This window comes from Hevea brasiliensis, chromosome 13 (genome assembly GCF_030052815.1).
Source record: "Hevea brasiliensis isolate MT/VB/25A 57/8 chromosome 13, ASM3005281v1, whole genome shotgun sequence".
Classification (NCBI taxonomy): Eukaryota; Viridiplantae; Streptophyta; class Magnoliopsida; order Malpighiales; family Euphorbiaceae; genus Hevea; species Hevea brasiliensis.
The window spans coordinates 36,713,376-36,785,464 of NC_079505.1; the positions used below are offsets into that span (position 1 = coordinate 36,713,376).

At 37.0% G+C, this 72,089-nt stretch overlaps 1 protein-coding gene across 1 annotated transcript; it reads left to right on the plus strand.

Annotated features, from left to right (window-relative positions):
• The first annotated feature begins 23,907 nt into the window (after positions 1 to 23,907).
• On the plus strand, positions 23,908 to 27,629 carry LOC110654190 (protein DETOXIFICATION 16). The gene is made up of 8 exons (XM_021810105.2): positions 23,908 to 24,324; positions 24,722 to 25,266; positions 25,365 to 25,451; positions 25,540 to 25,596; positions 25,685 to 25,923; positions 26,678 to 26,796; positions 26,917 to 27,003; positions 27,424 to 27,629. Exons 1-8 carry the CDS (start codon positions 24,052 to 24,054, stop codon positions 27,484 to 27,486), a joined length of 1,470 nt encoding a protein of 489 aa, XP_021665797.2. The 5' UTR covers positions 23,908 to 24,051; the 3' UTR covers positions 27,487 to 27,629.
• The last annotated feature ends 44,460 nt before the right edge of the window (positions 27,630 to 72,089 follow it).

Consider the following 72,089-nt stretch of genomic DNA (forward strand, 5'->3'; position numbering starts at 1 on the left):
CAATTTCAATGAGTTTTAATTTTCTAGACAGCTAAGTGCTCTGATCATTGAATCCAATTTTTACCTAGTTCCAAACATAATTTGATAAGGTGCTCTTCATAAAATTTATTTCTCTTGGTCTCAGCTTTATTTTTCTTTTTGAATCACATTATTTTGAGTTTTGTAGCTCTAGTTATGATCAAATTACTAATTATTGTTCACGTGGACAAATTCTGCAGATTCTAGGTTTTCCAGAATTTCCCCAATCTTGCATCTAACATTTGAGCCTTTTATGCCCAGAATTAGGATCAGGTCCTAAAACAATATTTTAGGTCTTTGTTTTAGGTTTCCAAATCATTCTGAATCACTTTAATTAGAGTTTTGTAGAAGAAGTTATGACCTAATAACCATGTTAGGTGTAACACCCTCACTGTAGCAATTCTGTACATTCTACTGTTCTGGTGACCGGTGTAGGTTCGGACAGCTAAAACATCTGGAAAAATATTTAGACTAGAGTGAGGAGTCATAAATAACTCAAATAATGGTAAGAAAAATTTAGGAAAAATTTTAAAAATAAAATACAACCAAGTTAAATGAGTCGGTGCCCTAGCGATGGGTAACCCAGTAGAAAGTTGCTATTTTCACAACTAGAAGCCCTAAACCCAGGGAAAAATTCATGAAATAATTTTTGGAACTCCAAAGAAGAGTCATTGAGGTTTCTATGGCATTAGAATGCCAAGAAAAGGCTCAGAAAATTTTTTCGATCGGTACAGACGATTTTGGCTCAATAAGCCAAACGAAGGGCCATTTTGGTTATTTTGTCTTCGAAGATGATTTTTAACCGACTTGTCCAATTAATTAAATAATTATTATGATATAAAATATGAATAAATATTGCTACAAATTAAATTGAAATTGAGTAGAAAAGAAAAGAAAATGAATTAAAATTGTAATTTTGACCTCATGCTTATGTCATTAAAGCACTCCAACCCAATCACATTTTGACACCTCATTATAAACCCAATTAAAGGAGTTAAATGGGCTGAAAAATTAAAAGAAATTATGCTCCCTTCTTTCTTCTTCCTTAAGCCGAATTCCACTCGCTCTCTCTGTAATACCCCTATATTCGGTAGTGCGTTCTACTGTTCCGGGGACCAGTGTCTGTCCGAACAGCTAGAATGCTTGGAACTACACTTAAATGTTAGTGAGGAGACATGAAATGATGAAATACAATAGAGGAAAATACAAGAAAAATAAAGAAAAAAATAAGAGCAATGAAATGTGATTAAGTTAAACGAGCTAAAAACCGCAGTGATGGGTGACCGCACTGGAAGTTGCGGCGAGGACCGTTGACTAGCCCTGGACTTATGGAAACCCTGGGAAATATTATTTTTGGGACCTAATTAAATGTCTATTGAGGTATAAATGACATTAGAAAATGTTAAAGAAAAATTAATTAATTAGTACAAAGAAAAATAAAAAATCGAGAAACCGACAAAAATCGGTGTTACAAAAAAATTGGAAATACAACCTGAAGTGGGGCATTTTGGTCATTTAACACCTAGAGTTGACTTTTGACCTAAATGTCCATTAAAAATAAGTAGTATTAAATTTTGTAAATGCCATGAAAATGAGAAACTTGACATATAATGTAAATAGTGAGAAATTAGGGTGTTAATTGCAATTAGGGAAACTTAGGATTATTTAAATGCTTAATTAAGATTAAGCGGAGCACTAAAGGGACTATTTAAACATTAGTGGACAAGAGGGGCAGCACTAACACTCATCTTCAACCTTTATCTTCAAATTGCCGAATTCCTTTCTCAAAGAAAACACCATTGCCGTCCAAGCTTGGAGCTCTCATCTACCTATGATTCAACAATGCAAACTTCAAGCCTCCTTCATTAAAAGTTATCCATACACCTTAGGGAAGAGATAGGGAGCAAGAAAGAAAGGTTTTGGTGAGGTTTTAGCAAGCTCCAATAAGAGGTAAGTGCTTATTTTCTTCCCCTGCTTAATTAAAGTTTGTGTTGAGGTTATGGGGAATATTTTGGTTCAAAAATTTGAAAGAAATTGTTGAGTTTGCAATCTGCCCATTTTAGGCAGCCATGGGAGGTAAGCTTGCTTGAGATTTTCTTACATTAAATTGATGGGAATTGATGGGAATTAGTGTTGGTTGAGTCAATTTGTAGTGCTAGCAATTTAATCTTTTTATATGTGTGATTGAACAATTGAATTTAGGGTTTTGGAAGTAATTGTGAAAGCCTTGGCAAACTGCCATTTTTGGCAGCCTTGAAGAGCATGGATTAGTGTTTAATCTCATGAAATTAATTGATGAATTCTGTTAGTGATGGTTTGAGGGTAGTGTATATGAAGTGGTAGTGGAAGTGTATGTAACAAATTAAGTGATTACATGTATATATGTTGTGTTCAATGTAACTTTGAGAATTAAAGTTGTAATGTGTGTATTGAGAATTGTTATATTCTGCCCAAAGTGACCAAAATGTGATGTGATGAATGGTCATGGTATGATACCAATTCAGAATTGGGTATGAGAAATGAACTTATAGTAAGGTGAATGTGCATTTGGTTGGTGTTTGAGCAATGTGTTTAAAGGCAATATGTAATTGAGCTTATAACCCTAATTGTGTGACCCCAATTAGTAGCAAAACTGGACGTAAAATAGGCTAACTTTTATGCAGAAGTGTTGTCCAAATTCTGCCTAGAAAATGACCTAAAAAGTGACCAAATTCGGATTTCCTAAAATGTGAACTCAGAAATTGATCATTTGAACAGTAGTCAGTATTTTGGCTATAACTCAATCAAAACAGGTCCAAATAACCTGAACTTTATATGGTTGGAAAGCTTAGACATAAGGCTACAACTTTGGAGAAGACCAATAAGCCTAGAAATGCCAATTACCAAGTTAAAATGATCGCCAAAGTTGGGTTACAAAAACAAGCCGAATTGAGTTTGACCTAAAAATGACCTAAACTTTGCAATATAAGTGCAACTTGACTAGCAATAGTAAAATGACCATAACTTGGTCCATAGAACTCCAAATGATATGAAATCAGTCCCAAAATTTCAATAAAACATAGATATACAATATTGGTAATTTGACCAAAACCCAAAAATTAAGGAAACAAGGTTAATTAACTTGATTAATTTGGCACACTAAATATGGAATTAGCACATTTAACCATAAAATCTAGAAAATTCAAATAAGCACATCTCTCACCAGAAGTGTCTAATTTAAATGAGCTATACCAATATGGAAAGCTAAGAAAGAGACCTAAAACATTGTTTCAGACAACTTCCTCAAATTATAAATGTATAAGGTCAGAATTTAAGGTCAATCTATTTACCTAATTGAGGATCATGCCAATATAGGACCTTTGAGTCCAAGTTAACAATTTGTCTATAAAGAATTCTATAAGACTTGAAAAATGGTAAGAAAAATTTCTGGTTGTCCCTAAGACATAGGGCAATAATACTTATGAAGAATGCTAGACCTCAATGTGATTACAAACAGTCCAAATAAATTAGTGAATTCAGAACTGAAAATGCCTAAAAAGGAAACTAAAACTTAGATTTGACCTAGTTATGGTTAATTAACCATAACTTGTCTATACAACTCCAAATAGAGTGATTCAAAAAGAAAATTAAAGAAGACACAATGAGAAACAAATTAATGAAGAGAAATCTGTTAAATTTACAAAGTAGCTTGGTCCAATAAACAGTAAACATTACCATGAAATCTGGAAAATAGCAATAAAATGCAATAAGCTTTAAAATAAAATTGATAACATATATCAACACTTAGAGACTATAAAATGTGACAAATTGGGAACATTAAAATTAATTCACCTAGTGTGTATTAATGGTCAACATTATAGGTTGACTAATGAAATGAATTGAAGGGAATAGTACCAAGAAAATTTAGATATTAGATTTTATTGTTAGAAATAATTTAACTGAGTACTGAAACACTTCAAATTTTGTGTTTCAGTTGAAAAGGATATTGAAAAGCATAAGGAACATTAAGTCAAGGCTTAGAGGTGACTCAAATCAGGTCTGTGCACAATACTTTTTATATTCACTGCTTTTACTAGAAAATTTATTTGAAGAAATGAGTTATGAATAATTTTTTATTGTTTTGGCTTTGGGAATTTTATTTAGAAATTATTGTGTTGCCTACTTTGCAAATGAAAATTTTGAGATAAAATGTGATTTGTGGTTTGCATGAAATATTTAAATACTATGATTTGGAATTATTTTGATTCACACTTTGTGACAGCCCTTACCCGACTACAGTGTAGCTGAGCAAGTTATGCCACTCAGTGTGCCGAGCACTCTATTTTATCTTAATTCATTTTTATTCTTCCTTTTGAATATAACTTGTGAAATATAATTTATTTAAGCCATTTATCAAAAGTATTATTTATTTAAGGTTCCGAAAATTTTAAAGAAAATCCGAGGGAGTACCGGCTAAAAATGGAGAAAATAGTTCTTCGGAACCTGTGAAAAACACTTCCAATATTCATATATTCGTATTCAATTACTCTCAAACTCCAATAATCATCATCTCAACATTTGTCAACCATTCATTTCTCAATTTCAATTCTCAATCATTCATCTCGTTTGATAGTCATGTAACAATCACAGATCAATATTCACTTTTCCATTTACAAACACAAATTTGCATTATTTACATGAAAATCAAAATACATTACATAAGTTTCATTACATATGAGAAAATCAAAATTTATTACAGAATGCCAAAATGACACCTAGTGTCCTACCAATGCACTGCAGAAGTTGAGGTGACACGGACACTATGCGTAATCGTGAACGGCCTTACCCAATCTGTGGTCTACTGGGCCCTCTGTCCAAATCTTCAGTACCTACGCGTTGCAAAAGCGACGCGCTAAGCATAAAGCTTAGTGGTGCCAATAATACAAGAAATATAATATGCAAATAAAAATCATAATTTCTTAGCCATTGTGTTCATAAGAACTGAATAATTACCAACTTAATGTTTAGTCGAGGGCTAATTACGTTTTATGATATTAACTTCTTCATGCATTTTGTTAATTATTTTCTTCATGATCTTGAGTTTCTTTGTATTCTATCGTAATCATTCCTGATATTTAATTTTCGTATTTTCTTTAACAATCAATTCAATTACAGTTATACTTTTCCATGCCCAAGTAACCTATACAAATTGACCGGACTGGATAACGGGTCGTTGGCACTGGACACCGCGGTGCCTCGGGCCGTCATACCATGGGACGCAGAACGTCAACCACGTATGCAGTCAGTATGGCTAAAAAGCCATGATATCACATGATCGGGCATAAAAGCCATGAATACGGGCATAAAGCCATGAATACGGGCATAAAGCCATGAATACAGGCATAAAGCCTTTCGCAGTACTGCTAAAACAATACCCTATTGGCATGCCAACCTATCCAAACCAATCACATTAGGCCTACTAGGGCATTTTGCACTTTTAAGTTTCACAATTTTTGAATTTCAAGTCTTGGTGTCACTATTCACTTCATTGATCAACAAAAAGTTGACTTTTGTATAGAAAATAGTTGCATTGGTTTTAACACTTCCGATGTACCACATTTTGCATTTAAAACTTGTTGGAATCAATTACCAAATCCATTTCCAAGCTTATTTCAAGTTTTCATGTCACTATTCACTTCATTAGTCAACTAAAATGTTGACTTTTGCATAGAAAATATGTACATTGACTTTGGCACTTCCAACATACTACATTTTTCATTTAAAACTTGTTGGTTTTGGTCACTTTCTCAAAGCTTAGGTCATTTTGGCAAAATTGCCAATTTTCGGTTTTGGTGCTCCGAAGTTGCACTGTTTCATTGGTCTATTTACTGTTGGAATTTGATAAAACTTCCTTCATAGAAAATGTTCCTTATTTTGTCTAGTTGAATTTATTTTTTTGAATCACTCCATTTGGAGTTTTGTAACTCAAGTTATGACCAAAATAAGTTTACTGTTCACGTGCACTGTTCATGCTGAGATTTTGGGTCTGGCAGATTTTTGGTCCAACTTTGGTCAGTAATTTGATCAAGTTAAGTTCATAATTTGGTCTAACTTTCTTCTTATAAAATGTTATACCATACCTTAGGTTTCCATCGGTTCAAGAATCGCCTAAATCCGAGTTTTCTAGAGAGAGTTATAGCCATCCAAACATTACTGCTCAAGTGAAAATTCTGGAAATCTCAGTACAGTAAACTTCACTTTGCTCAATGATTTGATTAGGTTCTGGTCATAATTTGGGGTATGTTTCTTCATGAAAGTTGTTTGTCTATGTCTTAACTTGTTTCTGTAAAAATTTCAGATCAATTGACCATTTCTACAGTGAATTATGGCCAAATGAACAGTTACTGTTTATTTGGTCATTTCTACAGGGGCTGTTTGCAGGGTATCCGGATTGGGGCCAACTTTTGGTCCTCTTGCTTTGGTCTTTTGGGCATGGTTTCTTCAGCAAAAATGTGCCATTATAAGCCTAGTTTCATGTCCAATTGGCCAAACACCAATTGGACCAACACAGCCCAAGCTATGGCAGTCCAAGTGGACTGAAATTTCAGTCACCCTGCTGCACTCACAAGGCAGCATGCTCCTTCACTTTGCCATGCTACATTTCAGTCCAATTTATGGCCAACTTACCTAAAATGGTCACTAATTGAACATTAAAATGTTCTCTAACAATTTCCTAAGCCAAGTCAAATTTTCACTTCTCAAAACCCTAGTTTTCCCTTATGATTCACACATACACCTACTTAAGCACTTCCATTCATTATATATGTGTATATACACCTTAAACATAATCTCTAATTCATTCTAAGTCCATTAAAACCATCAAAAACACTCCATCATTGTTCCTTCCTTAGGGCTGCCGAAAATCATAGTAGGCATACACATAATTTTGGTTCATTTAAGTTACAAATTCATACTTGTTTCAAGTCTCTAGCATGGAAATAAAGAGTTTTGAGTATATATGTGCACTAACCTTGAATAGGGCAGATTTTTCCCAACTCAAACTTCACTTCCTTTCCTTTTCTTGGCTGCCAAACATTTCCCCAAGAGGTATGGACAAGTTTTGATGAAGGTGACTTAGGGTTTAGTAGTGGAAATTCATGGGAAAAATGAAAGTGATGAAAGAAACTTCTATGGAGGCTATGGAGAAGAGAGTCACGTATTGGAGGAAGAAGAAGAAGAAGAGCAGATTTATTTTGGTCCATTTTGACTCTTTTAAGTGTTTTAAGAATGCTTATTAACTTGTGATTGGTTGGGATTGAGTGAGTGACATCATGTGATGTCATTATCTTTAATTTTCCTTATTTTCTTTTCTTTTCTTTTCTACTAGCTTCAAATTAATTTTTTCATCAACATTAATTCATATTTTATGTCATAATAATTATTTACTCAACTGGACAAGTCGGCCAAAAATCGTCTCTGAAGGCGAAATGACCAAAATGCCCTCCGTTTGGCTTAACGGGTCAAAATTGTCTGTACCGATTGAAAAACTTTTCTAAATATTTTCTTGGCATTCTAATGCCATAGGAACCTCAATGACCCTTCTCTGGAGTCCCAAAAATTATTTTATGAATTTTCACTTGGGTCTAGGGCTCCTCGTTGCGAGAACCGCAACTTCCCTCTGGGTTACCCATCGCTTGGGCACCGGCTCATTTGACTTAGTTGTATTTTATTTCTAAAATTTTTACTAAATTTTTCTCATTAATATTTGAGTTAATTTTGGTTTCTCACTTAAGTTTAAATATTTTTCCAGAAGTTCTAGCTGTCCGGACCGACACCGGTCACCGAAACAGTAGACTGTGCGGAATTGCTACCGGGAGGGTGTTACACACTTGGCATGGCAATATCACTATGTTCCTCCTTCATTTATGGGGTGAGTATGACTATATTCCTCTCTCTTTGACTTGCTAGTCTAAGGTGAGTATGGATGAGTATTCATTAGCTAGCTAGCCACCTCCCTCATTGATTTCTATTAGGGGGGTGAGTTTGCCTTATCGTGGTGTACAACATGGCATGTTTGGAAAATTTGTGTCATGACCTAAGTTGTGTTATTGATTGGCAACACTGTGTTATTAAATTGTTTGATCAAATTTGTGTTATATGAGCTTTGAAAATTGTGACATGAAATTGTGAATCATTTGAATTGTGAATTGTCAATAAATGTTTTATATACCGCATTTTAAATTTTTATTATGCACCAATGAGTAAATTTTACTCAGCGATAGCTTTTTCATTATTGTCGCAGGTAGACAGTCCGATAAAGCAGCAAAATAGGCTGCTTGTAACTTCGCTTTGGGATTTTGCCGGGTATATTGAGTATACTACTTTCTTGTAAATATTATTATAATGTATGTGAACTATATGTATATATTGTACTTGGTCTTGAGCAGTTGTAAAATAAAATTGTAAATTATTTTGGCCTATAAAAATGTTGTACCATAATTTTCTTATCTCAGCTTTAAAACACTTAGTCAATTTAAATTTTATTTTTGAAACTACTGAAGGTGATGTTGAATTGAGTTTGACTTGTGTTGAGAAATTTGATTTTTGTTGAGCCATATTGGAGTTTGGGACTGAAACAAATATATAGGAAGTGTTTTCTACAGGTTTTTGAAGAACTGTTTTGCTCAAAATACAGATGGCACTCTGCTGAAATTTTTATAAAATTTATGGCTATTTCATACCTAATGTGTGATTTAACTTTGATTAAAAAGTTTTAACACCTATCAAAAGTGCTCACCTCTTTAAAAAGAAGTAGGAAATTGTTTAAAATCCCTTGTAGTATATTTAATGGGTTACCGGTAGGCAAAGTACAGTAATTCATTAGGTGTACTATGGAATCATGTTACATCTTACGGAGGCGTAGGGTGTGACATGTTTACTGGTATCAGAGCAAGTTTTTAAATTCTATTTTGACATGTAATTTGAATATTTTTCCTTCATAGTACAACTGCTCAATGTCATGGTTTGATACATACAGTACATTACATCGTAAATATGATCTAATTGAGAGAAATCTCCTTGTGTTGGTTGTATAAGAAATAGAAAATCCTGTGAAAAGATATGGAGGAGAAGAATAAGACAATAGAACAGTCTGTGATGGCGAAAGTACAAGGTGAGGCCCCAGCCCCTCAGAGAGTCAGAAGTTCGACTTTACCAGCCCCACTTGTATAAATTACTGCACAAATGGCCACTTTCTTTCAACAAATGGCTAATAATCTGTCAGCCCAAGCCCAAGTACAAACCCAACCCCATAAGGGCAACGTGAAATAGAGAAGAGGGAGAAACCTATGAGTTAGAGCTCGAATAGTCATTTGGGAAATAAAGACAAGACATAAAAGAACAATTTCCTTTTAGTAAATGGGGCCAAACAGTGGTCACAAACTGTCCAAAGTGATATGCAAAGTTAAAATCCTGAAATTGAACCTAAAGAAAGGTTCTTGAAAAATATTATTGGCTTATCCCTACTAAGTCACTATATACTAAATTACTTGAAATAGGTATATGGGACCCTGTAACACCCCTCACCGGACTACAGTGTAGCCGAGCAAAGTGTGCTTCATTCGGTGTCGGAGCACCCTAACTTATCTTACTTTATTTCTTTAAAAATTTTGTTATCGTTATATTTTAATATCAATTATTTTTAGATGGAGAAACCAGTAGAGTTTCCCCTATTTTATTATCAGTTGGTGTACTTCACTATTTACTTGCTTGAAATTTTCAATAATATTTTACAATAAAAATCTCATCAATTATTCTCATAACTATCTCATAATTCACATCTCATTCATATATCTCAATTTCATATTCATTTCCATGCATTTCCATTCATGCACAATTTATATATATAAATTCTCAAGTTTCATTAATTTACACGATTTACAGACTGATTACATAAATTCATAATTTACATGATCTACAAATTAATTATATTTCCATAATCTATATTTCAACATACAATTCATAGTTTACATTACAAATAATAACTAATTATAATATACAAAATACATAATATGATCTATATGGGCCCTATCTACATGCATTGCTGAGGAGGTGACAACCTTGAACACTTCTAACACTTCCACAGATCTAGACTCTAAATTCTCCAGTCTAATGTCCACTAGGTTTTTATCTTCAGTACCTGCGCGAAGGAAACAATTCCATCACGCTAAGCATTGCTGCTTAGTGTTGCAATAATATAACAAGAAATAATGTATACAGATAAAAATAATTGGAGCATATTTTCTATACTCAAGAATTTTACTGGGTTCATATGAAATTTTCCATACAATATATATTTCGTCATTTATGTTGCTCTCTAGAATCACTTCTTTCATAAGTTTACAATAATCATTTATATAATGTACAAATAAATCTAAAATTTATACTTATACTTATATTCTTATGAAAATCATATTTGTAATGTTATTCAAGTTATAATTCTTCTACTAGTCTTTTTATCACTTCCTTGATGCTTTCTAAGTTGTTTACAATCATTTCATAATATTTAAAATTTTTAGAACTAGTTTAATTTACTTTAAATCATTCTAAGGAACAAATTTTTGGAGCTAATCTAATTTATTTCATAACTTCTTCTCATTTATTTACTTTCTAGCATTTTTAATTGCTAATATTCATAACTTATTTTAATAAATTAGACTGCCCAAGAAACCTACGACAGGCTGACTAAACTGGATAACGGCTCGTTGGCACTGGACACCGCGGTGCCTCGGGCTGTCATACCATGGGACGCAGAACGTCAACCACGTATGCAGTTAGTATGGCTAAAAAGCCATGATAACACATAATCGGGCATTAAGCCATGAGTGCGGGCATAAAGCCATGAATATGGGCATAAAGCCATGAATACGGGCATAAAACCTTTCACAGTACTGCTAAAACAATACCCTATTGGCATGCTAAACTATCCAATCTGACACACATGTCTAGGCAATACAAGGGCACATAATATTATTAAATATTAATATATTGTGTTTTATGACTTCATTATTTCATAATAATTTTCAATTATAATGTATACATTCATTTGATCATATATATAATCACAATTCACATCAATTATCCTTTTATATCATTGTACTCAAAGTACTTTTCCTTTCTGTAATAATGAGAACTTATGTCTCATTCATACATTAATATGGTTCATTTATTCATTCATTATGTTATTCATATTAATCACAATTCAAAACAATGGTTCACATGTACCATTATATTCAAAACATTTTTCCTTTCTCATTTATACATTTTATGAATTCTATTTATGATGGGCATATAAGCCGTAACTACCTATTCACATCAATTAGGTGACTTACTTTTCATGTTTCAAGCAATCCATGAATACTTCATGGATTTCAAATTTATGGCCTTAATTTCCCTTTAACAATATAGTTCTTACACTTTGTGTCTTTATATTACTATTCACATTACTATTCACTCAAATTGTTGACTTTTTAATACATAATGAATTTATTGAACCTAAGTTCACCAAGATACCTCATTTTTCATTCTAAAGTTGTTGGTATTGGTTGCCAATACCATTTAAAAGCTTAGTGTTAGTTATTCACAATTTTCAGATTTCAAGCACTAAGTTTACTGTTCCATTGGTCATTTGTACAGTAGGAATTTGATAAAATTGTCTTCATGAAAGTTGTTCCTTATTGTGTCTAGTTACATTTATTTTTTTGAATCACTCCATTTAGAGTTTTTTAGCTCAAGTTATGGTCTAAACACCATAACTGGCCGGATTGCAAATTTCCAGATTTTTCTGGGCAGAACCAATTCTGCAGGTTTTGTACACTGATTGCAGGTCAGTTTTTGGACATGTTATGGTCAAAATTTGGGTTTTTTTTCTTCATAAAAGTTGTAGGGCTATGTCTCAGCTTGCTGCTGGTAAAATTTCAGGTCAATTGGACCTTTCTACATTGAGTTATGACCAAATGAATAAACACTATTTATTTGGTCATTTTGCCCAGGCAGAATGTAAGTCACCCGGATTAGGGCAATTTTTAGGTCAACTCGGTTTAGTTTTCTGGGTAGGGTTTCATCACCAAAGTTGTGCTACTATGTGTCTAGTTTGATGTCCAACTGGCCTTGCACCAATTGAACCTATACAACTCCATTGATAACTACCCAAACCTGCAGGACTCACAACCAGTCCTGCAGGTCACCAAGGGCAGCATGCCTAAGTTCAACTCCAACATCCTTACTCACTTGAATTCCTTCTCACACACATTCAAATGGTCACTAATTGACCATTACAATGTTAACATACCATTACATAAGCAAAACTCTAATTTTTCACAAACCCTAATTTCCAAAGTGTCCATTTCATACTATCCATGCCATCTAACACATCCAATCACAAATTCCTACTAAGCAACTCCAATAAACACATTTTATTTCATTTTAATTCATCAATTCCCATAGGTACACATGCTGACCAAAATTCTTCTTCCATCAAACATGAATAATTTCTCAATTTTTTTCTTGTAATTCTTTCCATTTCATGCTCAAATTTAAGTTTACTAAAAGAATATGGAAGAAAGTAGCACTAACCTTGAATGGAGTCACTTATAAGCATCGTAAATCTCACTTTTTCTTCTTCTAATTGCTGCCCTAAGCTTGCTCTAGTGGTGATGACAAGTTTTTGTGAAGCAAGCTAGTGGTTTTATGGTGTGTTTGTATGAGAATTCTAGTGAGAAGGAGGAGCAACAATGGAGGTATGTGTAGAGGGAGAGGTGTCTCGACTGAATGAATAAGAAGAAAGCAGAATTTGTTTCTTTAATTTGACTTATTTTTCCCATTTTAAATGAATTTAAGTGTATTGTTAAATTGTAATTGGGTGGGGGCATTTTAATGACATCATGTGATGTCATAATTCCCAATTTCTTTCATTTTCTTTTTCTTTTCTTTGCTACTCATTTTCAATTAAATTTTTAGCAATATTTATTCATATTTTAGATCATAATAATTATTTACTTAACTGGACAAGTCGGCCAAAAATCATCTCTGAAGAAGAAATGACCAAAATGCCCTCCGTTTGGCTTAACAGACTAAAATTGTCTGTACCGATTGAAAAATTTTTTTAAACCTTTTCTTGGCATTCTAATGCCATATAAATCTCAATGACTCTTCTCTGGAGTCCCAATAATTATTTCATAAATTTGCTCCCGAGTCTGGGGTTGGTAACTGTCTTTACCGTTACTTCCCCGTACGGTCACCCATCGTTAGGGCACCGGCTCATTTAACTTGGTTGTATTTTATTTCTAAAATTTTTTCTTAATTTTTTTTTTACACTTATTTGAGTTATTTATGACTCCTCGCTCTAGTCTAAATATTTTTCTAGGCATTCTGGCTGTCCAGACCGACACCAGTCACCGAAACAATAGAATGTGCAGAATTGCTACAGTGAGGGTGTTACAATTTTTAAAGGTCCCTTAGGCAAATCCCACATCGATAAAGCACGGAGATGGTCTTGGGTTCAAAAAGTAATGATATATAAAATGGGGGAACTAATCACTAGAGGCGTCTTTTAGTGGAATGGCCTGGAGAGTTGGAAGAACTCCAAGGTTAAGCGTTCACACTTGAGAGAAATCCTAGGATGGGTGACCTCCTGGGAAGTTCTCCATTCCACCTATGGGACAAAACCGTGAGGCTTATGGCCAAAGCGGAAAATTCCTCTAATGATTGGAGCCCGATCGTTACAATTGGTATCAGAGCCGCTCAAGTGTCCTTTTGGGCGATGGTGGGGCAAACCTCAGCGAGGACACTAAGTCCTGAAAGGGGTGGAGAAAGGTCCCTTAGGAAAATCCCACATCAGCAAAGCACGGAGATAGTTTTGGGTTCAAAAAGTAATGATATATAAAATAGGGGAACTAATCACTAGAGGTGCCTTTTGGTGGAATGGCCTGGAGAGTTAGAAGAACTCCAGGGTTAAGCGTGCTTGCTTGAGAGAAATCCTAGGATGGGTGAGCTCCTGGGAATTTCTCCATTCCACCTATGGGACAAAACCGTGAAGCTTATGGCCAAAGCGAAAAATTCCTCTAGTGGTTGGAGCTCGATCATTACAGACCCACTTTCCCACTGTACATTGACATCAAAATTTTGTTATCATTACATGCTAAATCACATGAAATAGTGATGTGGGACCCACCTTTTCCACAATACATACTAATGAAGATTTTGTTAGACAATTAATAATGCTTAATTGCTCAAAGTAAACCTAGGCTTATGTATATTGTATGGATCAATTGGTATACCAATTAGGGATTATAGATAGCAGTACTGCCTACATGGAAAGTCATGGATTGACAATATATGGTTGATATGATTTTAAAAGACAATGAATATCGGTATCAGGGGGCTTGCAGGGACGGCGATACATAACGCCTGCAAAGTGCTCTGATAGGTACCACCCAAGGGCTTGCAGGGATGACGATATGTAACGCCTGCAGGTGCTTTGATAGGTACCCTTAATTGTCACCAAAGACAGAGAAGGGGCTTGCAGGGACAGCGATACGTAATGCCTGCAAGTGTTTTGATAGGTTACTTGGGCATAAATATAAGTAATGAGTTTTAAATTTAAATAATTACATGAAGAGAGCACTGATATGACTTTAAAAGACAGAGAAGGAAATAAGTGTACAGATAAGATGTTAGAAAATCTAGTCCATGAGGTTATAACGTAGTGACTATGTAATGTTCTCAATGTTTGTATTGTAAGCTACAGATTACAGTAATGACATGGGATTATTGTGTAGAGATACGTGCTTCCTCGTGGTATACTAAGATAAGGATGTTTGTAAGTAGTCTTTGATTTGGTATAGAAGTATTCTGAATTAGCCAGAACAAGGTGATGCTTCAGCTAGAGTATACACTTTTCGGCAGAGGGGAGAGGTTGAGATTTCTGACATTGTTGCTGGTACTTCCTCAATTTTTAACTAAGACATACATATGTATTGTTTGACCCGGGGTCTGCATTCTTTTATATTAGTGCCAGCATTGTTTGCCTTCCTGCTGTCCCCTCGTATAAAAATAAATTTTGATATGTTAGTGACTAGTCTTTTTGGAATTAGTTTTGGAAGAGTTTACTAGCAAAAGACATTTCCTAGAATACGATAATATTGAAAGTCGATAAACACAAGAGTTGTAGAAGTAAAAATTTGAACAGTTGGTTCAGATGTAATAAAGAAATGTTATGAATATGAGGAACATAGTTGACTAAAATGTTCAAAGGACCTATGATTAGATAAGTAATTCTAACATGACCTCAATGGTCATTCAATAAGGAAACATGAACCGAAATATTAGACAGAACAATAGTAAGAGAAGATTGGTGTTGTACAAAAAAATTTAATATTGTATTAGATTGTTAAAAGTCTTACACAAATTCAAAGGAAAAAAGATTATACGATCATATAGAAAGGAGAAAAACTAAGTTCTCACTCCATAGGATCACACAAGGTCCTAGAAAGAGTGGATTCATTAGCACAAAAAATTGCTTACCTCTAAAAAGGTGGAATGAATTTAAATTCAACGTATGATGGGGAAACTCATAAAGATCTTAGTACATGAGGTGAAACAGCTGAGAAATAAATGTATACATTTGGTTAAGGTGTTATGGACCATCATTCAGGCCAGGCAGTTACTTAGGAACGAGAGGAGGATATGTGGAGGCAGCACCCATAGTTGTTCAGAGACTAAAATTAGGTAAAATTTCAAGACGAAATTTATTTTAAGGGGGGGGGGGGGAGAATTGTAATACCCCTATATTCGATAGTGCGTTCTACTGTTCTGGTGACCAGTGTCTGTCTGGATAGCAAGAATGCTTAGAACTACACTTAAATATTAGTGAGGAGACATGAAATGATGAAAAACAATAGAGGAAAATACAAGAAAAACAAAGGAAAAATAAGAGCAATGAAATGTGATTAAGTTAAACGAGCTAAAAACAGTAGCAATGGGTGGCCGCACCAGGAAGTTGCGGCGAGGACCGTTAACTAGCCCTGGACCGTGAGGAACCCTAGGAAATATTTTTGGAACCTAATTAAATGTCTATTGAGGTATAAATGACATTATAAAATGTCAAAGAAAAATTATTTAATTAGTACAAAGAAAAATGAAAAATCGAGAAACCGACAAAAATCGGTGTTACCGAAAAATTGGAAATACAACTTGAAGAGGGGCATTTTGGTCATTTGACACCTAGAGTTGACTTTTGACCTAAATGTCCATTAAAAATAAGTAGTATTAAATTTTGTAAATTCCATGAAAATGAGAAACTTGACATATAATGTAAATAGTGAGAAATTAGGGTGTTAATTGTAATTAGGGAAACTTAGGATTATTTAAATGCTTAATTAAGATTAAGTGGAGCACTAAGGGTACTATTTAAACATTAGTGGACAAGAGGGGCAGCACTAACACTCATCTTCAACCTTTATCTTCAAATTGCCGAATTCCTTTCTCAAAGAAAACACCATTGCCGTCCAAGCTTGGAGCTCTCATCTACCTCTGATTCAACCATGCAAACTTCAAGCCTCCTTCATTAAAAGTTGTCCATACACCTTAGGGAAGAGATAGGGAGCAAGAAAGAAAGGTTTTGGTGAGGTTTTAGCAAGCTCCAATAAGAGGTAAGTGCTTATTTTCTTCCCTTGCTTAACTAAAGTTTGTGTTAAGGTTATAGGGAGTATTTTGGTTGAAAAATTTGAAAGAAATTATTGAGTTTGCAATCTGCCCATTTTAGGCAGCCATGGGAAGTGAGCTTGCTTGAGCTTTTCTTACATTAAATTGATGGGAATTGATGGGAATTAGTGTTGGTTGAGTCAATTTGAAGTGCTAGCAATTTAATCTTTTTGTATGTGTGATTGAACAATTGAATTTAGGGTTTTGGAAGTAATTGTGAAAGCCTTGGAAAACTGCCATTTTTGGTAGCCTTGAAGAGCATGGATTAGTGTTTGATCTCATGAAATTAATTGATGAATTTTATTAGTGATGGTTTGAGGGTAGTGTATATGAAGTGGTAGTGGAAGTGTATGTAACAAATTAAGTGATTACATGTATATATATTGTGTTCAATGTAACTTTGAGAATTAAAGTTGTAATGTGTGTATTGAGAATTGTTATATTCTGCCCAAAGTGACCAAAATGTGATCTGATGAATGGTCATGGTATGATACCAATTCAGAATTGGGTATGAGAAATGAACTTATAGCAAGGTGAATGTGCATTTGGTTGGTGTTTGAGCAATGTGTTTAAGGGCAATATGTAATTGAGCTTATAACCCTAATTGTGTGACCCCAATTGGTAGCAAAACTAGATATAAAATAGGCCAACTTTTATGCAGAAGTGTTGTCCAAATTCTGCCTAGAAAATGACCTAAAAAGTGACCAAATTCGGATTTCCTAAAATGTGAACCTAGAAATTGATCATTTGAACAGTAGTCAGTCTTTTAGCCATAACTCACTCAAAACAGGTCCAAATGACCTGAACTTTATATGGTTGGAAAGCTTAGACATAAGGCTACAACTTTGGAGAGGACCAATAAGCCCAAAAATGCCAATTACCAAGTCAAAATGATCGCCAAATTTGGGTTACAAAAACTGGCTGAATTGACTTTGACCTAAAAATGACCTAAACTTTGCAATATAAGTGCAACTTGACCAGCAATAGTAAAATGACCATAACTTGATCTATAGAACTCCAAATGACATGAAATCAGTCCCAAAATTTCAATAAAACATAGATCTACAATATAAGTAATTTGACCAAAACCCAAAAATCAAGGGAACTAGGTCAATTAACTTGATTAATTTGGCACACTAAATCTGGAATTAGCACATTTGACCATAAAATCTAGAAAATTCAAATAAGCATATCTCCCACCAAAAGTGTCTAATTTAAATGAGCCATACAAATATGGAAAGCTAAGAAAGAGACCTAAAACATTGTTTTAGACAACTTCCTCAAATTATAAATGTATAAGGTCAGAATTTAAGGTTAATCCATTGACCTAATTGAGGACCATGCCAATATAGGACCTTTGAGTCCAAGTTAACAATTTGTCTATAAAGAATTCTATAAGACTTGAAAAAAGGTAAACAAAATTTCTAGTTGTCCCTAAGACATAGGGCAATAATACTTATGAAGAATGCTGGAACTCAATGTGATTACAAATAGATCAGAATCGAAAATGCCTAAAAAGAAAACTAAAACTTAGATTTGACTTAGTTATGGTTAATTAACCATAACTTGAGCTATACAACTCCAAATGGAGTGATTCAAAAAGGAAATTAAAGAAGACACAATGAGAAACAATTTAATGAAGAGAAATCTGTTAAATTTACACTGTAGCTTAGTCCAATAGACTATAAACATTAGCCATGAAATCTGGAAAATGGCAATAAAATGCAATAAGCTTTAAAATGAAATTGGTAACATATACCAACACTTAGAGACTATAAAATGTGACAAATTGAAAACATTAAAATTAATTCACCTAGTGTGTATTAATGGTCAACATTATAGGTTGACTAATGAAATGAATTGAAGGGAATAGTACCAAGAAAATTTAGATATTGGATTTTATTGTTAGAAACAATTTAACTGAGTATTGAAACACATTAAATTGTGTGTTTCAGTTGAAAAGGATATTGAAAAGTATAAGGAATATTGAGTCAAGGCCTAGAGACGACTCAAATTAGGTCTGTGCATAATACTTTTTATATTCACTACTTTTACTAGAAAATTTATTTGGAGAAATGACTTATGAATAATTTTTTATTATTTTAGCTTTGGGAATTTCATTTAGAAATTATTGTGTTGCCTCCTTTGCAAATGAAAATTATGAGATAAAATGTGATTTGTGGTTTGTATGAAATATTTAAATATTATGATTTGGAATTGTTTTGATTCACACTTGGCATGGCAATATCACTATGTTCTTCCTCCATTTATGGAGTGAGTATGACTATATTCCTCCCTATTTGACTTGCCAGTCTGAGGTGAGTATGGATGAGTATTCATTAGCTAGCTAGCCACCTCCCTCATTGATTGCAATTAATAGGGTGAGTATGCCTTGTCGTGGTACAACACAGCATGTTCAGAAAATTTGTGTCATGACCTAAGTTGTGTTATTGATTGGCAACACTGTGTTATTAAATTGTTTGATCAAATTTGTGTTATATGAGCTTTGAAAATTGTGACATGAAATTGTGAATCATTTGAATTGTGACTTGTCAATAAATGTTTTATATACCGCATTTTAAATTTTTATTGTGCACCACTGAGTAAATTTTACTCAGCGATAGCTTTTTCATTATTGTCGCAGGTAGACAAACAGATAAAGCAGCAGAGTAGGCTACTTGTAACTTCGCTTTGGGATTTTGCCGGGTATATTGAGTATACCACTTCCTTGTAAATATTATTGTAATGTATGTGAACTGTATGTATATATTGTACTTGGTCTTGAGCAGTTGTAAAATAAAGTTGTAAATTATTTTGGCCTATAAAAATATTGTACTATAATTTTCTTATCTCAGCTTTAAAATACTTAGTCATTTTGCATTCTATTTTTGAAACTACTGAAAGTGGTGTTGAATTGAGTTTGACTTATGTTGAGAAAATTGATTTTTGTTGAGCCATATTAGAATTTAGGACTGAAACAAATATATTGGAAGTTTTTTTTATAGATTTTTGAAAAACTGTTTTGTTCAAAATACAGATGGCACTTTGCCAAAATTTTTATAAAATTTGTGGCTATTTCAGACCTAATATGTGATTTAACTTTGATTAAAAAGTTTTAACACCTATTAAAAGTGCTCACCACTTTAAAAAGAAGTAAGAAATTGTTTAAAATCCCTTGTAGTGTATTTAATGGGTTACCGGTAGGCGAAGTACTGTAATTTATTAGGTGTACTACGGGATCATGTTATATCTTATGGAGGCGTAGGGTGTGACACTCTCTATCTCCATTGATGACCTCACTTCTCTCTAAATTTTCTTCATAAACATCCCCTCAAATCATTTACTCCTTTCACTAAAACTTCTCTAGCAAGCTTAAGGCAGCAATTTGAAGAGGAAAAAGTGAAAATTTACAACTCAAGTTAGAGCTTCAAAGTGGTTAGTGTCCAATCTCCTTATTTTTCTTTAAATTTTTGTTTAGGAAGTTAAATTGAGTTGAGATTTATGAGGAATTGAAATGAAATTCATTGGTATGCCCACTCTACATTTTCGGCAACAATGGTAATCTTAGTGTAGTGATGAATTTCTTTGATTTAAAGGAGTGTATAGGCTGCCCTTGATGTGAATGTATCACTTCAATTATTAATTTATGAGTTTAGTGCAAGAAATTGGAACTTATCAAAATTTAGGGCTAGGGTTTGAAACTCAATTGGTGGGAAATGGTCAATTGCCTCAATTGACCCTAATTGAGGTTAGAAATGGTCAATTAGGACCATTTGTGGTGTGGTTGAATTAGTAGATTCAAAGTGCAATTCGGATTGGTTAGTAACCTATTCTGACAGTTTGACCTAGGTCCTTTTGAGGGATCAAAACTAAAATTTTACCAACCCGATTGCTGTGAGACCAATTGGGAATGAAAATAGACACATAATGACACATTTTTCATGCAGAGACCATGCCTAGAAAATGACATTAACATAGTGAACAATCAGGTCAAACACGGGTATGGTGCACTGCCACTGTACCAAAATAACCAAATGAACAGTATTCATTCATTTGGCCATAACTCAGTGTAGAAAGATCCAATTGACCTGAAATATATATCAATGGAAAACTTAGACAATTTAGAAAAACTTTCATGTAGAACACAAACTCTAATTCTGGACTTAACCAAATGAAATTGTTAGCCAAAATGGGACTACCAAATCTGGCAGAATGGTATTCTGCCCAGAATTTATGGGTAGATACCAATCCGGCCAACCTTGCTCAAAGTGGCATATCTTGGGCTAGAAAACTCCAAATGGAGTGATTCAAAAATAGAATTAAAGAAGACACATAAAGGAACAACTTTCATGAAGACAATATTGCCAAATTCTTATTGTACAATTGACTAATGGAACAGTAAACCAAGTACTTGAAATCTGAAAATTTTAAATAACCAACCCTAAGCTTTGAAATGGAATTGGCAACCAATGCCAACAATTTTAGAATGCCAAATGTGGTATGTTGGTGATATTAGAACCAATATACCTATTGTTTATGAAAAAGTCAATATTTTAGTTGACTAATGAAATAAATAGTAGCCATAAAATTTCAATTTCAAAGAATTACGTAATTAAAAAGTGTAATTGCCCTAGTAAGCCTAGTGTGATTGGTTTGGATAGGTTGGCATGCCAATAGGGTTTCGTTAGCAGTACTGCACATGGCATCATGCCATTCTGTGATTCATGGCTTAAATGGCCATTCTGTGATTTTATGGCTTTTAGCCATTCTGACATTGTTATGATACTTGGCCTTGTGTCTAATATTTATTACAGCTTATTAGCTGTTCTGTTGCACATCGGGAGACACTTTGTGACCGATGGTGTGATGGCTCGAGATACTTGTACCCAGTGCTAGTTTACCCGTTATCCAGTCTAGTCAACTGGTATACGTTACTTGGGCAACCAAAAATAAATATTGAAAAATTTTAATCAATTATTGACCAAATAAATAATGTTACAAATAATTATCAAAAATTTGTCTGTATGAGAAATTAACATATACACTGCATGTTTATTTCTTTTAAGTTCTATTTATTTTATTATTGGCACCACTAAGCATATTGCTTAGCGCATTGCTTTTGCCACGCGTAGGTTCTGGAGAGACTGATAGAGAGCCCAACAGACCACAGACTGGGTGAAGCCACAGATCTGCATAGAGTCAGAGTCACCTCTCAGGCTATAGTGCATTGGTAGGACACTAGGTCCCATTTTGTATTTTGTAATTTTTGTAAACTTGTAATTAAACTTTTATTTTATTATGTATATTTAAAACTTCTGTAATGTAATTTTGTATTAATGTGATTATCTGTAAATTTGTGTTTATAGATAAAATTTGAGTATGATTTTGATATGAAATGAATGAATGACAAATTGAGGAATTATTGAGAATTTGATGAGAAATTTATTGAGAAATGATGATTAATTAGAGTTATGGGTTGAGAAAATTATTGGAAGTGTTTTCTACAGGTTCCGAAGAACTGTTTTCTTCATTTTTAGTCGGCACTCTGTCGGATTTTTTATAAAATTTACGGAACCTTAAATTAATTCAAAATTTCTATAAATAAATTAAATGACATAAATTTCACTTTGTGATAAATCAATAAATAAATAAATTAATTAAGAAAAGAGTAAATTGTAATAAAATAAGATATGGTGCTCCGGCACACTGTGTGGCATATCTTGTTCGGCTATACTATAGACGGGTAAGAGGTGTCACACTAGGGTCATAAGGCTAATTAGCTGAATTGCAGGAATCTAGCTTATGCATGCCTAACTTGCTCTAGCAATTTCCCTAAGTTGCCCTAAGATTTAGGTTCTGGTCAAAGCACAAAAGTTGTAGTTCTATGTGTTATAAAAATTTTGGCTTTAGAATCACTACATTTTCAGTTTTTTAGGCCAAGTTATGGCAATTTTGCCATAACTGGTCAGATGGCCAATTTCAAAATTTTCTAGGTTGGTCCAGGCTCAGGCAAATTTGTTGACCCAAATTTATCCAATAATTTGATCAGGTTAAATTCATAATTTGGCTCTATGATCTTCATAAGAATTGTTCTTCTATGTCTTAGGTTTCCAATGGTTCAAGAATTAGGTCAATTGGAGTTTTCTAAAGTGAGTTATGACAATTTAAGAATACTTTTCACGCGGTCATTTTGCCAGATTTTACAATGTCCACCTCCAGATTCAAGGCTCATTTAGGGCAACTTATGGTCATTTTATGGGCAGGGTATCTTTATAAAAATTCTAGTCCTATGTCTTATGTTTCATTCTCAATTGGTTTCATACCAATTGGAGTTGTGTAGCTTATCTTATGAGTATTTATGTAAACTGGACTCATGTGTCTAGAATTCCAACCTTAAGGTTCAACTTTCATTTCCCTTAATTTCTTCCACTAACCAATATTAATTCACATTTAACTCACCCCAAATGACCATAATTTAACATCAACACATCCATAGCACTTCATAGCATAAAAGCCTCAATTTTTCAAAACCCTATTTGCACATTTTCTCCAATCCATACCATTCCATGTAATTTCAACACTATAGTATGCATATAACTTCATCTACACTAGGATTCAAGGTCAATTTTTAATCAAACACATCAATAACACTTTATAGCACAAAAGCCCTAATTTCCCATAAACCCTAATCTTCCATCTCTCAAATTCCATGCAATTTCCCTTCACAAATCTTACACTATTTCCCTTCACAAATCTTACACACTACTTCATTTAAGCTAGAATTCATGTTCAATTTAAATCAAACCCATCAAAACCCTAGTTTTCCATGGCTGGCCAAAAATCCTAGCTTAGGTTTCATGCATGATTCTTCAATTTCTCAAGTTAATTACCTCATAAATAACCAGAATGCCTCTCGCCAAGATATCATCCATCCTTTTCATAATACCCAGTAAATCTTTAGGTCTTTGGTTGAGCTGAATTTTTATTGTCTATCTCAATTAATTTTTCCTTTATTTTTGATCCTCAAAGTGGATTTGAATAGTACTATTCACAGATAAAAAATTATATTATTTATAACTCGGAGGTTCGGGGTGCTACACTAAAATAGTTAATTTTCAAATGTTGCGTTGGGACAATATTTATTTTATGCCAAATCTCATAAAATTTTAATTAGCGTACCTATGAAAATATTGCATATGCTTAATCCTTCTGCATTTAATCATATGCTTGAATTGGAAAGCTTATAAGTCTTTTGCCTTGAAAGCACTTGGGTGTGTATGCAAAAAAGAAAGTATGGATGTGCAAGGGCAAAAACCCAGTCTTGAATCACCATTAATCTCTCAAGCGGCGGCAACACTAGAACCAAGACCCAGATTCACCAAATATGAGATTTTCAAGGAGGTGAAGAAGCAGCTCGTATTGGCCGGACCTCTTGTATCTGTTAATTTCCTGACCTATCTTTTACAGGCCATTTCAGTCATGTTTGTAGGTCATCTTGGAGAGTTAGCTCTTTCCGGTGCTTCCTTGGCCACTTCTTTTGCTTCAGTGACTGGCTTCAGCATTTTGGTAAGATATATCAGTTTCAAATGGATTTGTGTGTTGCCTTTACTCTCTTCATTAATATCAAACAGTTCTAAACTGCTAGCTGCAAAAGCGAATACAAATTGGACCCCTATTTTTCATATCAAAATCTCTAGCGATACGTATACATGCCAAAGAGGGAAGACTCCATATTTGGAATTTGCAGGACTCGAATTTGAGTCCCTCTCCCTCTCACACCATCTTCGTGGTGGTGACATAGTATAAGAAAGAAAATGCTGCTTTTCATGTAACTTTCTTGAAACTTTCAAGGCAGTGTTGTACACTTCGAGAGTTTCTTTCTAATAGGGATTCTTGTCTACAAAGCTTACGTTCTTCTATATTTGAAGTTTCATAATGACTTGTCTTTGTGTGCGATGAACAGAGAGGAATGGGAAGTGCATTAGAAACATTCTGTGGTCAATCTTATGGAGCAAAGCAGCATCACATGCTTGGTATACACTTACAGAGGGCAGTGATAGTTCTTTTACTCATCAGCATTCTTCTTGCATTGATATGGGCGAATGCTGGTGACATTCTTAAGCTCTTCAGGCAAGATCCAGAGATATCAGATGTGGCTGGGCATTACGCCCGTTTCATGATCCCTAGCATTTTTGGTTTTGCCATCCAGGAGTGTCTTATCAGATTCTTGCAGACCCAGAACAATGTTGTTCCTATGATGATCATCTCAGGAATTACAGCTTTATTTCACATCTTTATTTGTTGGATTCTGGTATTTAAGTCTGGACTTGGAAATAAAGGGGCTGCAGTGGCCAATACGATCTCATACTGGATCAATGCATTCTTATTGATGCTTTATGTGAGGAAATCTCCATCCTGCAAGAAAACTTGGGTTGGTTTATCCAACGAGGCCCTGCATGGGATTCCCAATTTCCTGAAGCTGGCAATTCCTTCAGCTGTTATGCTCAGGTATTCTATAATTTATACCAATCTTAAATTAAATTACACTATACGAATGATTTTAGTTAAAGCTAAATTTGATTGGTGCTATGTTTTGGAATACATAGCTTGGAGATTTGGTCATTTGAGATGATGGTTTTGTTATCTGGTCTACTTCCTTATCCAAAGCTTGAAACCTCAGTCCTATCCATCAGGTTTGATTCGGAGAAACATTTATTTATAAAGAATAATAACAAGAAATTATCTGATACATATTTCTAACTAATTTTGCTTTATTGCCAGCCTTAACACATGTGCAATGATTTACATGATACCCCTTGGACTCAGTGCAGCTATAAGGTAATTAAGCTTCAACCAGATTAAATGCCAAAAATGTACTTAAATCTGCTTCATTTCTCCTGATGAGTCTTTTTCATTTGTATTAAAGTACAAGAGTATCAAATGAACTAGGTGCTGGTCGACCACAAGCAGCTTCTCTAGCAGTATGCGTTGTGACGTTCCTGGTTGCAGCAGAAGGCATTTTGGTAGCCTTCATTTTGATTCTGGGCCACAGAATTTGGGGTTACTTTTACAGCAATGAAGAAAGAGTAGTGAAATATGTTGGAGAAATGCTCATTTTGATTGCAGCCTCCCACTTCTTCGATGGCATCCAATCTGTGCTTTCAGGTCTACCTTTTCCTTGTATCATTCGATCTAATTATAGGAACATTAGAGCATATGTAAGAAAATTAAAGTCCATGGACCATAATCCATATTCATATGCATAACCTACTTGTATCACTAGTCTAACATATGATCACATTAATATAACGAATTCATGGTCTAAGTGTACCTAGTATTGCAGAAACAAATTTAATTTGTACTCCAAAAGTGCAAATCGAGACATACATAGAATTGAATCATTCACCATGTAAAGGCAATGGACACCATGCACACCATGTGCATCCTGTGATCACAACCTTTGTGCTACACACAAACACGCTGTCTATACATACTTTCCGAAAAGCTTCTCACATACCAAACTAAATGTTCTTGTATCATTTTTGTTTAACCTGTAGCACATGCGCACACTTGCACTATCTGTTGAAGGCTTGTTCTGTGCTTATGCTTTAAAAAGCAAAACTCGAAAATGGTGTTGTAACTCCTTTTTCTTTAACATCCTCCCGAAAGCACATGGAAATAGTGTTCTTTCTCTCAAAAAAATCGTGAGTCCTAATATGAAGATTAAATCTCACATAATTGTAAGGGAAGGCACAATGTCCTGAGAGCACCTAAGATTAAATCTCACATAATTGTAAGGGAAGGCACAATGTCCTGAGAGCACCTAATAATCTCTCCTTATTGAATTCTTTTTTACATAAATTTTGACTCTTACATAAACCATTTTGCTAGCTGATATGGCCTCAACTGACATATCCAGGCACAGCTAGAGGATGTGGATGGCAGAAGCTTGGAGCTATTATTAATTTGGGAGCTTACTATCTTATAGGCATTCCTTGTTCTGTTGTATTAGCTTTCGTCTACCACTTTGGAGGGAAGGTAAGTAATTTCACTTCACATGCTTCCCTTCATTATCTTGCTATTATTATTTGAAACTAACTTGCGTATTTGCCCATTAATTCTTATTAAAACATATTTACATCAAAATGTGGTCCACAGGGTCTCTGGACAGGAATTATAGTTGGACTTGCGGTCCAAGGGCTAGGTCTGCTGGCAATAACTCTAAGCACCAACTGGGACAACGAAGTAGGTGCATTTGAATTTCCAATTAATTCATCATATCATGATTGACCTTTCAATGATTTTAATTTCATGTCATTAAACTAAGGCTTCGTTTGTTTCATAGTAAACATTGCTTGAATTTCTTAGCATTTGGGGTACTCAAGAAAATAAATTAATTGAAATCATATTAAAAGGAAGATAAAGCCTTTTCTTTTTTAGTCATTTTTCATTTTCAAAATTTTGATAATCTTATTAAAATATGAACAATTATAAAACATAAACACTTACAATTAATTTACTATTATAACTAAACAAAATATTTTTACAAAAAATTTATATTTTTAAATATTTTTCATGAAAAATATTTTTCTATATATAATTTTTTTTTCAACAAATGGAACCTAAATGATATATTTTTTTGTTCTTCTTTTGCTACTTTTGCAGTCCAAGAAGGCTCGAGAAAGGGTGTACTGCAGCACTACGATTCCTGAAGGTCCATTGGCATAAATGAGGCTTGCCTGTTTAAGATTGAAATTGAATTTAGATTCCTGTAGTGTCTTAAAATAGTGGTGCTATTCATACAAAAGTTCTAACTTTGGAGCAATAATTTAAACTATTTAATTTTTTAAAAAATTCGTTAAAATTAAAAATAGATTGATCAATTAATAACATTACACTCGAAACAATATTCTTATAAACATTTAAGAGAAAACTCTTGGACCTTATTTCACAAATTTTTATGAGCCAAATCTTATTCTGCTTAAATTAAATTTTCATTTTAATTAAAACTTGATTAAAACTAAAGTAATTTTGAATAATTAGTACAAAACTGAATTTTTTGAATTGGCGTAACTATTGGGATTTTTTATTTAATCCTGAAAAACATAATAAAATAAAATAAAACTAAAGAAAGTTAATAGACAAATTCCAAACACCCATAGGTTTGTAATGTTAAATGGTGGTTATGCACAGTAGATGTATCAGTACCCACGGTTGTTGCAGGCTGCAAGTGATGCAAGTCACACATAGTTTGTCTTATTCGGCTACTCCTAGAAAATGAAAGCTGCAGATTAGTTTCTCTTACCTAGGGGTGGCCGCGGTCCTATTTCAAATTGGAATCGGTTCGGTCAAAACATAATCGAAATCGATCAAAATCGAAATCGGTTTCGAATCAAACTGAAATCGTCATTTTGCAGTTTGGTTCAAGTTCATATTTTTTTAGAAACCATAAACAGGTAGTTTCGAACCAAATTGAGCTGACAGTTTCGAACTGAACTAAATTGGCAATTTAAATACAAAAAAAATTCAATAAATACTTTACTCTACTCTTAATTTATTTATACATATATCATTAATTCTCTACATAATTATTCTCTATACTCTCTTTAATTCTTAATGCTCTTTCAATTTCTCTCAAATTTTCTAAATAATTATTTTCTACACTTCTTCTAATTCTCAGTACTCTCACAATTCCCTTACTTTATTATTTTATATGCTCACTGAAATTTTTAATACTATCTCAATTTTCTATTATTATTTTATATCTTCAATAAAATTTTCAATTCCCTCTATTTTAATTTGTTTCCCTTTTATATTTTTTTAATTATCAATTATCATATAATTTTTTTAAAAAAAGTCAAGTAATATAATTGGAAATTTTGATTCCTCTAAATTTTAAAGGGATACATAGGCAAAATTAAGTTCATGCACCCTTTTCTAATTTAAAAAAAAAAAATTAATTTCATCTTTAATTTTTTAATAAGTTCAAGTCTTTGCTTATTAAATTTTTCTTTAAAATAAGTTATTTTCATTCTTCTTTTTCTTATTCTATTTTAATTGAAAGATTTCTACGAAAAATTAAAATATTTTTACAAATATAACCTAAATTCTAAATCAATAAAATTCTTTTCTAATTTTTTTTTTATCTAAGTCACTCTTAAACTGCCCCTGAACCGCTTCCAAACCGTCCTCCAAACTATCTTGAACTGTCCTTCAAACCGTTTTAAACTGGGGCTCGAACTGGAACCGGCGGTTCAGAAACCGTTGTAAATCCCTCACTTAAAATAGTTCGTACATTCTACTGTTCCGGTGACTAATGTCTGTCCGGATAGTCAGAATGTCTAGAACCATATTTAAACTAGAGTGAGGAGTCATAAATAAACCAAATAATGATAAGAAAAATTAAGGAAAATTTTAAGCAATAAAATATAACAAGGTTAAATGAGCCGGTGCTCCAGCGATGGGTGACCTAACAGGAAGCTAATGTGAAGAGAGTTAGCAACCCTAAACCCGAGGGAAACTCTGTGAAATTTTTGGGACTCTAGGGAAGGATTATTGAGGTTTCGATGATAATAGATTGTTAAGAAAACACAAGAAAAATTTAATCAATCGGTATAAACAATTTTAGCTCGTTAAGCTACACGAAGGGCATTTTGGTCATTTCACCTCCAGAGATGATTTTTAACCAACTTGTCCATTTAAATAAGTGAGATTTATGACATAAAATGTGAATTAATATTGATGAAAAACTAATTAAAAATGAGTAAAGAAAGGAGAAAGAAAAAGAAAAACAAAATGAAATTAAAACTTAATTATGACATCATGCACATGTCACCATGATGCAATAAAAATTTCCCAACCAATCACCATTCAATAAGTTTACATAAAACAATTGAAAGAGGATAAACACAAATAAAAATCACCTTCTTCTTCTCCATTTCCTCACTTGGCCGAAATCGATCTCTCTTCTCCCTCCATTGTTGCTCTTCCTTCTACCTTGTATAACATTTGATTCTCACCATATTTCCCTTAATCACCTTCATTAAAATTTTATTTCTAACCTTGCTAAGGTGCCTAGAAGCAAAAAGAAGTAGAAAGGAAGGAGTTTTAATAAGTTGGGAAAACTCCAATTGAGGTTAGTGTTCATTTCTTCTTCTTTCTCTTTAAATTCCTTGTTAGGACTATGAATTGAGTTAGGATTTGTGAAAATTGAACAAAAATAAACATGTTAGAGCACTCCCTAAAATTTGGTAGCCATGAACATAATTGGGTTTAATGGCTTTTAATGAAATTAAATTGGTGTAGAGATGCCTTTTGATGTATATAGGTGAATTGAAATCCTAAATTGTATATGTGTACAAGATTAGTGAAATAGGGAATTAGGGTTTGGGGCTAATTAGGGTTTTACTCATGTGTTGTGGGATTGAGGTTCTAATGGTCAATTAGTGACCATTTGAGATGAATTGACCCTAATTTAGAATGAATTATGGCATTAAGAATTGATTTGGTATGCTGCCCCTGTTATGCCAGAATTTCTGAACTTGAGTCTAGTGTGGTTAGGCTACAATAACTTGACTTGTGTAGCTCCAATTGGTGCAAGGCCAATTGTAGGTAAAATTAGACACATAATGCCACATTTTTTATGAAGGGACTCTGCCCAGAAAACCAACTTAAGTTGATCTAAAAATTGCCTAAATCCGGGTACTATAATTCTGGACCTGGAAAATTGACCAAGTGAACAATATTTGTTCAATTGGCCATAACTTTTTGTAGAGAGGTCCAAATGACCTGATTTTTGAACCCATGAAAAGCTAAGACAATTTAGAACAACTTTCATGAAGAACAGAAACCAAAATTCTGATCATAACCAATTCAAATTTCCAGCCAAAGTCAGGATACCAAAACTGCCAGCACCAAATCCTGTCTAGAAATTCTGGACATGGACCACCCGTTATGGTAAAAAGACCATAACTTGAGCTATAAAACTCCAAATGGAGTAATTCAAAAAGGAAATTAAATAAGACACATTAAGGAACAACGTTGATGAAGGAAGTTTAACCAATCTCTCTCTGTAAATTGGTCTAATGCAACAGTAAACATTGGCCATGTCTGAAAATTTGAAATAACTTTTAATGAACTTTGATTTGAGATTGGCCATTAATGCCAACAAGTCTAAAATCCAAAATGTGAGATTTTGGTGTAATTAGAACTAAAATAACTATTATGTATGAAAAAGTCAATATTTATGCATGAATAGAAAGGTGAATTGTCACACCCTACTCCCCTGTAAGATGTAACATGATCCCGTAATACACCTAATGAATTACCGTACTTCGCCTACCGATAATCCATTAAATATACTACAAGGGATTTTAAAACAATTTTCATGAAATTTAAATCATCGATTAAAATCTAGTGTTATAAAAATTTTTTCAAAATTTTGGCAAAGTGCCGGTTGTATTTTGAGAAAACAGTTCTTCAAAACCTGCAAAGAACACACTCCCAATATGTTTTCTCAAATACGACTTCAATAACTTCATTTGAACCCATAATTCAAATCTAAATAATCAAATCAATCTCCTCATAAAAGAAACATTTCATTGATTACATGACTCAAAATTAATATTACAAAACTATTCAGATAAATGAAATTCCAAATTTACATTTACAATAATTTACATTTAATTACATACCAAAATATTTTACAAGAGTTTTTATACAATTGCTCAAATAGTTTACATACATATTATTACATGCATACATCAAAACCTATGTACATGGGTATACCTATGATATACCTGGAGCTGATTTGAATGGGTCTTCAAAGAAACTTACTCACTGCTCTATGTTCTTTTTACCTGCGACAGCATACAAAGCTATCGCTGAGTGGTGAACTCAGTGGTGCACAACTATAATTTAAAACATAGTGCAATATACCTTGACCAAATTTACAGCAAACAATTTGGAAATCTGAATACTCATCAAATTCCAAAACTTAAAATATTCATTGCTAATAATGTGAATCATTTGTATAAAATGACTTTGATCACGAAATTCAATTTATCAAATCATGACTAACCATTTAAGGTAGTTCCAACAAAGTCAATTATACATAAATCATAACTGAAATCACAATTCTTTACTGTTCAAAAACATTCTGCGTCTCAAAAACTATGTTGTATCTCAAAAACCATGCTGTATCTCAAAAACCATGCTGTATCTCAAAAATCATGCTGTATCTCAAAAATCATTCTTTATCTCACTAACTATGCAAGACTAATCCGAAAGGGCCATATTCGATGTGATTCTAACTCCCTATGGTCGGGGAGGTCGAATCATCGTGCACAGTACACACCACAATAATGAATCTTCCACAAGGGCCATAACGATAAAAAAAAAACTTAGATCTAACCTCAAATCAGAGGAAAATCTAAGCCTGTACACGTACCATGGTAATCAAAACACAACTAACTCCATTGTCTTCTCAACAAATGAGAGAGACGGGTAATAACCTAGTCAAGCATCTATAGTGAGATATAAAACAATATCACAATCCTTTTAGTGAGCATAAATCACAATATAATTCGATTCAAAGTCAATTCCAATGTCCAATAATTTTTATGCTCATCACAATTCCAATCATAAATTTGCATTTTTCCATGAAAATTACCATCACAATTCAAAACATGTTCTATCATAATTTTCCAAAACATAATTTATTCATTTCATAACAATGCTTAATACTTGTGGAAATACCATTTCACAAAGCTAAATTCATACATACTATAACAATTTCAATAATCATTGAATTAAATCCAATTCTTGTTAAACATAATACATAAGAAAAATATGCCATTTAATCATATGAATAATTCAAAACAAAATCAGTTAAAAACTAGTTGTGCACAAACCTCTGATAACTGTCTCTTGGCTCTGACTCAGTGTTTCCTTCCCCTTCCCTGAGCCTTTGCTAACTAAGAAACACAATTTTGAAGTGTTTCAGTACTCATTTAAACTGTCTCTAAGAATAAAGCTTAATAATTAACTTATTGAATTCTATTATTTCCTTGGTCAATCTAAGATGTCAACCCTCGATGCATTCTAGGTAATTTAGGTTTTAATGTTACTAATATGTCACATTCAATAGTCTTTTAGGGTTGGTACATGTTACCCAATTCATTTCCATGTATATTGCGTTTTATTGCAATTTGCTGGATTCCGGGATACTAGTTTGACCTAGCCGGACGACCTAGCTCTCTCAGTTTTCGGGTTTCGGTCAAAACTACAAACTTGTAGATCTATGTCTTATTGCACGCGGGACAAAATTTCAGGTCATTCTGAGTTATGTAGACCGAGTTATGGTCATTTTACTATTGCTGGTCAAAATACATCAAAATTGGTCACTTTAGGTCATTTTAGGTCAATTTTGGTTCGGTCAGTTTTTAGACCCGAACTTGTGCAAGCTTTTTGACTTGCTTATGGTCATTTTTGGGCTTTTGTGTCTTCATAAGACTTGTATATATAGGTCTTAACTATTCATGGTCAAAATTTCAGGTCAATTGGACCTGTTTTGAGTGAGTTATGGCCAAAACACTAACTACTGCCCAAATGGTCAATTTTTAGGCCTTAATTGCACTAATCCGGATTTGGTCCTTTTTCAAGTTACCTTACAAGCAGAATTTTGGTAAGCTTCCTTCATGAAAGTTGGCACATTTTGTGCCTAGTTTTACCTCCAATTGGTCTCATACCAATTGGAGCCACATACTTAAGGTTCTAGGCCCAAAACACAAACTGCCCTATTGCATTTTATTCATACTCATCAAAGATCACTTTTAACACTTACCAAACTCCACTTTCATGCCAATTTTGGTTTGTACCATAACCTAAACATACTTTACAACATATTATTGATCATTTTGGTAGCTTAGAATCACACTCAACATACACCATATAGTGCAGAATTTGTCAAACTTAATTACAACAACTTAATCACCTAATCATGACAAATAACTTCTCCACTATCATAACATATATCTTCATCACTAACTTACATACATATTTGGCAAACTTTAGGACCACAATTCATTAAACATCTTCATGAATTCCAGCATTCTTCAAGGAGTTAACAAGCTGCCGCATTTGTAAAGCCTCTATAATTGCCTTCAAACTCAAATTTTCACTTGGTCCACCATTACATATACATGAAGTTAACTTACCAAAACTTTAAATCACATTACTCAACATTAATTCTCCACAACACATGTAATAATATTTCATTTAGTATACAATTTCATTGCTGTCCATTTAGGCATTCACGCATAGAATTTCAAACTCAACATAAATTTCTAACTCAAGTGCTCAACTTAACATACACCAATAATTAACCTACTAAACTTTGATTTACTTTAATCAACACCAATACCCATCAATTGCATGTGAAAATAATTCAAATTCTTTAATTACCATGGCTGCCTAAACTAGTGCATAATAACAATTCACCAAAGCCTCAAAATTTCTTCATCAATTCATTCATCTCAAGCTTCCCATAAACTTTACTTAAGAAAGAAATCAATTTAAACACTTACCTATTGTTGGGGCTTGTTAAATCTGTTAGTAGTATGCCCTAGAGCATATCATTTAGTATGTATCTTGTACATATTTTTATTAATAAAGGCATTTCCACTTTTCCGTTTACATAATATATTTATGTGTAATAGAAAAGGTCCATTGATATTTTGTTAGAAATATTATTCTTAAGTTGTTAAGAATATGAGTGACAATATTTCTAGCACGAAGTATCATAAATAGGTTCACAATCGAGGATATTTCATAATAAGGACATGACTTATCCAGAAAGATTGTATTCATGTTTGTTCCCAAGTTATTTATATGAGATATAAATAAGATGGAATGGTGAGTCTCATGCCATATAACAAATATGATAGGCACTTATAAATGATAAGTAGGCCGAACTAGTGACGCTTATGACAAGCACATCGAGTTTACTCTTGTCAATGTTTTGTCATAAATCATATCAGTACATATAATCTTTAGACCTGAGATAGCACAGTTATCTTGTATATAGGTAGTTTGAGTTTGATACTGCTTTCATACTTGTACTATGTATGGGTATATGGGCATGTGTTGGCTCCTACTAGTTATATATGGAGGTAGGTGTTGATCAAGATGGAATCTGTTCCTCTAAGTAAATAGAGATAAAATCCTATGTTCATTTAATTGTTCTTGATGTTTCAAGTTCCTGGCCAGGACAGATAGATTTATTCATAAAAGAGTTTCTGATGAGAAAATCTTTTAATCAAGAACTGGAATTAAAAGAGAACATAATATTCATAGCAAATGGAGTTTGACATAAACCATGACTCAAATTGAGTTGGGATTTTGTAATGAGAGATTCTAGTGCATGGTAACATATGATTATAGGTTCATTTAAGGTAAACCTTATTACTAATTGGGTGGCCATGGCATGCTATGCTAGGTGTTAACCATGGTCTATGAGGTTCATAAAATGATTTAGAGAAATCATTTATGGTAAGAAAGAGTTCTGATGATATTAAGAGTTGATATCATTTCTCATTGCCAATTAGTGATGAGCCTAGTAAGTCACACACATACACAAGTTATCACCTAATTAAATATGATTTAATTAATTAATTAAAGAGTTTAATTAATTAATTAAATAGGTTTGGTTTGCAATTAGATTGCAAAGTCCCTAGCATGACTTGAAACCAAATCTAGATTATTGGATGTATAATATAAGTTAAATTTATATTTAAAGTGTTTAAATATGAATTTAATTAATGAGAAATTAATTAATAGAGATTAATTAATTAATTTATATTTGATATAAATTAATTAGAAGAAGAAAAATAATTATTTTGGGTTGAGAACTCAAAATTAAGACACAGGGGCATTTTGGTCATTTTGCAGTGTGACACGTGGCATCATGAGATGGTGACACATGGCATAACACATAAGCTTGCCAAATGTTTTTTAATCATGTAAGATGATTAAAATCAAGATTAAATATAGGTTTGATACTTGGCACAATTTGATTGGGTCACTTAAACCTAGAGCTAATCAAAGGGTGACATGTGGCAAGGGTTTAATGTGTTAACCTAGCTATTTAAGTGTGGTTATGAAAAGAAAAAATAACCAGCAGCCTCTCCTCTCATTTGTCACGCCACTTTGAGGGTTTCCTTCTATTCTTCTTCATCTCTCATCAATTCAAAGAGATTAGCCATCAATCTCTTGAATTAAGATCACTAGAAATTGTTTCTAGTGTCCTGTTTACATCACTAATCTCTTAAAAGGCAGAACTTGAATTTCTAATTAATAGAAAAGGCTTTAGAAGCTGTTCAAGGGCTGCCATAGGTGTTCTTGGTGTGGACAAGCTAGAGGGACAACATCTGGTGTCCTGAAGACGAATCTCAAAGGCGCAGACACTGCAAAGACATCAAGAGGTTAGTGTAATCGTTCTTGATTTAATCTAGGGTTCTAAAATTAATCTGATTAATTTTAAAATCTTAAATGGCAAATACAGATCCAAAAACATATTAAAAGAGTTTTAATATGTTGTTTATCATTGAAATCAAATAGATAAAAATAAATCTTGCATGGTGCATGTGACCCTAGGCGAAATTTTTTTGAATTCAATGGTATAATCTTGTGTTTTTCACGCTTCCGTTCCTTCAAAATCTTCACCAAACTCCCTTGAATTTAGTATCTATTTCTTCCTTGTGATGTGGGGATGAAAATTTGTGAAGTGACTTTGGTGTTTGGGTTGGAAATGGAGGAGGTTAGGAAGCTCTCTCAAGTTTCGGCCATGGAGGATTTTGAAGGATTCATTTCGGCATGGAGAAATGAAGGTTGAAGATGAAATGCTTAGTGGATTTACACCTGCCCACATAGTGATTAATTTAACCCATAGTGCTCCACTCACCATAAATTAACTATATTATATGTTTTAAAGTGTTAATTACTCAATTTATACTCCATTTTTGCTATTTACATTAGGTACCACTAATTTAATTTTTCATTATATTTTCCAAGTGTAATATCATGTATTTTTAATGGACATTTAGGTCAAAAGACAACTCAGGATGTCAAATGACCACAATGCCCCTGTTCGGATTGCATTCCCGATTTTTCGGTAACACCGGGTTTTGTTCGTTTTTCGATTTCTCACTTTTATTTGTACTAATTATTTAATTTTCCTTTGATATTTCTAATGATATTTATACTTCAATTGATGTCTCTTTAAGTCTTAAAAATATTTTCTAGGGTTCCCCGCGGTCTAGGGCTAGTCAACGGTCCACGCCGTGACTTCCCGGTGCAGTCACCCATCGCTAGGGTTCTCGGCTCGCTTAACTTAGTTACATTTCTTTGCTATTATTTTTCCTTTGTTTTTATTGTATTTTCTTTTCTTGTATTTCATTATTTTATGTCTCCTCACTCATATCGAAGTGTAGTTCTAGGCATCCTAGCTGTCCGGACAACACTGGTCACCGGAATAGTAGAACGCACTACCGAACATAGGGGTGTTACATGAATAGTAACCACAAAACATTAAGTGCAAAGAATTAAACAATTAATTTTTTAATATGCCCTAGTATGCCTAGAATGATTGGTTTGGATAGGTTGGCATGCCAATAGGGTTCCAATAGCAGTACTGCATAAGGCTTTGTGCCATTCCGTGATTTATGGCATTTTATGCCCTTTTATGATATTATGGCTTATGGCCATTTTGCTATGCTTGACACACTTGGCCTTATGCCTGATGCTTGTTATGGCTTGTTAGCCATTCTGTTGCACACCTAGAGACACTTTGTGATTGATGGTGTAATGGCCCGAGGTACTTGGCACCCAGTGCCAATTTATCCGTTTATCCAGTCCGATCAATTTGCATAGGTTACTTAGGCAATTAAAATAAGTCTTAATAAAATATTATCAAATAATAAAAATAAAAAGTACTGAATTTAATAATATTGTTAATGATTTCCAAAAATTTTAGTTTGCATAAAATATCAACATAATGCCTGCATATTCAATTATGCAGTTTATTTTTATTTATTACTGGCACCACTAAGCTGTATTGCTTAGCGCGTCGCTGTTTGCCACGTATAGGTACTGAAGACACAGATAGAGAGCCCAACAGACCTCAGACTGGGTGAGCATTCAGTTTTGCATTGAGTCTAGAGTCACCTCCATTACTATGCATTTTGGTAGGGCCACTAGGCTTTATTAGATATTTCGTATTTTGGATTTTGTAATTAGATTATCATTTTGCCATGTACATTATAAACTCATGTACTTATAGACTAGTGTAATTAGTTGTAAATTTTGTAATGAATAACATTTTGAGTATTTCTCTATGAAATTGAGTTTAATTATGATATGAATGGGATGTATGATATTGTGTTGAACCATTGAGAATTGTTGAACTTTTATTGATGGTTATTGGAGTTGAGAATATGATGAACATATTGGGAGTGTTTTTAATAGGTTTAGAAGAACTGTTTTTCCAATTTATAGTTGGCACTCTGCCGGATTTTCTGTAAAATTTGTGGAAATTCGTATTTATCAAAATTTTGATAAATGACATAATTGGTATGAGTTTCACTTAAAAGCCTTTAAATCGATAAATCAAGAACTGTAATTGAGATAAGATATGATAAGGTGCTCTGGCACACTGTGTGACATACCTTGCTCGACTACACTGTAGACGGGTAAGGGGTGTCATATTTAGTGGTATCAGAGCACGGTTTAGGCATTTTTGGGTTTAGATAAAGTCCATACCATGCATTGCATTTGTAAGAGTCAAGGTGACACTAATGCAGATCTGTTTGTTTTCGGTTATTTTGGTTAGGATATGGACCCGACATCACAGAGAGCGGTTGAGGAAGAGGTTGAGAGTCATGCTCCACCCATGGCTAAAGTTGGAAGCAGGGGAGAACCTGTTCCACCAGCACCAGAGGCACCTAAACAACCTCAGTTTGCCTTATTTCAACAAATGACTGAATTCTATAGACAGATGCTGGGGCTATCCCACCACCACAACCACAGCCACAACCTTTGCCACCACCACAGAAGTCCCATTTGGAGAAGATAAGAAAATATGAGCCTATGGATTTCTTGGGAAAGAAGGAAGATGATCCTCCAATAGCCGAGAATGGGCTAAATAGAACAGAATGGGTACTGAGACAACTTCAATGCACCCTAGAGCAGAACCTGAAGGGTGCTGTGTTTTATCTTCAGGATGATGCTTACCAGTGGTGGGACACAGTATCTAGGGTGGTGCACCCAGATCAGATCACATGGAAGTTCTTTCTTACAGAGTTTAGAAAGAAGTATGTTAGTAACGTGTACCTGGAAGAGAGGGGAAGAGAATTTATCAGTCTGAGGCAGAGACAGCTGTTAGTGGCAGAGTATGAGAGAGAGTTTGTCAGACTGAATTGGTATGGAAGGGAGATAGTCCCTACAGAGGCTGAGAGGTGCAGAAGGTTTGAAGAAGGGTTGAATGATAACATCAAGATTATGATAACTGCTTTAGGGATTACGAACTTTGCAAAATTGGTTAAAGCTGCATTAAAAGTGGAAACGGTCAGAATTAATGAGCAAAGCAAAAGGGATAGACAGTAGAAGAGAGATCCGGGTTGGACCAGTTTATCTTCTGCACCTAATAAGAAGTTCAGAGGTCCACTTGCTTAGAGTACTAGTCAGCCACAAGGTCAGAGCCAGTCCCAAAGGCCCAGATCTCAGTTCACACCGAGGAGAGGCCAGTCCACACCATCAATGAGCAACTCTCCATGGATGGTGTTTAGGGGACCAGACTTAGTAGCCTCTTCAGCATGTCCACACTGCCATGAGTGACATAAGGGTGAATGTTGGCAGATGACTAGGGGTTGCTTTCAGTATGGGTCTACAGAGCATCAGATCAGAGATTATCCAAGGAGGACTGCTACAGCTGCATCAGCACAAGCAGATAGGACTGCCATGTAGCTCAAAGGGGTAGAAGGCCAGGTAAATCTGAGGCAGTTGGTACATTACAGAGGCCAGCTTTAGAGTCAGCTGAGAGCCCAAAGGCTAGGGCACCAACAAGGGAGTATGCCATGAGAGCTCAAGAGGAACAGGACGCTCCAGATGTCATTAGGGGTATGTTTTCTCTCTATGTCATACCTGTGCATGCGTTGGTGGATCCAGGATCCACACATTCATACATTTGCATTGAGTTACCCATGGAAAGGGGAATTTAAGTAGAGAAAAGTGACCAAGACATTTTAGTTACTAACCCACTAAGCCACAGTGAGGTGGTAAATAGAGTATGCATGTTAATAGTATGCCCTAGAGCATATTATTTAGTATGTATCTTGTACATATTTTATTAATAAAAGGCAATTTCACTTTTCCGTTTACATAATGTATTTATGTGTAATAGAAAAGGTCCATTGATATGTTGTTAGAAATTCTATTCTTAAGTTATTAAGAATATGAGTGACAGTATTTTTAGCACAAAGTATCATAAATTGGTTCACAATCGAGGATACTTCAAACAGGACATGACTTATCCAGAAAGATTGTATTCATGTTTGTTCCCAAAATATTTATATGAGATATAAATAAGATGAAATGGTGAGTCTCATGCCATATAGCAAGCATGATAGGCACTTATACATAATAAGTAGGCCGAATCAGTGACGTATATGATAAGCACATGGAGTTTACTCTTGTCAATGCATTGTCATATATCATATCAGTGTCACACCTTATCCCTTGTAAGGCACGACATGTTCCCATAGCATACCTAATGAATTACCAAACTCCACCTACCGATAACACATTAGTTATGCTATAAAGGATTTTAAAACAAACCATAGCTTTTTATCTTATCAATTATTTTTGCGGAAAACTGCATGAGAATAGTTAAAATTCCATGTAAACATTCATTGAAAAATAATGATAGACTAAATATTACAAAGTTACATTTTCATAAGTCTCAAAGTAAAATACAAAATAGTTGCAAACTCAAAATGTGATAGCAAAGCAATGCTTTTAAATACAAACTGCTCAATGTCCGTACATCTATACATATATGTACAAAATACATCCAAAGGAATCACAAGGGTATACCTAATGTAAATACCCACAAACAATACCAAAATGCTGCTTTCAAGTCTCTCACTCGGCAGCCTTCTCCTTTCCCTTACCTGTGACAGCATAAAGAAGCTATCGCTGAGTATATCACTTAGTGGTGCACAACTAATAACTTTAAAACTTAAGGTAAAACACAATTTGTCAAATCATAATGAATCACATTTTTCTTAAGCATGAAAACTTTACAATATTTCTAAGTCCATAAAGGCCATTTATTGGAATAACATTTCAAATGAGAAATCACACTTCATAAATCACAATTCACAAAGCATTAGTGTTGCCAACATCAACACACAGTTTAGGCTATGACACAAAATTTCATGATCAGTGCCGTGTTGTACACCACGACAAAGCAATCTCAACCTCACTAACCGTTGTCGACACCATATTTTGGCCGATCCCCAAAATCAATAAAACTTTGAAACCGATCCCCGGTACTAAGTCTCCTTTGGATAGCTAATCACATTTCCGATCCCTCTTTGATAGGCAGTCACAATTCCGATCTCTCCTCACAAAGAATTAAATCAAATTGTTAAGTTCTCGCATCAGTCAAAGCTTTACTAGTCTATCGCTCACCGATCTCTCAAACCCATTGTCGAAACTCAGGACCCGTCAAGTATATTCCTGATAAACGAAATGAACTGGCACTAGATCTTTTCTTACCAGTTTTATTGCCGATCTCCCTTTCGAAAGTTTAAGAGCTAAGGTTTTGGTTCAGTTTAATGAGGATTCCGATCTTAAGTGTTCGAGTTAAATTTTCAATTTTAATCAAGTCCCATTCAGCATTTCTTCCCCACCGATCTCATGCTTATTGTGCTTTCCAATCTCTTATACTTAGATTAATAATTGCATTTAGTTCTTGTTTCGCTATGCTCATATAATCAAATACTTAGGCAATTCAGAGATTTTCCAATCACATCCATTCATTGAACAAAAGAGACATTCCATTTCATTTCATTTTTTGTACAAGTTATTCAGCTGGAGGATCACCCCCAGCCTGATTTACATTTTGCTCACTCTCTCTCTCACCCTCGGCTTCCTCCTCACTGTCCTCATCGTCGCCCCCAGGAGCCAGGTCGGCCATCCAAGAGAAGTCCTCCTGCAGGTAACGCTCGGAGTTCGACCAAGAGGTCCTTGTGAGCATTCACATAGGCTCGGCTATTCCGTCACCATCTCTTCATCTTTCTCCTTAAGCTCCTCATCTTTCTCCTTAAGCTCCTCGATGAGTTGGGCGACTGAGCGGCCTTCGTTGGCACATGGCGCTGGACTTCTCCGAGAACCCGATTCCTTTCGGCGGGACATGAGACTGCTCGGCCACTGTCTTCATAAAACCGCTTTGCCCCTCAACTTGAGATATATAATCCTGAGCGGATGAGAGTTGGGATCGGAGGAAGCCACTTCTGATTTTTCTTCCCGATCTCCTTACCTGCACGAACCTTTTCCCGAACCATGGTTTGAATCACCAGGAACTCCACTTTCAGGCTCAAGGAGAGAGTCAAGATATCATCAAGGCTGTTCGGGGATAGCCTGTCCCGATCCTCCCGAAGGAAGATAGAAGACCCCAAGACTTTGGCAAAACCGGGGTTCTCCCGAACAGTCCGGTTATTCTTCAGGGAATCGATCAGTACCTGAGCGCCACGAGAAGAGGCCCTCGCAGAAGATTGGGAAGGACCCCGTTCCGCACTAGAAACAACTAGAGGAGGTGGAGGCGACTCTTCTTGGCGAGGAGGAGACCGGACCACTTCTATGGTCGGTGGACCCGAGGGTTGAGGCAGGTCCCCTTGTACTTCCCCAGGTTCATGACCAGGCGTTCGAAGCATTTTCGAACGCTTCATCTCCTTTATTTTCCGGGAGATCTCTTTGTCCTTCTTCCTCTTCCTAGAACCCTCACCACCCGCCATACCTGCACAAAGAAAAGGTCAGTGAGATCGCTAAGGTCCTGAGATCTGAGATATAGAAAATACCAATGCCGAGGTCAGAGAGCGAAAGTTCGCGGTCTTGGCCGATGAGCAGTTGAATAGTCCAATGGTGCAGCTCGGCAGTCACCGCATCCAAACAAGAATACTTTTGAGTGGCAGCCTGACTCTTCAGATCCATCACTATTAAGCTATCCTCCTGGTTTAGGGTAATGCGCTTCGGAAGCAAGGGCCCCTGGTGCCACCAGCTACGGGGGAAGTCCTCAAAGCAGCTCGGATCTTTGCTCCTCAGAATGAAGAAACGGTTCTTCCAATTCTTAAGGGACGAGGGCAGATCCGAAAAGAGCCCGCAATGAGGCTTCGCCTGAAAGAACCAGTGTTCGTCATCCTTTCGGCGAGTTAGCCTATGCAGTTCGGTGAACACCTTAGCCATAGGTCTGATTCCCTTAGCTCGGCACAGGCCTCGGAAGGCTACTAAGATCCTCCACGAGTTAGGGTGAACTTGAGCAATGCACACTCGGTGAAGTTTTAGGACCTCCTTGTAGAAGTCATCTAGAGGGAACCAAAGACCGGCCTTTAACTGTTCCTCGTACACCATAACTCTGTCATTCTCCTCAAAAAAGTAATCGGCTCGGTGATAGCCGTGACATCGGATAAGTTCATACGAATCAGGATGAATACTGTACTCCTGGCCAAACGATTGCAGATTGGATTCTCGAAGAACCGACGGTAGCTCGTCTATAGGGAGAGTCTCCCTCCCTGAAGGAGGTGCACGCCTTGATGGTATGACCCGCCCCCGACCTGGAACGGAGACCCTAGGAGGTTCGGTTTGCGCGCTTGGCCCGACCACTTCTTCTTCGTCAGATGACCACGAGAACTGAATCGAGGGAGGACTTGCTGCTCTTTGACCTTCGGCGCCGCTCATTTTCAAAAGAAACAAAGAACTTAAACTAAAAAGAAGATCAAAGCCCTTACCGGAGTCTGATCGGCGTCGGAAGAAACTTGAGAAAATGAGAGAACTTCGGAGTTGTGAGCAAGAGACTGAGAATGGAATGAAAGAACAACTGGCTAACCCTTCACCCCTATTTATACTAGTCCGAGCATTTAATGCTCACAAGGTTCCAGGCAGTGCATCGGTTAACGGGATTCGCCAGCTATTCTGACACGTCTCTCGAACATTCCTAGATCGGTTAATTGGAGATCGGCATAATAAGTTGAATATTTTGAATAAAGGATCAGTTAAGAGTCATTTTGTTAGGAACCAGATCGGACAAATATATCAGAGATCGGAAAATAATCAATAAGATAATAATTGGAGAAACAAGATTTTTATTTCCAAAAGATCGGATTACATCATTAGGGCGATCTCTAGGGATCGGATTACAATAAAGGTCTAACTACATCATTTGGGCAATCTCTAGAGATCTGATTACATTAACAGATTACATCATTTGGGCGATCTCTAAGGATCGGAATACACTAGAGATCTGATTATATCAAAAGGCTGATCTAAGGATCAGTTTATAACTGATCCCAAGGATATTGCCGACCGGATGCTTCATCCGCCGTCTAACACCCAATGTGAGAGCAAACCGTTTAACACCCACTGTGATGAGAAGCCGAATGAACTCAGTTGAGCGACTCGAGATCGGTACAACCGAGGTCCGCAATACAGATCGGTCAAATCCAATTCTCTCACCATCGTCAGTTAAGGTCATTCGATCACCGGGATCGTAAATTTTTAAGTCGGTGAGTAAAGAAGTCCATCAGAAAAAGATCAAAGCCACAGTTGTAGCCGGAACTTCCACGAGCAATGAACAGAAAAGTAAGAAGGAAGAGAGGAAAATCGATGAAGGAAATGTCTCTGATGTGGGTATATATAGGGAAAATGAGCATTTATTGTCGAAGCGTAAACGGCTTAACGCCGGGATCGAGGGGCAATTAATGCTTTGACCAGACCGGACCTGAGGAAGGGAAAGATTGGAATAATAGATCGGAAGATAGGAGACCAGCATGAAAGATCGGAAAAGAGCATGTGAAAGAGATCAGAAAGAGGAGGGATCGGAAGTCAAAAAGAATAAGACAAATCCCAATACCGCCGTAATCGAGCCGAGGTAGGTAGTTAAAGTGTGGCACGAGATCTCCACCGCACGCCTAAGAATTGCCCACACGCCGATGGAGCTGTGGTATGTCATGACACCCCAGACACCACAATCTCCACCGTTGATCTCACTTGTAAGGACAAACCGGAACCCTTGGATCAAGAGAGAAGACGACAATACCGCCAGCTTTTCGCTCTTAGCCCTCAGATCGTTCCGGACAAGAAGATTTGGGACCGTTAGATCGAAAGAAGAAAAGGACAAATATTCTGAAGAGAGATCTCAGCCATTCATTTTGATTCTCTTTAGTTCCTGAACATTCGATCATGTCCTTCGAAATCTTGACCCTCCATCTCCCTCCAAATAAATCCTGACCCTTCATGGGGAGCACCCGATTCCTATAAATACCTGCATGAAAAACTGTTCAAAGGACGGAAAATATAGGCAAGAGGCAGTGACTATAGTGGAATAACTCTGAAACTTAATTCAGTTTGTTACTCTGCTATTTTGAGTTTTCGTAGAAAAAACTTTTGAAACTAGTTTTCTGAAGTGTTTTCTTGCAAAAGGGATTCTGGAATACTGAAACTTTTCATTTTCAGTTCGTTCATTATCCTGTGGCACTCCCACTTTCTGTCTCTGTTATCCTCTATTTCCATTCATATTATCTAAGCTCAACTCCACTCAAGCTTGGTTATTTTGACCTGTTTACATTTTAACAAAGAATACTTCATTTCGAGGCAAACCACAGTCCTCCGGCTGCCAACCTGCAATCTTGCTACTTTTTACGATTCTGTAGTTAGATCAATAGACTCGACTCCCTACAGGTCAGTGTTAATATCGCCATTTTATTAAGTCTAGCTCTCGTTTCACGTATTTCCTTTGTTCTCTTTCTTATGCCTGTTGTTTTCTTTAAGTTTATGTCACGCTAAAAAAAAAACAAAGCAAAAATATGTTCTAGTTTACTCCCGTGCTGGTTAACCCACACTTCCGTTAATCTTTATTATTTCTGAACGTAAGTCATCTAGTCCCGAGTTACGTAGAAACAGCTAGACAAAATGTAGGTAACTGTGTTTGAATCACTAGGCTGACGTAGAAGGCGATCCGGCAAAATGCCATAAGGCGGAATAAAAATCAAAACTCAGGTAAGTAAAAGGGTACAGATAGGATACTGATAAAGTGACCTTAGGGGAGATCAGCAAAATCCCGTATGACGCCCCTTATTTAGTCACAAAATGCCAACGAGTTAAAAGAAGTCTTATTTCGACCTTTGGCACCTTTAAGTACCAGAACTCTTAAACTTAGGCTTTTAAGATATATAGCTGCGATCAAATTTCGAAGAGATCGGAGGAGAGTTCTTATCCGGTCTCAACTCAAAATTTTAATAAACATTAAATAGGGATCGGAGGAGAGTTCTTATCCGGTCTCAACTAAAAAATTTTAATAAACGTCTAGAGGAGATCGGAGGAGGGTTCTTATCCGATCTCCCCTCAAAATTTTAATAAACATTAAAAAGAGATCGGAGGAGAGTTCTTATCCGGTCTCAACTCAAAAATTTTAATAAACGTCTAGAGGAGATCGGAGGAGGGTTCTTATCCGATCTTCCCCCAAAATTTTAATAAATAACTTAAAAGAGATCGGAGGAGAGTTCTTATCCGATTCTCACACCAAATCTTAACCTCAGACGTAAAATAATCCCAAAACCAAGATGATTCGCGACACCAACTCACTAAGGTTGTCTCATTTACTTATGTATCTGGGTAATCCGAATTTAGTGAAAGATCCAATATTCCTTTTACTAAAAGGACTAACATTCCCATTCAAGCCCTCCTAACCAATTTATAAAGAACGCCAAAATTAAATCTACTTACCCTTATTAAGGGACGAGGTGGGGTGCCTAACACCTTCCCCACCCGTTTACGGACCCCGAACCTAGAATCTCTGTCTTGAAGTGGTTTCATTTTTCCTCCAAATGGTTTTCTTTAGTTTCCCTCAAAACTAAGGTGGCGACTCCTCACTCCTTCCCACTTCGGTGAGTGATCGTCCAGGCGACCGCAAAACCCCTTGCGACAGCTTGGCGACTCCACTGGGGAGTTCAAAATGACTGACTTAACCCCGGTCTAGTGGTCCAAAAGTAGATTTAATTTTGTTCGACCAAATTATAGTTAGATGGGCTCATTCAGCAATGTTTTATATGTTATTGCTGCTGACTATTTTGTTTGTTTCGCCATTTTTATTTCTTACAGTGTTCTCCATTTCAAAAAAGGAAAAAGGGAAAAATGGAAAAATAAAATCCCCCTAAATTGGGAAGAGGTAAAGGTGTCCCTTCACACACTGAACACTCACACGAGGTCCTCACACACTATGGCCCTATACCCGGGCTTTCTTACCCTTTTAGGAAAGTAGGAGGGGGTCATGTAGCGGTACCCATGGGTTTTACCCCGTTAGTATCCGTGAAGGCTTCCGCTCAAATTGAAACTCGTTCTATTCACTATGATACCCATGGAATTTTCCTGATAATATCATGGGGGTAGAATGGGGCTCTACTGTTTACAGTAGGGGCAATTTGGGAACTTGTGGCTTTTAGAAAATTAGACCCTGAGCTAAACTATCACGATAGCTGAAAGCCGTAGTAAGCTACCTTGTAAGATAGAACTACGCAACTAGGTAGCGCTCGTCCGATATCAGGAGTCTCCCTATTATAGGACAAAAGGGGCATACTTACTCTTATCCTTTTCTGTCTTAATTTCCTTTTGTTCATTTTTGTGAGGGTAATTTTGAATTTTACTGAAATAGCTACGCATTTTCCTACTTTGATAAATGTGTATGTGTCACCCTGTCAACAGTATGATTCAAAATTACCCTAATTTATCTTTCTAACGAGTTTTCCCACAGGCATTACCAAACCAAGAGTCTGTAAAAGGATAGGCATCATATTTATCATGGTATCCTCGAGTCAGTCGGCAGAAGAAGTTCAGAATGCTAAACTTTGGTCCAAATCGACTCATACTCCAGTACCCCCACAAAATGATGTTTCCAAAGCACATGCTAGCTTACTACCTTCATTAGATCTGAATGGAATTGATGTCAGAATGAACAGCCTCGAGGGTTTGTCTAATGGATGGAGGTCGCTTCCCGATCAGGTCAAGGTACGATTTGAAGAGAAGTATGGGAGGATTGCAACCTTAATGCGAGTCAAGGTCCAAATCCCGGCATTAAAGGCCATGTTGTCGGTTTGGAACCCTAAGTACGGGATATTCTCTTTCAATAATATTGATACAATTCCCACTATGGAAGAATATCAGGCATTATTAGGGATTCCTTATTCAACACAGAATCGGATCTACCTACACCTTGAGCATAGGCAGACCTGGAAACGATTAACACATTTGTTGGGCATCCCTTCGGAAGAGGCAAAGTCAAAAGAAACTGTCAAAGGGAACACACATGGTTGGTACTGGACATATCTCCAGAAGTGGTTAGATCAGTGCCTCCAAGAGAAACAGTGGCATCAAGCTTCAGTGGCACTCGCCTTGGGGATCTATGGTTTGATTTTGTTCCCGGGACCATTGGGAATCATAACTTGCAGTGCGGTGGAAGTGTTCTGGATGGTAGAAAGGCAGGAGGTCAATCCGATACCGGCAATTCTTGCGGAGACCTTGTTAACCCTAACCTACTGCAGACAACAAGGGAAAGGGTCCATTAAGTGTTGTTTTCAGTTACTATACCTCTGGATTATCAGTCACATGTGTCCTGTGGAGACAAAGGGATTAACTTGGTACCTCGACCAGCCTCCCATCGAGAAGATCACCCGGTTAGTAATTAGTCCGAAGAATGAACAGCAGTGGCGGGAACGGATTTTGAGTTTCAATAGCTATGACTACTGTTGGAGGAAGCTATGGACGTCAGACCAACCCGTTTTAATCCAGACAGAGGTAATCGGTATCCCTAATCGGAGTAACTGGATATACAAGTTACACTCCGGCATTGGTAATGAGGCAGTTTGGCTCAACGCAGTCCATGATCAACATTGAAAAATATCACCAAGGTCACTTCTGCCACGAGCTCAAGGGAGAGGAAGGATTGAAACTGGCTCGCAAGTCTTGGGAAAACATTACTCTGATGGAGAGATCGCCTAAAGGTCCAAGTGCTTCGGGCGATTACCTTAAATGGAGAGCTGACAGGGACCAAGAACACTCAACTACAGAATTTGAGGACAATAACCCTCGCCAAAATATCTTATTAGAAGAAGCTGATAATCTTCTGTTTGACTCACTACAAAAAGCAAACACCGAGAACTCACAACTGCAAGAACAAATAAAACAGTTGGAGGATCAACAGCAGAAACTTAAAAGAAAAGTGAGAAGGCTCAAGGAAGAGGCAAGGGCCGAAAGGATGGGGTTCGAAGAGCAAGAGGAACAGTGGGAAAAGGAAAAAGACTCTCTCCAAGCTGAGGTAAAAGAAGTGAAAGTACAGAATAGTAAGCTTCAGGAAAAGATGAAATACCAAGAGGTGCTCATTGAAGAGTATAAACAGGAAAATAAAAAGAAGAAGCTCGAATTAAAAGAACAGGCACTACTCATCAACGATATCTTGAAGGAGTGTGCCAAGGAAAGGAAAGAAAAAGAGAAACAAGCTGCTCTCTATCAAGGACTGAAAGAGAATGTTGACCGGCTGGAAAGAACGATAGCACAGGGAAAACAAGAACTATTACCTGAATCCGAGCATGCTCTGAAAGCATTCGATCCTGCCAAGCAAGAAGAAAGGTTATATGAGTATCTCAGAAAATGTCATCTCATTATAAAGAACCTCCCAGAGCCTAGGCCGATGTAAAGAATATGGTGTACAAATTATTCAGTTAATGAAATGATTTTTGGACCATTGTTTAGTAAATTTGTGAATAAATAGTATGACTCTCGTAGGAACTCCCTCGCTAGGGTTATGTGAAAAATTGAATGCGCTATATGGACAGGTATCATAAATGCGCATTCAATCCTGTCATTCACGGTCAGACCATCGAACGATGCCATGATAAAGTTGGTGCGATTATCCTTTTACAGATGACAACCTGGCTCTCAAATGCCACTGTATCCTTCGTCCAGACCAGGACTTTTAGTTTCTTTGCAAAATTCGAAGTTTATTTAAAATTTTCCTTTTTCTTTACACCCTACAGGAAACCAATATTGCTTCAAACAAAGCAAGTCTGACCAAGCACACGGTTCAGCCCAAGCGAGTGTACTTAACAAGATCTCGGACAAAGAAGATAATGGAAGATCAGGAACAAGTACAGAACCTACAGGGGCAAGTCTCCGAATTGAAAGATCAGGTCTCAGAACTTATGAGACTAATGAGGGAAATGTCCCAGAATAAACCCACAGCAGAGCCTAGCCTGCCATTACCTCCTCCACCACCTCCAACAAATGATCCTCACCAAGCTTCAACTTCTTTTACCTTTCAGTCTCCCATCCCGGACCCGACAATCACCGCAATCCTAAGCATTACAAATAATGACCTACCTTACTCTCATTACCCAACCGTTCAAAAAACTGACCCATAACATTCAAATGTCATCCCTCCCATTCACTACACCCCTCATCTCCCAAATGCGGGAGTATTCCACGCAGTAGGGGGAGAAAATAAGTCAAAAGAAAGTGAGAAACTGTCTGCTCTAGAGGAGAGATTGAGAGCAATTGAAGGGCTGAATATGTATGGTTCGGTCGACGTGGCATCACTAAGACTGGTGCCAGACGTGGTGGTGCCACCCAAATTCAAGGTTCCGGATTTTGACAAATACACCGGGAACTCAGATCCCCGCATCCACCTGGCAACCTAAATTGCCAAAATGTCTGCCCTAATAGAAGATGACAGACTTCTCATTCACTTCTTTCACGAGAGCCTCTCCGGAGCAGCTCTAAGATGGTGCATACAATTGGACAGGAGCAAGCTGCACTCCTGGAAGGATTTAGCTGATACCTTCTTGAAGCAATACAAATTCAATTGTGATGCGGCACCCACAAGGAGGGACCTCCAGAACTTGGCACAGAAAGACCGGGAAGGTTTCAAGCAGTATGCCCAGAGATGGAGAGAAAAGGCGGAAGTATATCCCCTGGATCGACAATGAGCTATGCTCTTTGTTCATCGAAACTTTGAAGGCCCCTTACTTCAACTTGATGATTGGGAACACCTCCAACAGCTTCTCTGACATCATACAGGCTGGCGAGAGGATAGAGGCCAACCTAAGAATGGGACGACTGCAGGAGTCAGCAGAACACCCTGTAAAGAAGACTGCCAGCTTTGGCAAGAAGAAGGAGGGTGATGTGCATTCCGTCACCCGTCAGAATAATTACTCCCCATTTCCCCAAAACAACTACCGACCATATCCTTCCTCTCATGGTCAAACAGTTGCAAACATTCCATCTCCTTTCCCTAACTATCCACACCCACTCCCACAATACCCTTCACCCACAAATTACCAACCAAGACCATCCCCTCCTCCTACCCAACCAAGACCACCATCAAACAACCCAAGACCCCCAAGAAACCCTGATCCATCTCTTCCCCTCCCACTCAGTGAAATATACCGATACCTTGTCGGAATAAACCAAATTGTACTAGTTCCCCTAGACCCCATCCAGCCACCATACCCCAGGTGGTATGATGCTACTGCCCGTTGTGAGTACCATGGAGGGGCACAAGGGCACTCAACCGATAACTGCGGGGCACTCAGGGGAAGAGTGCACGCTTTGATCAGAAACGGGTGGTTGAAGATTGAGGGAAATGGTTCCCTCCCCAATGTTACCTCAAACCCACTGCCTAACCATAATGCAGGCAGTGGTGTAAATATGATAGAGCCTGATGAAGGGGGATCAACGCTGGAAGTAGACAAGCTAGTTCCTTACTTTAAGGAAATTTTTGCTCTAGCAATAAGGGAAGGCTACCTCTGCCCTCAGGTAGCGGGATTGGAAGAGAGTACAGGGTGTCCTTATCATGGAGGGGCAGCTGATCACGAGCTGCAGGGCTGTGAGGGATTCAGGTAAGAGGTTCGAAACTTATTGTCTCTCAAGGTTCTGAGATGCCAGATGAGGTCGAAGATGGAAGAGGGAGTGAATACCACTAGATATAGCCAAAATGCTTCCCCCCCTAAACCCAGAATCACTTTCTCACCCCCGGTAGCCTCACCACCGGTAACGGTTATCTGAGCCCCATCTCAGCTCCCTATTACCAACACCTATGCCATACCTTGGAACTACAATTTCCAAGTCTTCACTCAAGGAGCGTCAAGCAGTACACCGGCTCCAAGCCTTGCTTCACCTCCAACACCTCCTAAACCATGTTTCACTCCTCATGCACACTTTCAGATGACTTATGCTGGACCTACCACCAGTGCTACTCCCCAGATCAATCCCCAACCTGTCACTGCCACAAAGCCCTCCTCCCTTGAGCAAGAGGTCGAGTTCATAACTCGAAGTGGGAGGTGTTACAGTAACGAAGAAAAAGAAAAGAGAAAAGGGAAAGTAAAGGTGGGAGAGTCATGGAAGAATGCAGAGGAAGATGTAGAGAAGGCAGAGGAAGCAGAGCCTACTGAGCATAAAGAAGAGGAGGAGTTGTTACTCCAAATAATGAAACAAAGCGAGTATGATGTGGTGGAGCAGTTGAGGAAAACTCCTGCCCGAATTTCGCTGTTATCGCTGATCTTGAGTTCGGAAGTGCACCGTTAAGCCCTGCAGAAAATTCTGGATCAGGCCTTTGTAAGCCCCGACATCACACCGGGGCAGTTTGAAAAGATAGTGGGACAAATCCAGGCATCCAGCTTTGTTACTTTCTCGGAGGACGAGATAGACCCTGCAGGTTTAAGGCACACTAAGGCTCTACATGTAACAGTGAAGTGTAAGGGTTGTATAGTAGCCAAGGTACTTATTGATAATGGGTCAGCTCTCAATGTGCTCCCCAGTGCTACCTTGGCTAGATTGCCAGTTGACCAAGCCGACATACGTCAAAGTGCTATGGTGGTAAGAGCCTTTGACGGTACCAGGAGAGAAGTGTTGGGAGATATTGACTTGCCACTTCAGATTGGCGCATGCACTTTCAGCGTCACATTCCAGGTGATGAATATAGAGCCGGCCTACACTATGCTGTTGGGGAGGCCTTGGATCCATTCTGCAAACGCCGTTCCCTCAACTCTGCACCAAAAAATAAAATACATCAGGGACGGCAAAATTGTCACAGTAAAAGGAGAGGAGGCCTTGCTGGTCACCAAGCCGCAATCACTGCCCTATGTGGAGGCAACTGAGGGGTCATTAGAAAGCTCCTTCCAAGCCCTCGAGTTACAAGAAACCATTTCAGACAATGGAGGGGCTATGGCTATGGTAGCCAAAATAATGTCAAGGAATGGATATCAGGAGGGAAAAGGCCTAGGCGCTGCCCTGCAAGGAATTGTTGAACCCATACCAACTATCCAAAAGGTAGGCCGTTGTGGTTTGGGATATGAGGAGGATGCCCTCATGGATGGGCGATTTTGGATAATGAAAATGCTTCGGGATCAAAGGTTCGATCAGAAAATGGGCAAAGGAAGGGTAGTCCCGAGAATCACGGAGATCTTCACTAAGCCAGTCATTCAACATCCAGCAAATACAGAAGAATCACCCGATGATCCATCCATAGATGTCATCCAACTGGATTCCTTGTATGAGGCCCTAGTCTCGCCAACAACTGAGGGGCAAGAGCTGAACAACTGGACAACCGAGGACATCCCTGTACTCAATTTCGAGTAAAGTACCTTTGGTTATCTACACTTGATCATTTTGTCCATGGTGACAAGTGTAATGCTGTAAATGGGTTTTTTTTTTCTTTTTTTTTTCTTATGGCATAAATATTAATGAATTAATAGCGCATTTTAAATCCAATTCTTTCCAATTCTTTCCTTTTGAATTTCATCCTTATAATATATTCCATTTTTATTCATTCAGGACCATTCATCAATTAACACCTAATAATCCAATAGACTCAGAAATTCCTCTGGTTAATTTTGAAATCCCCATAACTACCATTACTTCAAGTGATTTTGAGGAAAACCTTACAGAAGAAAGCAATGAAAAGGATGAACCCTCCCTAGTGCCTTGTGGAGACGAAACGCGCACCGTAAACTTAGGCACAGAAGAAGTAAAAAGGGAACTTAAGGTAGTGGAGAGTGAAGAATTGGGAGATATGATCAGTCTGTTTAAAGAGTTCCTCGACGTATTTTCCTGGAGCTATGATGATATGATGGGTTTGGACCCTCAGATAGTGACGCACAGAATTCCCCTAATTCCAGGGACAGTCCCGGTAAAGCAGAAGTTAAGGAGAATGAACCCCGACACACTGCTCAAAGTTCGGGATGAAGTCAAGAAACAGTATGACGCTGGGTTCCTGGAAGTGGTCAAATATCCCCAATGGATAGCTAATGTGGTCCCAGTAATGAAGAAGGACGGGAGAGTTCGGGTGTGCGTCGATTACAGGGATCTCAATAAAGCGAGCCTGAAAGACGATTTCCCTCTCCCTCACATTGATGTGTTAGTTGACAATGCTGCGGGATTGGGCAGGTGTTCGTGTATTGATGGAGCATCAGGGTACAATCAGATCCCGATGGACGAGGAAGACAAGGATAAAACTGCTTTCATCACTCAATGGGGAGTATTTTGCTATCGGGTCATGCCTTTTGGGTTGAAGAATGCTGGTGCTACCTACCAGCGTGCAATGGTCACATTATTCCACGATATGATGCATAAAGAGGTGGAAGTGTATGTGGATGATATGATCATCAAATCCCGGGGAGAAGAAAGTTATGTACAGGTACTGAGGAAAGTATTCGAGAGACTCAGGAAATACCAGTTGAAACTGAACCCTGCCAAATGTATATTCGGAGCTAGCTCGGGAAAGTTGTTGGGATTCATAGTAAGTGAAAAGGGAATAGAGGTTGATCCAGACAAGGTTCGAGCTATTCAAGAGATGCCATCCCCAAGAACAGAAAGGGAGGTGCGCAGTTTTCTGGGAAAATTGAACTACATTTCGAGATTTATTTCTAATCTCACTGCCAAAGCTGAGCCAATCTTCAGGCTACTCTAGAAGAACAACTCCACCCAATGGGATTCAGTTTGCCAAGAGGCTTTTGAAAAGATCAAGCAGTATCTGTCAAACCCACCAGTGTTGGTTCCACCCGTGGCAGGGAGGCCTCTTATCCTGTATATGGCAGTCCAGCAGAACTCGATGGGATGTGTTTTGGGACAACATGATGACACCGGGCGAAAGGAGAGGGCTATTTATTACCTGAGTAAGAAGTTCAATGATTGTGAGTCAAGGTACTCCTTCTTAGAAAAGACTTGCTGCGCATTAGCCTGGACAGCAAATCGCCTCAAACACTACATGTTGAATCACAAGACATGGCTCATCTCCAGGATGGATCCTATCAAATATGTATTCGAAAGCCCATTCGTGCCAGGTAGAATAGCCAAGTGGCAGGTTATACTCTCCCAATACGACATAGTCTACATGACCCGGAAAGCGGTGAAAGGTAGCATGATTGCTGACCTCCTAGCGTAAAAATCCTATCCAGATTATGAAGCTCGATTTTGAGTTCCCGATGAGCATATTAATGAAGTAGATCACAAGAAGAGGGACCAGCCAATGTATGGGAAATGTATTTCGACGGAGCTGTCAATTTGTCCGGTAATGGAATTGGAGCTGTATTGGTATCCCTGGATGGAAAACATTTTCCGATAGCTGTCAAGTTGAGGTTTGATTGTACCAACAATGTCACAGAGTATGAAGCTTGTGTAATGGGTCTGCAAACCGCTATCGAGAAGAAAATCATAAAATTGGAGGTGTATGGAGACTCAGCTCTGATAATTTATCAAGTCAAGGGAGAATGGCAAACCAAGGATCCAAAGCTGATCCCATATCGTAAGTACTTCATCGAGCCGATTAAGAAATTCGAAGAGATCTCTTTCACTCACCTTAGTAGGGACAAGAATCAATTTGCCGATGCTTTAGCTACTCTAGCCGTTATGGCTCAAATCGAAGAGGGTCAGATGATTCAGACATTGAGGATTAAAGCAAGAGATGAGCCAGCTTACTGCTTCATGATTGAAGAAGAGCCCGACGGTAAACCTTGGTATCATGACATCCTGATCTATTGCGTAACTGCAGAATTCTCCGGGGCAAACCGAAACGAAAAGAGGATGCTTCGGAGATTAGCATTGGGATACTTCCCCAGTGGTAAAACCCTATACAAGAGAGGGTCCAACGGTGAACTGTTGAGATGTGTGGATGCAAAGGAGGCAAAGAAAATCCTTTTTGAGACTCATGAGGGAAATTGTGCAACCCATACCAATGGGCACATGATGGCTAAGCAAATCATGCGACGGGGGTATTTTTGGACTACAATGGAAAAGGATTGCATCGAGCATTTCCGAAAGTGCCATAAGTGTCAGATTTATGCGGATCCAATAAATGTGCCACCTCACAAGTTATTCAACCTCGTCTCACCATGGCCTTTTGCAATGTGGGGCATCGATGTGATTGGTCCCATCAATCCCAAGGCATCCAATGGGCACAGATTCATCCTTGTAGCCATCGATTACTTCTCCAAGTGGGTCGAAGCCACGTCATACACGCACATCACACAGAATACGTTTCTCAAATTCTTCAGAAACAATATCATCTGTCGGCATGGCCTCCCTAATGAAATCATCACTGACAACGCCAAGAATCTGAATGGTCCAAAGGTTCAGAAATTGTGTAATCAATACAAGATCCGACACCTCAATTCTTCCCCATACCGCCCCCAGATGAATGGAGCGGTGGAAGCTGCAAACAAAAATCTCAAGAGGATAATCTGGAAGATGACGGTCACGTATAGGGATTGGCATGATATGCTTCCCTACGCTCTTCACGCATACCGAACTTCCGTGAGAACCTCAACCGGGGCAACTCCATACTCGCTGGTTTATGGCATGGAAGCGGTATCACCAATTGAAGTTGAAATCCCTTCTCTAAGGATTCTGAAGGAGTCAGGAATCGATGAGTCAGAATGGATCCAGTCAAGGTTGGATCAGTTAAACTTGCTTGATGAGAAAAGGTTAGCAGCAGCATGTCATGGGCAGTTATACCAGATGAGAATGGCTAGAGCGTTTGACAAAAATGTTCGCCCCCGCGAATTCCAACCCGGGGACTTGGATCTGAAGAAAGTACTGTCGAATCAAAACGATCCCCGGGGCAAATGGTCACCAGCCTACGAGGGGCCCTATGTAGTTAAGAAGGCATTTTCTGGAGGAGCCTTGATTTTGACCCACATGGATGGTGAAGAGTTTCCGAGGCCTGTGAATGCTGACACCGTCAAGAAATACTTTGCCTAAAAAAAAAAAAAAAAAAAACCAAAAATCTAGGGGTGAAAACCCGCAAGGGCATCCCAGGAACCAAAAGGGAGAAATAAGGAAAGAAGCATGAGACCGAAAAGGGAAATAAACCGTCGTGACATGAGGCTTCAGAATACTTGAGATAACGGCAGTTAAGGGATTTCAAGATCAGCCACGTGGAATATGTGAGATCTATCCTTGTACCCTTCTTCTTTGAAACTCCTTCTTTATCTATATTAAGCCACACTTCATTCCCCATGTTTCTATCTTTTCCTTATATTTATCTTTCTACAATCTCGTTATTTAATGCGCTATTTAAATCAGTTAAAATTTTTGCCATAAGATTAAGATTTGACAATTGATAACCTCACGTACTTTACTATGAGATTTGCAGGGAATGACCAAGAAAAAGGTATATAAAAGAAATAGGGATGAAAACCCGAAAGGGCATCTTTTGAAAAAAAAAAAAAACAAACTAGAGGTGAAAACCCGAAAGGGCATTTCTAGTCACATGGACGAAGGGGAAGTGAAAACCCGCAAGGGCGCTTTTCGAAAAACAGAAAAGGGGTATTTGAAGAAGTAGGGTCATAGGCTAAGTCTTGCAACTTGTCCTCCATTCGTCATTGGTCTTCGGGATTCTGTTAAGTACACTTCATCGGGGAAGAACTTCTTGTGTCCTGATCAGGCTTGCTTTGTGAATGCAATCTAAATTTCCTGCAATTTAAATTTCTTGTCATCAACCTCTGGTTCCTTGATCTAAGTTGATTTTAATTTCTTGCAATTTACATTTCTGTCATCAACCTCTGGTTCCTTGATCTAAGTTGATTTTAATTTCATGCAATTTACATTTCTGTCATCAACCTCTGGTTCCTTGATCTAAGTTGATTTTAATTTCATGCAATTTAAATTTATGTTATCAACCTCTGGTTCCTTGATCTAAGTTGATTTTAATTTCTTGCAATTTACATTTCTGTCATCAACCTCTGGTTCCTTGATCTAAGTTGATTTTAATTTCATGTAATTTAAATTTATGTCATCAACCACTGGTTCCTTGATCTAAGTTGATTTTAATTTCTTACAATTTACATTTATGTCATCAACCTCTGGTTCCTTGATCTAAGTTGATTTTAATTTCATGCAATTTAAATTTATGTCATCAACCTCTGGTTCCTTGATCTAAGTTGATTTTAATTTCTTGCAATTTACATTTCTGTCATTAACCTCTGGTTCCTTGATCTAAGTTGATTTTAATTTCATGCAATTTACATTTCTGTCATCAACCTCTGGTTCCTTGATCTAAGTTGATTTTAATTTCTTGCAATTTACATTTCTGTCATCAACCTCTGGTTCCTTGATCTAAGTTGATTTTAATTTCATGCAATTTAAATTTATGTCATCAACCTCTGGTTCCTTGATCTAAGTTGATTTTAGTTTCTTGCAATTTACATTTCGCCATCAACCTCGGTTCCTTGATCTAAGTTGATTTTAATTTCTTGCAATTTATATTTATGTCATCAACCTCTGGTTCCTTGATATAAGTTGATTTTAATTTCTTGCAATTTACATTCTCGCTATCAACCTCTGGTTCCTTGATCTAAGTTGATTTTAATTTCCGCAATTTAATTTTCTGTTATCAACCTCTGGTTCCTTGATCTAAGTTGATTTTAATTTCATGCAATTTAAATTTATGTTATCAACCTCTGGTTCCTTGATCTAAGTTGATTTTAATTTTCCTGTTATCAACCTCTGGTTCCTTAATCCAAGTTGGTTTTAATTTTCTAGTATTCTAACTTCCGTTGCCAATTTCTAGGTCATTAACTTAGGTACACCTAATCGTCCAAAATATGAGTCTGAATCTTTACATAATTCCTACACGGAAATTTTTTTTTCCTTTAATAGAAATTATGTAAAGAGGGGCAGCTGTCGACACCATATTTTGGCCGATCCCCAAAATCAATAAAACTTTGAAACCGATCCCCGGTACTAAGTCTCCTTTGGACAGCTAATCACATTTCCGATCCCTCTTTGATAGGCAGTCACAATTCCGATCTCTCCTCACAAAGAATTAAATCAAATTGTTAAGTTCTCGTGATCACCAAAGCTTTACTGCATCTATCGCTCACCGATCTCTCAAACCCATTGTCGAAACTCAGGACCCGTCAAGTATATTCCTGATAAACGAATATGAACTGGCACTAGATCTTTTCTTACCAGTTTTATTGCCGATCTCCCTTTCGAAAGTTTAAGAGCTAAGGTTTTGGTTCAGTTTAATGAGGATTCCGATCTTAAGTGTTCGAGTTAAATTTTCAATTTTAATCAAGTCCCATTCAGCATTTCTTCCCCACCGATCTCATGCTTATTGTGCTTTCCGATCTCTTATACTTAGATTAATAATTGCATTTAGTTCTTGTTTCGCTATGCTCATACAATCAAATACTTAAGCAATTCAGAGATTTTCCAATCACATCCATTCATTGAACAAAAGAGACATTCCATTTCATTTCATTTTTTGTACAAGTTATTCAGCTGGAGGATCACCCCCAGCCTGATTTACATTTTGCTCACTCTCTCTCTCACCCTCGGCTTCCTCCTCACTGTCCTCATCGTCGCCCCCAGGAGCCAGGTCGGCCATCCAAGAGAAGTCCTCCTCTGGGTAACGCTTCTGGAGTTCGACCAAGAGGTCCTTGTGAGCATTCACATAGGCTCCGGCTATTCCCGTCACCATCTCTTCATCTTTCTCCTTAAGCTCCTCGTCTTTCTCCTTAAGCTCCTCGATTAGTTGGACGACCTGAGCAGCTTCGTTGGCCTGTAGCGCCTGGACTTCTCCGAGAACCCGATTCCTTTGAGCCAGGACATGAGACTGTTCGGCCAGCCTGTCTTCATAAAACTTCGCCCGCCCCTCAACTTGAGATATATAATCCTGAGCGGATGAGAGTTGGGATCGGAGGGAAGCCACTTCCTGATTTTTCTTCCCGATCTCCTTACCCAGACGCTGAACCTTTTCCCGAACCATGGTCTGATTCACCAGGCACTCCACGTTCAGGCTCATGGATTGAGTCAAGATATCATCAAGGCTGTTCGGGGATAGCCTGTCCCGATCCTCCCGAAGGAAGATAGAAGACCCCAAGACTTTGGCAAAACCGGGGTTCTCCCGAACAGTCCGGTTATTCTTCAGGGAATCGATCAGTACCTGAGCGCCACGAGAAGAGGCCCTCGCAGAAGATTGGGAAGGACCCCCTTCCGCACTAGAAACAACTGGAGGAGGTGGAGGCAACTCTTCTTGGCGAGGAGGAGACTGGACCACTTCTATGGTCGGCGGACCCGAGGGTTGAGGCAGGTCCCCTTGTACTTCCTGTGTTCATGACTGTGCATTCGAAGCATTTCCGAACGCTTCATCTCCTTTATTTTTCGGGAGATCTCTTTGTCCTTCTTCCGCTTCCTAGAACCCTCACCACCCGCCATACCTGCACAAAGAAAAGGTCAGTGAGATCACTAAGGTCCTGAGATCTGAGATATAGAAAATACCAATGCCGAGGTCAGAGAGCGGAAGTTCACGGTCTTGGCCGGTGAGCAGTTGAATAGTCCAATGGTGCAAATTCTCAGCCACCGTGATCCAAACAAGAATACTTTTGAGTGGCAGCTGACTCTTCAGATCCATCACTATTAAGCTATCCTCCCGGTTTAGGTAATGCGCTTGAAGCAAGGGCCCCCTGGTGCCACCAGATATGTGGAAAGTCCTCAAAGCAGCTCGGATCTTTGCTCCTTAGAATGAAGAAACGGTTCTTCCAATTCTTAAGGGACGAGGGCAGATCCGAAAAGAGCCCGCAATGAGGCTTCGCCTGAAACCAGTGTTCGTCATCCTTTCGGAGAGTTAGCCTATGCAGTTCGACGAACACCTTAGCCGTAGGTCTGATTCCCTTAGCTCGGCACAGGCCTCGAAGGCTACTAAGATCCTCCACGAGTTAGGTGAACTTGAGCAATGCACACTCGGTGAAGTTTTAGGACCTCCTTGTAGAAGTCATCTAGAGGGAACCAAGACCGGCCTTTAACTGCTCCTCGTACACCATAACTCGCTATTCTCCTCAAAAGTAATCGGCTCGGTGATAGCCGTGACATCGAGAAGTTCATACGAATCGTGACGACATCAGACTCTGGCCAAACGATTGCAGATCGGATTCTCAAGAACCGACGGTAGCTCGCCTATAGGAGAGTCTCCTCCTCAAGGAGGTGCACGCTGATGGTATGACCCGCCCGACCTAGAACGGAGACCCTAGGAGGTTCTGCTTATGCGCTTGGCCCGACCACTTCTTCTTCGCCGACGACCACGAACTGAATCGAGGAGGACTTGCCGCTCTTTGACCTTCTGCGCCACTCATTTTCAAAAGAAACAAAGAACTTAAACTAAAAAGAAGATCAAAGCCCTTACCGGAGTCTGATCGGCGTCGGAAGAAACTTGAGAAAATGAGAGAACTTCGGAGTTGTGAGCAAGAGATCAAAATGGAATGAAAGAACAACCGCTAACCCTTCACCCCTATTTATACTAGTCCGAGCATTTAATGCTCACAAGGTTCCGTGCAAAGGCATCGGTTAACGGATTCGCCACTATTCTCGACACGCCTCGAACATTCCGAGATCGGTTAATTGGAGATCGGCATAATAAGTTGAATATTTTGAATAAAGGATCGCTTAAGAGTCATTTTGTTAGGAACCAGATCGGACAAATATATCGTAGATCTAAAATAATCAATAAGATAATAATTGGAGAAACAAGATTTTTATTTCCAAAAGATCGGATTACATCATTAGGGCGATCTCTAGGGATCGGATTACAATAAAGGTCTAACTACATCATTTGGGCGATCTCTAGAGATTTGATTACATTGACAGATTACATCATTTGGGCGATCTCTAAGGATCGGAATACACTAGAGATCTGATTATATCAAAAGGCTGATCTAAGGATCAGTTTATAACTGATCCCAAGGATATTGTCGACGGATGCTTCATCCATCGTTTAACACCCAATGTGGGAGCAAACCGCTTAACACCCAATGTGATGAGAAGCCAATGAACTCAGTTGAGCGACTCGAGATCGGTACAACCGAGGTCCGCAATACAGATCGGTCAAATCCAGTTCTCTCACCATCGTCAGTTAAGGTCATTCGATCACCGGGATCGTAAATTTTCAAGTCGGTGAGTAAAGAAGTCCATCGGAAAAACATCAAAGCCACAGTTGTAGCCGGAACTTCACCGGAGCAAATAGAACAGAAAAGTAAGAAGGAAGAGAGGAAAATCGATGAAGGAAATGTCTCTGCGACAGTGGGTATATATAGGGGAAAATGAGCATTTATTGTCGAGCGTAAAACGGCGAACACTTCGGGATCGAGGCAATTAATGCTTTGACCGCACTCGACTGAGGAAGGGAAAGATCGGAATAATAGATCGGAAGATAGGAGACCAGCATGAAAGATCAGAAAAGAGCATGTGAAAGAGATCAGAAAGAGGAGGGATCGGAAGGCAAAAAGAATAAGACAAATCCTAATAACCGTCGTCAGAATCAGAGCCGAGGTAGTTAAAGTGTGGCAGACGAGATCTCCACCGCATGCCTAAGAATCGCCCACAATGCTGATAGGTGCCAGGGTATGTCATGACAGTCCTGTACACCCCAATCTCCACCGTTGATCTCACTTGTAAGGACAAACCTGGAACCCTTGGATCAAGAGAGAAGACGACAATACCAGCGCCTTTCGCTCTTAGCCCTCAGATCGTTCCGGACAAGAAGATTTGGGACCGTTAGATCGAAAGAAGAAAAGGACAAATATTCTGAAGAGAGATCTCAGCCATTCATTTTGATTCTCTTTAGTTCCTGAACATCCGATCATGTCCTTCGAAATCTTGACCCTCCATCTCCCTCCAAATAAATCCTGACCCTTCATGGGGAGCACCCGATTCCTATAAATACCTGCATGAAAAACTGTTCAAATGACGGAAAATATAGGCAAGAGGCAGTGACTATAGTGGAATAACTCTGAAACTTAATTCAGTTTGTTACTCTGCTATTTTGAGTTTTCGTAGAAAAAAACTTTTGAAACTAGTTTTCTGAAGTGTTTTCTTGCAAAAGGGATTCTGGAATACTGAAACTTTTCATTTTCAGTTCGTTCATTATCCTGTGGCACTCCCACTTTCTGTCTCTGTTATCCTCTATTTCCATTCATATTATCTAAGCTCAACTCCACTCAAGCTTGGTTATTTTGACCTGTTTACATTTTAACAAAGAATACTTCATTTCGAGGCAAACCACAGTCCTCCGGCTGCCAACTTGCAATCTTGCTACTTTTTACGATTCTGTAGTTAGATCAATAGACTCGACTCCCTACAGGTCAGTGTTAATATCGCCATTTTATTAAGTCTAGCTCTTGTTTCACGTATTTCCTTTGTTCTCTTTCTTATGCCTGTTGTTTTCTTTAAGTTTATGTCACGCTAAAAAAAAAAAAACAAAGCAAAAATATGTTCTAGTTTACTCCCGTGCTGGTTAACCCGCACTTCCGTTAATCTTTATTATTTCTGAACGTAAGTCATCTAGTCCCGAGTTACGTAGAAACAGCTAGACAAAATGTAGGTAACTGTGTTTGAATCACTAGGTTGACGTAGAAGGCGATCCGGCAAAATGCCATAAGGCGGAATAAAAATCAAAACTCAAGTAAGTAAAAGGGTACAGATAGGATACTGATAAAGTGACCTTAGGGGAGATCAGCAAAATCCCGTATGACGCCCCTTATTTAGTCACAAAATGCCAACGAGTTAAAAGAAGTCTTATTTCGACCTTTGGCACCTTTAAGTACCAGAACTCTTAAACTTAGGCTTTTAAGATATATAGTCACATCAAATTTCAAGAGATCGGAGGAGAGTTCTTATCCGGTCTCAACTCAAAATTTTAATAAACATTAAATAGGGATCGGAGGAGAGTTCTTATCCGGTCTAAAATCAAAATTTTTAATAAACGGATAGAGGAGATCGGAGGAGGGTTCTTATCCGATCTCCCCTCAAAATTTTAATAAACATTAAAAAGAGATCGGAGGAGAGTTCTTATCCGGTCTCAACTCAAAAATTTTAATAAACGTCTAGAGGAGATCGGAGGAGGGTTCTTATCCGATCTTCCCCCAAAATTTTAATAAATAACTTAAAAGAGATCGGAGGAGAGTTCTTATCCGATTCTCACACCAAATCTTAACTTGTACGTAAAATAATCCCAAAACCAAGATGATTCGCGACACCAACTCACTAAGGTTGTCTCATTTACTTATGTATCTGGGTAATCCGAATTTAGTGAAAGATCCAATATTCCTTTTACTAAAAGGACTAACATTCCCATTCAAGCCCTCCTAACCAATTTATAAAGAACGCCAAAATTAAATCTACTTACCCTTATTAAGGGACGAGGTGGGGTGCCTAACACCTTCCCACCCGCCACGGACCCAACCTAGAATCTCTGTCTTGAAGTGGTTTCATTTTTCCTCCAAATGGTTTTCTTTAGTTTCCTCAAAACTAAGGTGGCGACTCCTCACTCCTTCCCACTTCGGTGAGTGATCGTCTGTGCGACCGCAAAACCCTCATGACAACCGTTATTAATGAGGGAAGGGCTAGCAAGCTAATGAGTACTCATGTAGTCTTACCCCACTAACCGTTATTAATGGGAGACATAATCAATATCAATTATCAACCCCAAGTAGCCATTACTACTGGGGAGTTTCGAAAGGGACTGTCATGCTAACTGTGGTTTCAAAACAGTTTCCAAAATTTTCCTACTCAACAATCACATTTATAAACCAATAAACATATTTAAATTCATCATAATATCCATAAAAAGGTGGCAACACCCAAATTTCTTAAATGCAAGAGAAAAACCATATTTCAATCAAAGTAAACTTGTTCAAAGCAAACTCATTCAATTTAACACATTTCAAGCAATTTACAAGTTTAAAAACAAAGAAAAGGTTAGTTGTGCACAAACCTTCAATAATTCTCCTTCCTTGTTACCTATTTCTCCTTATCCATTCTAACTTTTTTTTCTATTGAAAATACACAAATAGAATACCTCAATACCAATCTCAATTGCTGCCAAGAACTCATTACATGCATGTCTCATACATCCCAAGTTAGCTTTGAAAATTTTACAATATTTTGTTTCTGAGACAGCTTGGTGCCCCAATCTTTGAACCCAATTTTTACATAGTTTTGATCATAATTTAGTGAGGTGTTCTTCATGAAAATTGTTCATTTAGGTCTTAACTTTATTTTCCTTTTTGAATTGCCGAATTTGGAGCTGTGTAACTTAAGTTATGACCAAAATACTGCATCGCTCACGTCACTATTCATCCCGCAGATTCGCTGGCAGATTTATCGATCCAACTTCGTTCAGCAATTTGATCAAGTTAAGTCCATAATTTGGTCTAATGTTCTTCATACGAAATGTTATACTATGTCTTAGATTTCCATCGGTTCAAGAATTGCCTAAATTAGAGTTTTCTAGATAGAGTTATGGCCATGCAAAGTTTACCGTTTATATGGTAAATGATTTCTACAGATTAGGTGATTCAACTTTACTCAGAAATTTGATTGGGTTAAGTCCATAATTTAGCCTCAAGTTCTTCATATGAAATGTTCTACTATGTCTTAGGTTTCCATTGGTTCAAGAATCGCCTAAATCGGAGTTTTCTAAAGAGAGTTATGGCCATGCAAAGTTTACTGTTCATATGGTCAAATTCTGCAGGTTCTAGAATTTTGTCTCTAAGTTCAAGGCTCATTTCGGATAGCTTAAGGTCATTTTCGGGCCAGGGTATCTTCACAAAAATTCTAGCCCTATGTCTTAAGGTTCATTTCCAATTGGTTTCACACCAATTGGAGTTGTGTAGCTCAATTTATGGGCTGTCAAACACACTAAACTCAGTGTGCAAATTCTGCCCTAGGTTCAAAATTTTCATTTCTTCAATTATTCCCACTAACCAACCTCAATTCAAATTTAATTCACCCAAAATGACTATAATTTAGCATTGACACATCAATGGCACTTCCTAGCACAAACCCCACAATTCTCAAACACCAAATTTTGTAATTTTCCCTAATCCTACCATTTCATTACCTCCATTCATCAATCCAATGTCAATTCAAACTAAATAAACCTCAAATGATCATAATTTAACCCTACACACTCCAATTTCACTCTCTAGCACCAAAGCTCCAATTTTCCCATGAACCCTAATCTCCCATAATTAAATTTATACACATTTCATGCAATTTCTTTACTCTAATCATGCATACTACTTCAACTAAGCTTGATTTCATCATCATTTTCATTGAAATATATCAAACCCTAATTTTTCTCTAATTTGGCCAAAACCCTAGTTTAGGTTCCATGCATGTTTCCTTTCATTTTTGTCACACCCTACCCCTCCGTAAGGTATGACATGATCCCGTAGTATACTTAATGAATTACCAACTTCGTCTACTGATAACCCATTAAATACACTACAAGGGATTTTAAACCTTTTCTTACTTCTTTTTAAAATGGTGAGCATTATTTACGGGTGTTAAAATTTTTTTTTAACTGAAGTGAAACCAGATAATAAATTTGAAGTATTAATAATTTTTGTAAAAATTTTGGCAGAGTGCCATCTGTATTTTGAATAAAACAGTTCTTCAAAAACCTATAAAAAACACTTCCTATATTTTGTTCAATCCCCAAACTACAATATTTAATCAACACAATATGTTTCTCAATATTTTCCAACTCAAATCCACAATAATTTTTCCAGTGTTTTCAAAAGCTAAGATAAAAGAAATATATCACAAATTTTACAAGCCAAAATAATTCACAATTTATTTTACAACTTCAATGTACAATTTTAATTTACAACTACTCAAAACCAAGAACAATATATACATACAGTGAACATACATTACAATACAAAATGCAAAGTATGGTATACTTAATATACTCGATGAATTCTCAATGAAGCACTAGCAGCCTAGTCTGCTGCCATGTCATCTTTCACTGCGACAAAGAATGAAAGCTATCATCGAGCCAATGTCTCGGGCAGCACAACTTTAACAAAATGCAACTTTAATTCATAAATCATAAGTCATATAAATAGTGGATACTTAAAACCATAGTTAAATTCAAAGACAGTGAATGTCATAAAGAATTTAAACTCCATTTCACAATATCACAATAAATATCAATAAATCACACACACAGCTTACTCATGTTTCAAAGTCCAATTCATCCCAAGAGCCGATGGCTAATGAGGAATAACATAGCTAGCTAGCAATAATATGAGTACTCATTCTATTCGTCCTCAACAGGCACACACCTCAACACTTCAGCCAGAGAGGGAATTCAAAGTCAATTCATCCCACTAGACAAGCTAGCGAGGAATTCAATCAATATACATGATAGCTGTGGTTTCAAACCATTTACATTGTTTTTCAAGTAATAAGTATCCATCAAATATCATTAAGACAATTTTTCACAATTAAAACAATAATAGACAATTTGTCATAATTCATTTCAATTGAAAATTCAAAAGAAGTAACTGTTGTGCACAAACCTCTGATAAATGTCTCTTGGCTCTGACTCAGTGTTTTTTTCCCCTTCCTCGAGTTCTTATCGATCAAACACACAATTTGAAGTGTTTCAGTACTCATTTAAACTGTCTCTAACAATAAGGCTTAATAATTAATTTATTGAATTCTATTATTTTCCTTAGTCAACCTAAAATGTTGACCCTCGATGTACTCTAGGTGAATTAGGTTTAATGTTACCAATATATCACATTTTATAGCCTTTTAGTGTTGGTACATGTTACCAAATTCATTTTCATGTATATTGTATTTTATTGCAATTTTCCGGATTTCGGTATACTAATTTGACCTAACCGGATGACCTAGTTCCCTCGATTTTCGGGTTTCGATCCAAACTACAAACTTGTAGGTCTATGTCTTATCTCATGCGGGGCAAAATTTCAGGTCATTCTGATTGTGTAGACCAAGTTATGGTCAATTTACCAATGCTGGACAGAATGGACCAAAATGGTAACTTTAAGTCATTTTTAGGTCACTTTTGGTTCGGCCAGTTTTTGGACCTAAACTTGTGCAAGCTATTTGGCTTGGTTCTAGCCATTTTTGGGCCTTGGTGTCTTCATAAGAATTGTAGATATATGTCTCAACTATTCATGGTAAAAATTTTAGGTCAATTGGACCTATTTTGAGTAAGTTAAGGTTAAAAAACTAACTACTATCCAAATGGTCAATTTTCAGGCTTTCAAGTCACTAATCTGGATTTGGTCATTTTTCAAGTCACCTTCTAGGCAGAATTTTGGTAAGCATCCTTCATGAAATTTGGCACATTTTGTGCCTAGTTTCACCTCCAATTGGTCTCATACCAATTGGAGTCACACACTTAAGGTTCTAAGCCAAAACACACACTGCCCTACTACACACTTCTTCATCACATACCAATTACACATTTTATACTTGCCAAACTACTTCCTTTATGCCAATTCTAGTTTGTACCTTAACATTAACACACTTTACTTCACATTTTTGGTCATTTTGGCAGCTTGTAACCACTCTCAATATGCACACTATATCACAGAATTTTCCAAAGTCCATTTACATCACTTAACCACATGAACATACCCCATTTACATACCCAATTCCAAACCATTATACACATATCCATGCTGCCATCAATAACAACATCTTAAACAACCATAAACAAGTAAAAACAAGCTACATATACTGAATTTCCATGGTTGCCAAAATGTACATCTCCATTAAAACATCAAACTTCAAAAATTCTTCCATAAATCAACTACCCACAACCTTGGTTACACTTTTAATGAAACAAGAATTGAAAACACTCACTTACCACTTTTGAAGTTCTTCAAAACCTCACCAAAACTTAACATTCTTGGTCCTAGTATGCTGCCCAAGGTATGGTGGTCAAGTTTAGTGAAGGAACCTAATGGAAAAAGTGGCTAGAACATGGTGAACTTGAGCTCTCACCATGGACGGCCATGGATGGACCTTGGGAGAAAAGATTCGGCTGATTTTGCAAACTGAGGTTGAAGATACGTTTCCAGCATTCCAAGTGTCCCTTAAGGTGTCCCAAAGTTAAGGTTAGTGGAGTACTAAAGAAATAAAATGGTTATTTATTCCAAGTTTTTAAATTCCCACATTTACCTCAATTTTTTTCACTATTTACATAATAGACCACCATTTTAATTTTCATGGTATTTTCAAAGTTTAATATCATTTATTTTTAATGGACATTTAGGTCAAAAGGCAAGTCGGGGTGTCAAATGACCACAATGCCCCTATTCGGATTGCATTCCCGATTTTTTGGTAACACCGAATTTTGTCATTTTCTCGATTTCTCGTTTTTCTTTGTACTAATTAATTAATTTTTCTTTGATATTTCTAATGACATTTATACTTCAATAGATGTTCATTTAAGTCTTAAAAATGTTTTCCAGGGTTCCCCATGGTCCAGGCCTAGTCAACGGTCCACGACGCAACTTCCCATTGTGGTCACCCATCGCTATGGTTCTCGGCTCGTTTAACTTGGTTACATTTCATTGCTATTATTTTTCCTTTGTTTTTCTTGTATTTTCTTTTCTTGTATTTCATTATCTTATGTCTCCTCATCAATATTTAAGTGTAGTTCTAGGCATTCTAGCTATCCGGACAGACACTGGTCACCGGAACAGTAGAACACACTACCGAATATATGGGTGTTACAATTTTCTTATGAATTTCATCATAATCTAACTTAATTCAAGGCTTATACAACTAATCTAACATGAAAAGAAACTTACCTCAAGTGATTTCTTTCCAACTTCAGTTTTTTCTTCTAATTTCTTTTGCTCTACTTGCTCCAATGCCTCAATCAAAGTTCTCTTTGATCTTTTCTTTTAGTGGGTTATGGGATTTATGAAGGGAATTTAAGGGAATTAAAACTTAGGAGGGAAAACAATGGTGGAAGAAGATTGGAGAAGAAGAGAAAAGAAAAGAGAGGGAGAGGGAAGATGGGTGGTGGCATGGAAGAAGGGAAAGAAGGAGACTTGTCTTCTTTTATACTTATTTATTCCTTTTTAATTAAATAATTAAGTTTAATTTTCAAAAGCCCATAAGTCATTAATTTTAATTAGGTCAAAAATGGAATTTAAATTCTAGATTTTTACCTCTTTTATTTTCTTTCCACTTTTACTCTAATTTTTCCCTCAATATTTTTTCATAATTCAATATTTTATTTTCATTTAATTAAATTAACATTTTGGTCAAAAATCAACTCTTAAAGTGAATTGACCAAAATGCTCCTTATCGGGTCATAATCCCTCTTTTACAATATACCTGGTGAATCCTTATATTTTTGGGTCACTTGAATTTTTATTGTGTCTATCTCAATTAATTTTTTTATTTATATTTGGTCCTCAAGGTGTCTTTGAATAGTACTAGTTACGGACAAAAAATGGTACTGTTCATAACTCAGAGGTTCGGGGTGTTACAATCAGTGCATATAATCTTTAGACCCAAGATAACACAGTTATCTTATATATAGGTGGTTTGAGTTTGATACTGCATTCATACTTGTACTGTGTATAGGTATATGGGCATGTGTTGGCTCCTACTAGTTATATATGGAGATAGATGTTGATCAAGATGGAATCTGTTACCCTAAGTAAATAGTGATAAAATCCTATGTTCATTTAATTGTTCTTGATGTTTCAAGTTACTGGCCAGGACAGACAGATTTAGTCAGAAAAGAGTTTCTGACAAGAAAATCTAATTAATCAAGAACTAGAATTAAAAGAGAACATAATATTAATAGCATATGGGGTTTGACATAAACCATGATTCTAACTCGAATTGGGATTTTGTAACAGAGAGATTCTAGTGTATGGCAATATATGATTATAGGTTCATTTAAGGTATTCCTTGTTACTGATTAGGTGGCCATGGCACACTATGCTAGGTGTCAACCATGGTCTATGATATGCCTAAGATGATATAGAGAAATCATTTATGGTAAGAAAGAGTTCTGATGATATTAAGAGTTGATATCATATCTCATTGCCAATTAGTGATGAGCCTAGTGAGTCACACACATACACAAGTTAATCACCAAGTAAAATGTGATTTAATTGATTAATTAAAGAGTTTAATTGATTAATTAAATAGGTTTGGTTTGTAATAAGATTGCAAAGTCCATAGCATGGCTTGAAACCAAATCTAGGTTATTGGATGTATAGTATAAGTTAAATTTACATTTAAAGTGTTTAAATATGAATTTAATTGTGAGAAATAAATTAATGGAGATTAATTAATTAATTTATATTTGATATAAATTGATCAGAAGAGGAGAAATAATGATTTTGGGTTGAGAACTCAAAATTGAAACATAAGGGTAATTTGGTCATTTCACATGGTGACATGTGGCACCATAAGATGGTGACACATGGCATCATATAAGTTTGCCATTTATCTTCCTATCATGCAAGGTGATCAAAGTCAAGATTAAGTCTAGCTTTGATACTTGGCTTAATGAGATTAAGTTAATTACAAATAAGATGCAATGTGGTGGTGACATGTGGCAAAGGTTTTAAGTGACTTAATGACCTAATTATAAAAGGGAAAAGAATGAAGAATAAAACATAACACTCTCTTGTCTAAAGGTGGCGGTACACCTCTCTCCCTCT

What these genes read in the sequence shown, in the direction of transcription:
- LOC110654190 (XM_021810105.2), top strand. Translation starts at nt 24,052, where the DNA reads ATGGATGTGCAAGGGCAAAAACCCAGTCTTGAATCACCATTAATCTCT. An exon ending in ACCTCAGTCCTATCCATCAG is followed by an intron (nt 25,452 to 25,539) that starts GTTTGATTCGGA and finishes CTTTATTGCCAG; the next exon opens with CCTTAACACATGTGCAATGA. An exon ending in CATCCAATCTGTGCTTTCAG is followed by an intron (nt 25,924 to 26,677) that starts GTCTACCTTTTC and finishes TGACATATCCAG; the next exon opens with GCACAGCTAGAGGATGTGGA.